Below are 72089 nucleotides of genomic sequence, written 5' to 3' on the forward strand. Positions count from 1 at the left end.
GCTCTTCTCCTGCACAGTCTTTGAGGAAGAGGTGGCCCTTCGCTAGCCAACTGTCTGCAGAGTCAATAGCTAAAGACCTCCAAACTTCATGTGGCCTTCAGATTAGCACAACAACAGTGTGTAGAGAGCTTCATGGAATGGGTTTTCACGGCTGAGCAGCTGCATCCAAGTCTTTAATTACCAAGCGCATTGCAAAGCATCGGATGCAGTGGTGTAAAGCACGCTGCCACTGGTCTCTAGAACAGTAGAGATGTGTTCTTTGGAGTGACGGATCACACTTGTCTGGCAATCCGATGGATGTGTCTGAGTTTGGCTGTTGCCAGGAGAACAGTACTTGCCTGACTGCATTGTGCCAAGTGTAAAGTTTGGTGGAGGGGGGATTATGGTGTGGAGTCGTTTTTCAGGGGTTGGACTTGGCCCCCTAGTTCCAGTAAAGTGAACTCTTAAGGCGTCAGCATACCAACACATTTAGGACAATTTTATGCTCCCAGCTTTGTGGGAAGAGTTTGGGGATGGCCCCTGTAGCAATTGTGCATACAGAGATGGACGCGGTCACCCATTTTGCTAAGGATCCTCCATCTTGTATCATTTCTACTCCCAAATCAGTCTCCCTCCTTCAATTTCCCCCCCTCCCTCAGGATTGTGGTCTGTGTGTGTATGCTGCGTTCAGAAGCCCACAGGCCCCACTGGAGAGCTCCATGGCTATAAATCCCAACCTAGCTGGTGCCCAGATGTCTGTTAGCTTCTCAATCTGGGATATCGTAAAGCCATAAAACCAGTCCTTCACTGAGCTTCAAAGACATTCCAGGTAGTCGTAAAACGGACTCACATTTAAAAATCCCCTTTTCCCCTATGATTTCATATCTCGGAATATGAAAGACTTACATAAAAACCAGGCATATATCCAGATGGGTCACTTTAATACAAGTCGCCTGATATCTTACATCCCCGAGCTGGAATCTACAGGAGAGCAGAAAACGATATCTCCTTAACCGTCCCAGCAGGTATGTCATATTTCACATCTAGACGTTCAGCAGGTAATTCTGCATAATAATCTACTCGTGGATAGAATACTACAGGTATCCAGGGAAAGTTATTGCCCTGGTATCAACTTGTGAGGGATTTTGGTTCTAGCTTGGGGCTCCACCTACAACACCCTCCCCAAATGAGGCGATTGGTTCTCTGAATCAAGGAGACACCCTACTGAGTTCCTAGAAAAGGCTGTTATGCTTGGAGCAGAAAGCTAAGCTGAGCTGAGTTGAAGATTCTCCCTTGTAACCAGGGGCATATTTACCGCGAGGCAAACAAGGCGTTTGCTTAGGGCGGCACTTTTCAGGGGTCGGCATGGCTCATTTTGTGTGCAATGGGGAGGCGGATCGACGTAGGGGCACCGGAGCTGACACCGCACCAGTTAAACTGATCCGCAGCTCTGCCCCCGGCTGGCTCCCAGCAGAGCACACCGAAGCCGCCTCCCTCTCCTCCACTGTCTATATGTACACGGGAGGAGGAGGGGGGAGAGGAGAGACACCGCTGTGCATGTCTGCTGATCTGAGGTCTGTACCGATTTTCTTTTATTGTTCCTGGGCAGAGGAGGGGGACAGGGTGACCGGGAAGGGGGGGGCAAGTTAAAAAAAAATTAGTGATGGGGGGTTATATGCTGGGGGGCACTTTGGGAGGGGAGAGGATCTATAATAGAAGTTGGTTTTGGAATTTAAATCTGACCCCACACGAGAACATGCCTTCTCCCCTTCCAAAGTGCCCCCCTCAGCACATATCCGACCCCCCCCTCACCTCCCTATTAGCACAAGTGGAGGGGGGTCTGTACTGAGAGAGGGGGGTCTATAATGATGGAGAAGGGCCTGTACTCAGTGGAAGGGGGGTCTATACTGAGGGGGAATCTGAGGGGAATGAGGTCTGTGCTCAGAGAGGGGGTCTGTACCGAGGGGGGACTATTCCTGGTGGGGAGGGGGGTCTATACTTGGTGGAGAGGGGGTCTGTACTGAGGTGAGGGGGGGATCTATACTTGGTGGAGAGGGGGTCTGTACTGAGGTGAGGGGGAGATCTATACTTGATGGAGAGCAGGAGCGTATTTACCGCAAGGCAGCATCTTTGAAGGGGGGATGGTAGTACTGGGGCAGGGACGTGGGGGGGGGGGGCGGCAGCGGACAATTTTTGTGTTGCCTTGCTTTTGTGTTGTCATTTTAATGATATATTGCTCACACATGGCATGAGTATATGTGGAATAACACCCCAAAACACATTCTGCTTCTTCTCCTAAGTATGCGGATACCACGTGTGAGAGACTTTTTGGCAGCCTAGCTACACACAGGCCCCCAAAATCCAATTACCATCTCCAGGCTTTCAAAGGGCATATTTCCCCATATAACTTCCTCACTACCTATCACAGTTTTGGAGGCCCTAAAATGCCAGGATATTACAAATCCAAATGACCCCTTTTGGAAATCAGACACCCCAAGGAATTTGATAAGAGGCATGGTGAGTATTTTACAGATATCATTTTTGTCACAGGGTTTTGAAAAAGAAACAAAGAAAAGTAAAGATACATTTTTGTTTTTCTTTCTTCGTTTTCCAAAAACGTGGCAACAAATGAGATCTGCAAAATACTCACCATGCCTCTTAGCAAATACCTTGGAGTGTCTACTTTCCAAAAAGGGGTCATTTGGAGGGGGGGGGGGGCTTCTACTATCCTGGCATTTCAGGGCCAACATTACTGTAGAAGCTTATGCCACACATCACCCACTCTTGAAGCCCAAACCTTTTCAGACACTTTTTGTTCACATGAAAAAACTGTTTTTTTGCTAGAAAATTACTATGAACCCCCAAACATTATATAATTTTTAAAGCAGTGGCCCTAGAGAATAAAACTGTGGGTGTTGAAATTTTTTATGTCACAGTCAATTTGACTGCACAAAAACACAATATATTGCCAAATTGTTAGATAAAATATAAAAGATGATGTTATGCCAAGTAAATGTATACCAAACATGACATGGTTTAAAACTGCACATGCACATGCAATGGCGACGAAGTACATACATTCTTAATATTGATAGGTGACGCTTTAAAAGCCTTTACAGGTCACCAAGTTATATTTACACAGGAGATCTAGTGCTAGAATTACTGCCCTTGAGCTGCCGTTCATGGTGATACCTCACATACATGGTGCAGTCTCTGTTTACATACTGACACGGGACCAATGCTTGCGTTCACCTTTACACATGAGCATGGGAAGGGGGGAGGGGCAGGGGTGATTTTTTTTTTTTTTTTACACTTTGTCTTTCTTTTTTTTTTTGATCACTTTTATTATTATCACAGGGAATGTAAATATCCCCATATAGCAATAGGCAATGATAGGTACTCTTTTCTGAGAAATCGGGGGTCTATTAGACTCTAGATATCTCCTCTGCCCTTAAAGCATCTGATCACACCAAGACCAGTGTGATCAGATGCTTTTCTAATTTTAAAATGGCGCTGTCCGGCTAAACGGAAACGATGAAGGGCTCGTAGCTTCCAGTCTCTTAGACCATAGAGATGATTGGAGCCATTCTGGTCTCTGAGCAGCTCTATGGTCAGCCAGTGGAACTGCCGGCTGCATTCTCAGATTCTCCTGTGGGACAGGAGAGCCCAAGAAAACTGTGGAAGGCGATGAGGGGAATGTTTCTTCACGCTGCTTGTAAAAACGATCCAGCAGCTTATTCACCACTAGGATTTTACATGAAAGCCGATCGTCAGCTGAAAAAAAACCTTACCAGGATTATGCCTGTAGCTGCAGACATCATTCCGGTTTATCCATTGATGTACCAGTACATTGATGGTCCATGTTGGACATATATGTAATAGCAGAGAACATGGGCATATGATGAATCAAGTCTATGGACCAATATGACTGCAATTCAATCTTTTTTGTAATGCCCATGCTGAGGGTTATAGGCCCAAAAAAGTTTTAAATTCAGAAACCGTGATAGGTTTCCATGTGAATTGTCTGGCAAGAGCTGAATTTGGGTGGGCAGCCAGGTATTGTTGTGCTCATGAAATCTGTTTCTGATTGTTTGGTCAGAGACATTCACACCAGTGGCCTGTTGGAGATCATTTTTTAGGGCTCTGGCAGTGCTCATCCTGTTTCTCCTTGTCCAAAGGAGCAGATACCGGTCCTGTTGATGGGATAAGGACCTTCTACAGCCCTGTGCATCTCTCCTAGAGTAACTGCCTGTCTCCTGGAATCTCCTCCATGCTCTTGCGACTGTGCTGGGAGACACAGCAAACCTTCTGGCAATGGTATGTATTGATGTGCCATCCTGGAGGAGTTGGACTGCTTGTGCAACCTCTGTAGGGTCCAGGTATCGCCTCATGCTACCAGTAGTGACATTGAGCATAGCCAAAGGCAAAACTAGCCAATATTAGAAAATTAGTAGGGAAAAAAATGTCAGTGGCCTCCACCTGTAAAACCATTCCTGTTTTGGGGGTCGTCTCATTGTTGCCCATCTAGTGCACCTGTTGTTAATTTCATTATCACCAAAGCAGCTGAAACTGATTAACAACCCCCTCTGCTACTTAACTGACCAGATCAATATCCAGGAGTTTCATTGACTTGATGCTATACTCTGATTAAAAAGTGTTCCTTTAATTTTTTTGAACAGTGTATAGGCAAAGCCTTTACCTCTATAGTGTGTATACTTGTCTCAATTCAGACCACTAAGGGGGTTATTTACTAAGACTGGAGTGCAAAATCTGGTGCAGCTCTACATAGAAGCCAATCAACCTCCAGGTTTTATTGAACAAGCTGAAGTTATAAGCTGACTGGCTACTATGCGCAGCTACACCAGATTCTAGGTGCTCCAATTTTAGTAAATCTTCCCCTAAGTGTCATTTCTGTTTGCTGCCTCGTTCCTCTGCTATCTACATGAGTCGCTTCTGACAAGTTTTCTTGATATCAATAGAAAAAAAGGTGACGGGATGGATCTCCACACACACAGCCTGTGATTGACAGCCTCAGTTCTGTTTCTGTGTGGAGGAGGGTGTGTCCCTTCCCTAAAATCAGCTGTCAGCGCTCTCCTCACTGAGCTCTGCAGAGTGTAATTTCAGCTTTCAGCCCTTTTTTCTGATAGCGCAGACAAGCTTTATAAATTCTGGATTTTGAATGGCTGTAGAGAAAGGAAGGCTGCTTGCATTGCATAGAGAAGCACAGAGACCCAGTGAAGAAATCACAGGGTCTAAAATGTATGTAATTAAAACTTTTAAGAGGATTCTTATGAGGGGAGGAGAGGGGGAAAAACCAGAGAAGGCAAAATATATGCAGATTACCCACTTAAAGATCTGACCTATTCTGACAGTTTTTGTTTACATGCAATGATCAGTATTTTTTTCTAGAATGAAAACATTGCAGGCAGCACAGCGGCTAAGTGGTTAGCACTACCACATAGCAGCACTAGGGGTGTTGGTTTGAATCCCAACCACAGAACTACCTGGAGTTTGCATGTTCTCCCTGTGCCTGTGTGGGTTTCCTCTCACACTCCAAAGACATGTTGGTAGGTTAATTGACTCATTAGTACAGTATATGTATGAATGTGAGTTAGGGACTGATATGAGTCCCCAGAGAATAAAATCATGGTTGTTGCAATGCTTTATATCACACAGTATTTGCACAGCAAGATTTCAAAAGCAATTTTTTGGGGAAAAAATACACTTTAATGAACTGTAATGCAAAAAACCCCACAATATATAACCCATTTTTTGTAAAATATAAAAGAGGATGTTAAGCTGAGTAGATACCTAACATGTCATGCTTTAAAATTGCGCACACTCACGGACTGGCGACAATCTACAGTACATAAAAATCTCTTAAGGGTGATGCTTTTAAAACATTTTTTTAGGATACCAGTTTAGTTATAAAAGGAGGTCTAGAGCTACAATTATTGCTCTCGCTATAACATTCGAGGTGGTGAGTGATGCGAACACCGCTTACATATGCATGCATGACCTACATATCCGTTTGCCTCAGTGCTCAGGCAAGGGGGGGACAGGGCTCTTTAAAAAAATGTTCTTATTATTTCATTACTTTTTTCATTCTTACACTGTCCCTTGACATTTTTTGATAACTTTTATTGCTATCACAAGAAATATAAACATCACTTGTGATAGCAATAAAGCATGACAGGTCCTCTTTATGGAGACACCGGAGGTCTATAAGATTCCAGATCTCTTCTCCACCCTTGAAAGCATGAGATAAAAAAAAACATTGATCTCATGCTTCCCCCCCCCCCCCAAAAAAAAAACTGGAACTGTTTATATTTGCCCTAACCGGAAGTGACAAAAATACTCGTTGCTTTCGGTTTCCTAGGCCAAACTTTTTAAACAATGGGCCATTAAGACTTCAGGGGGGCCGGACTGTGGCCATTGGGAGTAGATATTGTCTGTAAGAATAAACAGTGCATATTTGGTATTAGGGGGATGAATAGTGCAAAATCATTGGTGTCAGTGGGAGGAATAGTGCACCATCATTGGTGTCAGTGGGAGGAATAGTGCACCATCATTGGTGTCAGTGGGAGGAATAGTGCACCATCATTGGTGTCAGTGGGAGGAATAGTGCACCATCATTGGTGTCAGTGGGAGGAATAGTGCACCATCATTGGTGTCAGTGGGAGGAATAGTGCACCATCATTGGTGTCAGTGGGAGGAATAGTGCACCATTGTTAGTGTCAGTGGGAGGAATAGTGCACCATCATTGGTGTCAGTGGGAGGAATAGTGCACCATCATTGGTGTCAGTGGGAGGAATAGTGCACCATTGTTAGTGTCAGTGGGAGGAATAGTGCACCATCATTGGTGTCAGTGGGAGGAATAGTGCACCATCATTGGTGTCAGTGGGAGGAATAGTGCACCACCATTGCTGTCAGTGGGAGAAATAATGCCCCATCGTTGGTGTCAGTGGGAGGAATAGTGCGCCATCGTTGGTGTCAGTGGGAGAAATAGTGCACCATCGTTGGTGTCAGTGGGAGAAATAGTGCACCATCGTTGGTGTCAGTGGGAGGAATAGTGCACCATCGTTGGTGTCAGTGGGAGGAATAGTGCACCATCGTTGGTATCAGTGGGAGGAATAGTGCACCATCGTTGGTGTCAGTGGGAGGAATAGTGCCCCATCGTTGGTATCAGCAGGAGGAATAGTGCTCCATCGTTGGTGTCAGTGGGAGGAATAGTGCACCATCGTTGGTGTCAGTGGGAGGAATAGTTCCCGCAAGTCTGAGAAAGGTGGAGGTGTTGGTCATGAAGTGGAGTTATTAGAGAGATGTTTACGTCTTGTCCACTATCCACAATGACACCTCGGTGGAAATTCAAGGAAGACGCGGCCCCATCCAAAAACATGAATGTATCCACGATTATAAATCGGTTCATGGGGGGGGGGTGGATTTAAATGACCAGATGCTACAGCCCTATTTGTCAACAAGAAAGTCCCTCTTCTGGTACAAGAAAGTTGCAATTTATGTTTTCCATTTGGCCAGTTACAATGCATTTGTCATCTATCAAAAGTCAACAGAAAGACCCACCACTGTCCTTAAATATATAGAAGAAATGATCACTTGTCACTCCAGAGTCAGCACAAGAAGGGAAGGGGAGCGGACTTGTCCACTCTTCTACCTCCTCTCTAGTTGATGGCAAGCCGGGCCCGCAGATGGCCAAGTGGAGCCCAGGAAACCTCAAGGGGAAGGGGGTGGGCAGGGGATGCAAGGAGAGGCTGGCACTGTATGGAAGCCGAATGCTTCCCCCTGACTATTGAGCCCGATGCTTGCCCGCAGCAAGGCTAAAAGGTAGAAAAAAAAAACTACCTGCCCAGTGCCCGGAACTACGTGTCCCAGGCGTCAGGCGATATCCAACATCCCTGCACATGAAAGGGCAGCTCTATTTAACCCTGTAAGGGAAAGGAGCCACCCTAAAACAGAAAATTGGGGCCAGCACAAATGGAGGCTAAATATTTTTAAACAATGCACTGGAGCCCCCTTTTTTAAAAACACACAAAATGTAGTAGAGGATCCTTTGTAGCTGAAGTCAATCTGTTCCCCTCACAGAAAGAGATGGTAATGACAAAAGTCACCAGCACTCTCAAAATGATAAGTTCAATATTGTCTCTGTATAACCGAAGATCAGCCCTCATATATCCATCAACTTCTTCCTGTGAATCCAATCTTCCTATACAGTGATCTCCAAAAAAAAAGCAATATAATATAATAAGCTCAATACACCATGCCTCAAATCCTGTCCAATGTGCTCACATTTCTAATAAATAACCATATGTGTATTTGTTCACTAGTGTCTTTTTTATCTACCCTTACCCTTCATATTCTTGGTGTATATCCAATCAATTATTCTCAGATTCACTTCAGCTCTGTGTTTCCTTGTGTCTGGTACTTCAGTGATTGTCTTACATAAGGATCCACATAGTTTTACCCAAAATACAAATATAGTGCAATACTGCTTTCTAAAAATCTATCTCCAATAGAAAGTCACTCACATTATAATATATTAACTGTGCATTCCCATTAATACCCATAGAAGGATCCACCAAGTGTATCACCTCGCCAAAGACACTCCAAGCTCCTTACTGAACTTCCAATAAACCATTCCACCTTTTTTTGTGACGTGTGAATGGCCCCAAAAAACAAAAAAAAGACTAATTTAGTGTGATATTTCTTTACACAGCGCTTGAAAATAAAACTTAAAACCACTCACATTTCCATACCACCAAAACAGTGCTCATCTCTTTAACCACCTTCCGCCCGCGCTATAATACGACGGGCGCAAGGTGGTTCTCTCGTTCTGATAGGACGTCATACCATTCTCACTGCGCAAGCGCGGCTCAGGGAGCGCGCAGCGCGGCGATCGTCAGTCCGCTGTGTCCCTCAGACACAGCGGATCACAGAAAGAGCCGAAGATGTTGGCTCGGTCATGTGATCAGCTGTGTCCAATCACAGCTGTTCACATGTAAACACGGAAATGCCGGTTATCGGCATTTCTCTCCTCTCGAGCTGTCACGCTGACAGCTCGAGAGGAGAGGAGAGCCGGTAATCGGCTTTCCGCGGAGGGGACACGTACACTGATCATCAGGGCACTGATGATCAGTGTGCCCTGATAATCAGTGTGGCCCCAAAAGTGCCACCTGTCAGTGCCCATCAGTGCCATGTGTCCATCAGTGCCACATCAATGCCACATATCAGTGCATATCAGTGCCCATCTGAGCTGCCTTTCAATGTCACCCATCAGTGCCAATCAGTGCTGCCTAACAGTGCCTGTCAGTGCTGCCTAACAGTGCCAGTCAGTGCCACCTATCAGTGTCATGTATCAGTGATGACTGTCAATGCCCATCAGTGCAACCTACCAGTGCCACCTATCAGTGTCCCATCAGTGCAGCCTATCGGTGCCCATCACTGCAGCCTCATTAGCACACATCAGTGAAGGAGAAAAATCATTTATTTACAAAATAGTATAACAAAAACTAAGAAAAAACTTTTTTTTTCAAAATTTTCAGTGGTTTTTGGTTTAAGAAAAAATAAAAATCCCAGAGGTGATTAAATACCACAAAAAGAAAGCTCTATCTGTCTCAAAAAAATGATAAAAGTTTCATATGGGTACAGTGTTGCATGACCGCGCAATTGTCATTCAAAGTGTGACAGCGCTGAAAGCTGGAAATTGGCCTGGGCAGGAAGGGGGTATAAGTGCCCTGTAGGCTAGTGGTTAAATGATACAGATCCACCGCATGCAAGTGTTTAATAGTGTCACTCCATGCACCTAACCAGATCAGTGCCTTTCAAATCCCTTATCACCAAACTCCTTCACTTTTAACAGTCCCCTTCTTAAGTCACTGGTCGCACCGCTGCGATTTAAAATCGCGCAATTTGTGTGCAATTTCTGAAGACTTTATTGCTACGTGTGAAGATTTTCAACGATTTCTTGCAATTTGCAGTCCAATTTCTATTATATTCTATGTATGTGAAATCGCAACAAAGCTGCAGAAAAAGTAATGCAAGAACTACTGTAGAAATCGTGCTGCAGCAAATCGCACGTTAAGACACAGATGTTCACATTCATCAGATGCAATCTCAATTCGCAAATCACATCTGAAATCGCACCGGTATGACCGGGCTGTAACTCCAGCTTCTTTCTAGGGTTCCCATGCAAGAGATATCATACAGAGGCCATAGTGCAGTAAATCTTTATAAAACCATATATTTACTAAAGTCTATGCACTTACAAACATTCCTTGTAAAAAAAAACACTTCCAAAATGGCCGCTACAGCACTTCCAATGTATGCGATTGCTTCAATTCTGGTGTCAGATGTTTCGTCATCAAGGGAGCTGTTGGAAGTGGTGGAGTTTGGTGGAAAGTACTGATCTGGTTAGGTGCATGGAGTGACACTATTAAAAACTTGCATGCGGTGGATCTGTCTCATTTAAAGGGATATGCACTGTTTGGGTGGTATTCACATAGTTTAGTGGAAGTTCAGTAAGGAGCTTGGAGTGTCTTTGGTGAGGTGATACACTTGGTGGATCCTTCCATGGGTATTAATGGGAATGCACAGTTAATATATCATAATGTGAGTGGCTTTCTTTCGCAGAGATTTTTAGAAAACAGTATTGCACTAAATCGGTATTTTGGATAACACCACGTGGATCCTCATGTGAGACGATCATTGAAGTACCAAACACAAGGAGACACAGGTCTAAAGTGAATCTGAGAATATTTGATTGGATATACACCAAGTATATAAAGGGTAAGGCCGGCCATACATGGGTCAATTTCTGAACGATTTTTTGTTCGAAAATCGGACCTAAGAATAATCGGCCCGTTTTTTGCTCTGTTAGTGGGGCAATGGCACCGCCCGATTTTCGTGGTTCCTCCCCATTTCGTTTATCGTGCATGCTGGAAAATTTGTGAACAACAACCGATTTTCGAAATCATTGGTGGCACCATAGGATTACGGAATGAACAATGTTTTTGATTGAAAAATCATTCGGATTTCGACCCATGTATGGCCTGCTTAAGGGTATATAAAGACGAACAAATGCACATATGGTTATTATAAATGTGAGCAAATTGGACAGGATTTGAGGCATGGTGTACTGAGCATACTAATTAAGTGTTCTTGCATAGCAAGGAACACTTATTGTTATCTCACAAGTATATTCTTATTCTTATTATTATAGCAAATTTGCCACGCTAACTCCTCCCACAGTTTTTACACTACAAAGACAAGTAATATATCAAAACGTGCGGATTGTTCTCGATCGGATTGCTATTACTTTGTGGAACATTTCGCCGAATCATTCACGAAATATCGCGGTTTTTGTGGCGAAATTTTCCCATAGGAATGCATTGAGCAGCAGAGCACAGCTAGAGTGTGCAAAGGAAAAATCAGAAAAATCAGAACATGATTTGTAAACTGCCATCACTCTTTCATTTTCAAGCCCACCTACACATATCTTATATCAAAACGTTCAGCTAACCCTGCTGTCACTACAAATGTTCACGGCTAGGACATACTCCTGATAGTTTTCAGAATATGACCATTTGTTTGCACATCACCCCTCCCATTGACTTTCATTGAAACTCCACTGTAGACACCAGACATTTTAAGGGACGTTTTTAAACTGCGACTGTGCCTTCATTTTTTATCTTTCAGAGACATACTATACATCAAATTGTAGGTATTTTTCTTGTGATTGTCACAATATAAACCTTTTCACGGTAGCTTTTATACTTTTAAAACTACAAGCGTTTGAAGATGGCAATCGCCAGTGAACTTGCCAAGTTTAAAAAGCCTGTTTAGAGCACAGCTAATGACATTCCTGACAGAGTGAGTTGCTATAGCAACCAAACATGACTCACACGCAGCTGAGTCACACAGGCTGGACTGTGAGATGGTAAATACAAGCTGAAATGCATTTCTCCCTCTGTCAGGCTTGCAATGTGCACTGCTTACATGTCATCATTACTTGGTAAAGGTTGCGGCAAGAACACTTTACACAATTTCCCCAGAAATTGTAGATTTTCTAGTAATGAGTTGTTACAGCAGAATCCCCCCTCCCTCCCTCCCCCCCCCCCCGATCTTTCTAGGTAAGAAAACTGTCATTTTATGGGCAGTTGCCGTGGTCCTGCTCCCATGTCCAGCTATGGCATGAAAAGTCAGTTGGGAGCTCTCATAGGCACCCTGGTGACAGTTAGGATTTGAATGTTACTGGCTGAACCTGCTCATTTGCATATCGTTGCAAAGGATTCTGGGAAATGGGTTTTGCCACCTCAGGGTTGATTAAATCTGAATGATTTGTGTTTTTAGTTGGTTTATAGAGCCAGAAAGATTTGGAAGTGAACATAAAAGCCAAAAGAAAGATTTTAAAGTTAAATTCAAATTTGACTCTCCATAGGTTGATATTTTGGTAGTTCGGGCGGTTATAAAGACTTGGAGCGTACTGAGTAGATGGAGAGGTTGGGAAAGCTCAATGGACACCAGGTTAGGATCTCTCTAGGGCCGTTTCAGTGCCACCGAGGTGAGGATTCCTCTGGGGGAGTTCATTGATACTGATGTGAGGATCTCTCTGAGGGAAATTCAGTGATTACTGACAGGAGTGATGCCAATAGGAGGATCTCCTTGGGGAGTTCAGTGATACTGACAATGAGGATCTCTCTGGGGAAGTTCAATGATACTGATGTGAGGATCTCACTAAGTGACACTGAAGGGCAATACAAACTTCTCTGAGCCTAGGCCCCATTCCAGAACACTTGGAAGTTGAGCGTTGTTCCCTGCCTCTCTTTTTTAGGTGTTCCTGCATGGCAGACCCCTCCCTGTTATCTCACATATACATTCCTATTATTATAGCCAAATTTACCCCCATAACTCCTCCCACAGTGTTTACACTACATAGACAGTAATATACGTAAACGTGCAGATTGTTCCGATTGGTGGGCTATCACTTTGTGGAACGTTTCCCCGAATGGTTCACGAAATATTGCCGTTTTTGTGGTGAAATTGGTCCCATAGGAATGAATGGCGGAATGTTCAATACTAGAGTGGGAGCCGACAAAAGCTAGAGTGTGAGCTGAAAAATCAGAACATGATTTGTAAACTGCCATCTCTCCCTCATTTTCAAGCCCACCTACACATATCTTATATCAAAACGTTCAGCAATCCCGGCTGCCACTAAAAATGTCCACGGCTAAGCCATAGTCCTGATAGTTTTCACAATATGACCATTTGTTTGCAACTCACGCCGCCCATTGACATTCATTGAAACTCCACTCTAGCCACCTCAAATTTTAAGGGGCATTTTTAAACTGCGACTTTGCCTTCATTTTTAATATTTCAGAGACATACTATACATCAAAATGTCTTGCGAGTCTCATTTATACTTTTAACCACTTCCCGACCGGCCGTTACATATAAACGGCCGGACGGTGGCACTGCAGGGTCGGGTGGCCGTTTATAAACGGCCTCCCCGCACCCTGCTTGTGCGCGCTGCCTGGGAGCGCGCAGCACCGCGATCCGGTGCCCGCTGTGTCCTCCGGACACAGTGAAACACCGATTGTCGGACGGGACCTCTGTACGAGGTCCCGATCATGTGATCACTGATTGGCCAGTCAGTGATCACATGCAAAGTAGTAAGCAAGATGTCACTTGTGACATCATTGCTTACTACGTGTGAAATCTGTGAATGATCACAGAGGTCACATGGTACAAGGCTATTCACAAAAGCCTTGTACCATGTGACAAGCTGTGACCAATCACAGCTCACTCAGTACTTCTCAATGAGTGCAGGAATGCACACAGAGAGAAAGAGAAATGATTGCTTTTACATCCTATATGGGTGTAAAAGCAATCAGTGTAAAAAAAAAAATCTTCATCACCCCCCACAAGTAGTACAGTGTCACCATGGTAACACTGTGCTGCTAGGGTGACAGTATGTAAAAAAAAATAAAAAATAATATAAATAAAATAAAAATGTAAAAAAAAAAATGTTTAAAAATTATAATTTTTGGTTATAAACTAATTTGGATTTTTTTTTTTTTACTAAAAAGATAAAAACTGAATAAATTTTGGCCAAGATTTATGATGAAATATTATTTGCAAAATTTTATTAAAAAAAACACTTTTTTTTTAAATTTTTGGACATTTCATTTACATAGCAATAAAAATACAAATCCGAGGGGTGAATAAATACCACCAAAATAAAGCTTTACCTGTCTCAAAAAAATGGTAAAAAATTCATTTGGGTACAGTGTTGCATGACCGCGCAATTGTCATTCAAAATGTGATAGCGCTGAAAGCTGAAAATTGCCCTGGACAGGAAGGGGGGGGGGGGGGGGGGAGGAAAGCTTCCGGACTGGAAGGGGGGGGGGGGGGAGGAAAGCTTCCGGACTGGAAGGGGGGGGGGGAGGAAAGCGTCCGGACTGGAAGGGGGGGGGGGGGAAGCGTCCGGACTGGAAGGGGGGGGGGAAAGCGTCCGGACTGGAAGGGGGGGGGAAAGCGTCCGGACTGGAAGGGGGGGGGAAAAGCGTCCGGACTGGAAGGGGGGGGGGGGGGAAAGCGTCCGGACTGGAAGGGGGGGGGGGGGGGAAAGCGTCCGGACTGGAAGGGGGGGGGGGGGGAAAAGCGTCCGGACTGGAAGGGGGGGGGAAAGCGTCCGGACTGGAAGGGGGGGGGGGAAGCGTCCGGACTGGAAGGGGGGGGGGGGGAAGCGTCCGGACTGGAAGGGGGGGGGGGGGAAAGCGTCCGGACTGGAAGGGGGGGGGGGAAGCGTCCGGACTGGAAGGGGGGGGGGGGAAAGCGTCCGGACTGGAAGGGGGGGGGGGGAAGCGTCCGGACTGGAAGGGGGGGGGAAAGCGTCCGAAGATGTTGAAGATGGCAACCACCAGGGAAGTTGGCAAGTTGGAGCAGTTTGTTTATAAAAGCCCCTCTAAGCTTGCTGTGACTGAGTGAGTTGCTATAGCAACCAACGATGACTCACCAGGCAGCTGAGTCACCAGGCTGGACTGTGAGTGGCTAAATACAAGTTGAAATGCATTTCTCTATCAGGCTGGCCATGTGCACTGCTTACATTTCATCAATCACTTGGTTACGGTTGGATGCAAGAACACTTCACACAATTTCCCCAGAAATTGTACCTTTTCTAGTTTATATTATATTTCTTTTTTTGGAGATCACTATATAGAAAGATTGGATTCACCGGAAGAAGTTGATGGATATGTGACATCTGATTTTCAGTAATACAGAGACAATATTGAACTTGATCATTTTGAGAGCGCTGGTCACATCTATCATTACAAATGGAGACTAGGAGAATGGTGAGGAAAGGAGAAGGTTAAGTCAATGACAAAAAGGATAAATGTGCTTAACCTTAAAGTGTTACTAAACCCAGGACCCTGCATTCACTATATCTGGTCTCCCACAGTACACACAACATGGAAATGCAATTATTTTAGTAAATATAAACTGCTAAATACCTTTTCTCATCGGCAGTCAGAGCAGTCTTGTGACTTCTATCAGTGTTCAGCAGAACACTGGTTAAAGCTTGTAGGAGGAGTTCTTTTTTCAGCTCTAGGAGGATGCAAAACCCTGGACTTCAGTCTGGACAGTGCCGATTGGCCCTGTGCTGATCACATGCACTCTCTCAAAAAAAAAAAAACACCTCTCTAGCAATACACACCAAACTGAGCATGTGCAGAGTGTCTCCAGACAATATTTCTTATCATGAGATAAGAGGGGGGCACTGGAAGAAGGGGAGGAACAGAAAGTCAGGATTAAACAGCGTTTTTACACAACGCAGAGCATTAACCCCTTAGGTTCCACAGTGACTATATCAAGCATGCTCTACATATACAAACTGATGTTACTGTTGTGGGTTTAATAATACTATGAAAAAAGAACCAAACATCAAGACAGCCAATAACCTAACATTTGCATAAATGAAAGTTGAGCAATGAGAATTCTGAAAACCATTTCAAAGGCAGATTTTGATGGCGCCTTACTTGGAAGTTAACGGCTACTGGATAGAAGACATCTGCATCAGTCAGTATAGGAATCATGTGCATTCATAAATTTAATATAATTTTCTATTAACATTTGTCATTTCATCGCTAGAATATCATGAGTTCTATTTACAAACAGAAGTCCGAATCTTACAGCTTCACCTTGATCTGGCTGCTTTGTAGCCTGCCCCTCGATTTCAAGTATTTCATTAGTCCCTGCCGTCTCCTCCATGTTACACGGACCCCGTACTCATGCTCTGGAGTATCCTCTGCCAGCACCTGCGCATTCCCCTGGGGTGTGTTGGCTGCACCCTGTGTGGTCTCTCTCCTGGAGACCGGAGTTGGCAGGTCAGCTGTAGCAGGCACCAGGGATGTTGTTCGTGTCGGACTTTTATCTGGAGTCTGTATATCTGGCAGTCTTGTAGTGTCATTACATGAGCGCTGAGGAGGAGATTCCGGCACAGGGGTTTGCAGAACCAGCTTTTGCTTGGGCCGCTTCCTGGCACAGAATGACTGAGTTTGTATTACATTAGTTGTGCTCTGACTGGTGAAGGATAGTGAAGGGAATTTACAGACACTCGGTTTCCTTGTTGGCACTCTGAGCGTGTTCCGACTCGTGTCACCAGGGCGGCTCTGTAAAGTGCTGTTGGAGGATGTGTGGCGGAGATGACGTCGTGCTGGGAAATGCAGTTCTACAGTTGGATCAAATTGTGGAGACACCTGTGTGTGAGAGAGGGATATAGTCAGTCATTGGACAGCCAGCAAAGAGACCTGAAAGTACAGGTTCGTATACAGAGGCATTCCATCCCAGCTTTACTACCCCATAAACTGTATGCTTAACCACTTCATGTGCGGACACTTTCACCCCCTTCCAGTCCAGGCCAATTTTCAGCGCTATCACACATTGAATGACAATTGCGTGGTCATGCAACACTGTACCCATATGAATTTTTTAGCATTTCTTTTGAGACAGATAAAACTTTATTTTGGTGGTATTAAGTCACCACTGGGATTTTTATTTTTTGGCTATATAAATGAAAAAGTCCAAACATTTTGAAAAAAAAAAAAAGAAAAAAAAGTGTTTTACTCATAAAATTTTTCAAATAAATAATCTCTCTTCATAAATCTTGCCAAAATGTATTCGAATATCTTTTTAGTAAAAAAATAACCCAAACTAGTTTATAACCAAAAATGATAACATTTTTAAATTTTTGTTTTACATTTTTATATTATTAAATATGTTTTTTTTTTAACATACTGTCACCCTAGCAGTACAATACTGACACTGTATTACTTGTGGGGGGTGAGGAAGATTTTTTTTTTATTTTTTTACACCGATTGCTTTTACACCCATAAAGGCTGTAAAAGCAATAATGTCTCCTTCTCTCTGGCTGCATTCCTGCAGCCATTGAGAAATACTGTGCGAGCTGTGACTGGTCACAGCTTGTCACATGGTACAAGGCTGTTGTGAATAGCCTTGTACCATGTGACCTCTGTGATCATTCACAGATTTCACTAGTAGTAAGCAATAATGTCAGGAAGTGACATCTTGTTTACTATTATTCATGTGATCACTGATTGGCCATACAGTGATCACATGAATTGGGACCTCATACAGAGATCCCGTACAGCGATCTGTGTTCTGCTGTGTCTTCCGGACACAGTGGCACTGATTGCAGTGCCGCACGCTCCCAGGGAGCGCGCACAGGCAATGGATGCGAGGGGACATTGAGAAACGTCCACTCGCATCGGCAGCACTCCCATCCGGCAGTTTATCGACATGGGCCGGACGGGAAGAGGTTAAGGCCTCATTACAAGGGCATACTAAAATGTACACCTATGAGAGGGCCCTGTTTGCCCTCACGGGATGCACAGGTGTTCTGTGCATCTGCATGCAAGCAGTCCCGGTCATGTCAATTGGGATGCAGCAGCTGCATGGACAGAGTCGCTGCTCCCAATCTGCTATTGTTGGGCTCTGGGTCCCCAAATGCCAACAGATGTAAAATTGACATGAGTGGGACTACCAGCATGCAAAGAAGCGGAGCTTCCACTTTTGAGTGGAACTCCGCTTTAAGCTGGGCGTCATGGAAGCACCCTTGCACATGCACTTCAGATCTGGGTTGTGTGCGTCCATAAACACACAGCACCAGTATACCGTACACCCGCTCCCTCCACACTGCAGTTTGGCTGACAGCAGTGGAAGCCTATGGATCCCGCTGCTCTTTGGGTCTCCTGTGAGACCAGAAATTGAGAGGAGCAGTGCTGCAGCCAGGACAACACTCAATCGGTGAGAGGAGTCTGCAAACTATACAGGCATGGGGTGGGAAGAAAAGATAGCAGGGCATTTTTTACCATAATGTGTAACTAAAGGCAACATTTGTTTTGGATAGGGATTAGAACACCTGTCAGGTTTGTATTGCTGTCTATGTCCCCGTTATAGATTCACCCTGTGTTCTGTTTACAGCCATCATCAAAAGTGAAAGTAAAAGAAAGTCCTAAGCTTTGGGTTGTCATCCAGAAGAGAAGTAGAGGTGAAATCTTCCAATGGAGACACTAGTTCAGGCGACACCCCAAGTTTCCCTCTTACTTCATGGTTTGAGTATGGAACAGGAATTGAAGGAAAATCTTCCCAACAGGACACAGATGGCAAAAAAAAAAAAATGTATATTATATAATATATATATATATATATATATATATATATATATATAATACTAATAATAATATGACAGGAGTTATAACCCTTTCTTACTCTATCCAACATGAAAAAAAAAAAAAAAATTTGCCTTTATTTACATTTGAATGCAGGCAATGCTTTCAGCTAGAAAATTTTTGATTTTAGAACCACGTTAACCACTTGCCTACCGGGTACTTATACCCCCTTCTTTACCAGGCCAATTCTCAGCTTTCAGCGCTGTCGCACTTTGAATGACAATTGCGCGGTTATGCAAGATTGTACCCATATGACATTTTTATCATTTTTTTCTCACAAATAGAGCTTTCTTTTGGTGGTAGTTAATTGCCGCTGGGCACTTTACTTTTTGCGCTATAAACAAAAAAATGCAAAAAGTTTGAAAAAAAAAAGTTTCTTTGTTTCTATTATAAAATATTTCAAACAGGTAATTTTTCTCCTTCACTGATGTGCGTTGATGAGGCAGCACTGATGGGCACTAATAGGTGGCACTGATAGGCAGCACAGATGGGAACTGATAGGCAGCACTAATGAGGTGGCACAGATAGGCGGCACTGATAGGCAGCACTAATGAGGTGTCACGGATAGGCAGCATTGATAGGTGGCACTGACTGGCATCACCGCTGGGCACTGACTGGCGGCACTGCTAGGCATTGACTGGCACAACCGCTGGGCACTGACTGGCACAACCGCTGGGCACTGACTGGCACAACCACTGGGCTGCACTAATGGGCACAGGTGGGTGGCACTGGTGGGCACAGGTAGGCAGAACTGGTGGGTGGCACTGCTGGGCATTGATCATCAGTGCCCTGATGATCGGTGCCGATCCCTGCTCTGACAACTGCCGGTTCTCGGCAGCACTTTCCTCACGCTCTGACAGCATGAGGAAAGTGCAGCCGAGAACCGGCAATTGCATTTCCCGGTGATCAGCGTCATTGGACACGGCTGATCACGTGGTAAAAGGCCGCTGTAATTGGCCTTTTACCACATCACGTGATCAGCTGTGTCCGTAGGACACAGCGATCATGGAGAACGCCGGAGGCGCATAGGAAAGTGCATTCTGGGAGGACGTCATATGACGCTTTCCCAGAACTGGCCAGCTGCAGTGTAGCCATCATTCGGCTATCTGCGGTCGGCAGGTGGTTAAAAGGTAACTTCACTTTTGTTGAAGAACCATTCCCATCTGGGTGATCTATGTACATTGCAAGGATTTTTAAACAAACTTTGTCACTCTGAAGAAATCCGTTTATTTATTTTTGTCCATGTGTAGAGTGAATGTAAATGGGAGTGACGTTTTCATTACTGAGCAGCTGCTGCACTTGCAGGGCTCTAATGAGGAAAGTGGCAGGGTCTGAATCCCTTTAGATAAGATTAACCTTTTGGGAGCATCTCACCAAAACTAACATTTTTGTTGCAGAGGATGCCCAGAATATGACTTTTTTCTTAACCTGTTTCTGCCTGCCCACAGTACACTTACTGCAGGTGGACGGCACAGGCAAACTGGATCACGTACACATACATCACCTAGCCTGTTTCGGGTAAGAGGTGCACACCTGTGTTGTCAATGGCTACAGCAGGATTTTGTCAGCAGGTCCTGAGCCAGACGTTTTTTTTTTGTAGGTAAAAGAAAATGTGCATTTATTATTTTTGTCTGCAGAACCCTGGAAACCATTGCATTCCCCAAGATTGTGAGGTATTTTTGACTGGATATGGTGATGTATGGGGTTTGTCCATTAGAGGCTTGTATTGAGGCCCATGGACGAGTGTACCCGTATTACATATCTGTAGCAAGATAGATCATATTACCTATTGAGTTCTTTCCTGGGGGAACTTCATTTCTTCAGTGGAGAGTGTATATATCTTACCTGATAGGCATATGATCAAACAACAATTGTTTTAGTCACAACTTCATCCAAAAACGGTATGTAATTTAACTTGGCTTGATGCTGACAACCATTTGGATGCAGCGGATGAGTCTACTGGCTAATAATTGAGATTATGAGATTGTAGCGCAGTGCATTCCAGTCTATAAGGTTTTGAATTGAATACAGTTCAGTATATACATTTTTTTATAAAAATCCTAATAAAGATTACATCTTATATTTATTAATTGGCTAATTGGTGCTCAGGGACATGCACCCTCATCCAGTATAGGGATGTTACATGTTCCACCCTAAAACCAGGTGGAACATGTAACATGTTCCCAAAGGCGAACTTCTCCTTTAAAAAAAGGGTTAAAACAGGTTAGCTTTTTATTTGCTGTCTGCGTTCCTTTGGGAAGATTTCCCTTCACTTCTATTCTTGAAGCCACAAGAGGAAGAGAGAGGAAATCTCTCCACAGCTGCACTTATGCCCTTCAGGGCCCCTTAAAAACAACCTGGAAACTAGTAGTCCTCTCTGTGTAGTCATTAGTCCCCTACTCTATACAAAACAAACATTCTATTTTCCTCCGTATGCCCAGTGTAGATTTACCCAAGACGTGGACGCGTGGTCATCCAAGGGCTTGGTGGGCGCACACATGGGGTTTTCTGCCTTGGGTGGAGCCGTGCCATACTCATGAATGGGCCCCTGCTGTGGGCTCTCCAGAAAGATCAGGCGTCCTTTCCGCGGGTTACAAGCCGTCCGCTTCTTGGCAGGCATGAACACTCAGATCCTGGCCAGGTGGGAACCACATGGTGAGATGGTGCGGAGGATGGGTTATACACAGATCCAATACCCAGTGGCTGCAGGAAGGTGACGGCTAACTGTTCAAAGCAAGTCCCAAATCTGAAAAACATGAAACATTAAAGCCTACCTAATGCCAATGGTTTTTTTTTTTTCTTTAGATAGATGGAGTGTGAAAGGGTTACAAGCTTTGCCAGGGTTTTATTGCTGTGTGTGACCCCATTGGGGAGAATCACTTTTCTGGGGACTGCTAACATCCAACATTGTACAGTTGTCACCAGAAAAGGAAGTAAGGGGAAAGCTAACAATGGGGACACCAACTGAGAGGGGATCTCCGCCCACTGCTATGGGTAGTACAAAGCCTATGGGTGATACCTGCTGCCTGTTCTGGTTGCTATGGGTGATATCACCCCGCCTCAGTTCCTTAGAGAGTCCATGTGTGTACAATGGATCGGTAGTTCCCGCAGCATACAAAGAGATCCCGCCCCTCTGGAAACACCGGATTGATTGATTTCTATGACAAACAACCCGCCTCATCACACAAATCTCCCGGCTGTCTCCTCTGCCTCCGCCCCACTTCGCTGCTAGCTCTCCCTCTCATTGGCTGCAGTCCCATGGGACACCCAGACTCCGTCCCGCCATTGGCCCCAGCTGCTGCTTCCCCAAATGGCCGTGCGCCGATTGGCTGCTGATGGGGAGACGCGGTGAACCGTTCAACCATTGGTAGGGCTAGCAATGACATAGAACGCAGGCGGGCCGCCATTGGTTTGCTTGGTCACTTGACAGGACGTGCCGCAAAGCGCGAAAATTCAAACGGCGGCAGCTGGAGAAGATCGGGGGAAAGGACGGAGACGAGCGGGAGAGATAATTCGGTAAAGGAGGGACAGGAGTCTGTGTGAGACGGGCCAGGGGGAGGAGCTAATGCACAGCTATCGGGCTAGAGGAGGAAATGTGGTTGCTATTGGTTACTACTCCTCCTCACACACAGGGAGGTGGGGAATGCTGAGACGACTTCTGCTACTACAGGGCCTACCTAGGGGAGAGGTGTGTGTCACTAGGACCCCCCCCCCCCCACACACACACTGTATGTAGAGAGTTTGAGATTTTTTTTTCCCTCTGAACTGACTTGTATTGTTACTGAACTTTATTTTTGTTTTTATGTGGCATTGTGGGAAATATATTCATATTTGTTGTTCTATAATCCTGCATAATATATTGCACATATATTTAAATGTACTGTCTGACACGCTGGGATGTGCCTGGTCATTCCAGGACACATCATGATTCTACGCCTACAGATCATGGTCTGCCTGGATGCAGCTATAACCCCTAATACACAGAGTACACCATACACTCACAGAGCTAACACCAAGATAAAGGGCATCATGGCAGAAATGACAGATGGCTGACATCTCGGCCCTGAATAACCGAAGGCTTCAATAAAGTGATGTAGACACACTTAAAGCGGAGCTCCACCCAAAAGGGAAAGTTCTGCTTTAATGACTGCTCCCCATTAAGGATTGGCACCTGTGGGGGGCGGGAGGGAGCGGGTACCTAAATGTGACAGGTACCCGCTCCCACTTCTTGTCCCTTCGCCTAGGCGACCGGAAGCAGGTGTCCTCCCTCCCTGTAGTGTTTTGGGACATGTGACAGGTCCCAGAAGACTACAGGACCATTCATGAAGCGCAGCGCTAGCTGCAAGCTGTCACAGCCGGGTGCCCACACTGAAGATGCCAGCACCTGGAATACAGGACGACCGGTGAAACGGGCTGTGGCGGGGGCAACACGGGATCATGGGAAAGGTGAGTGGCTGTTTTTTAAAAGTCAGCACCTACAGTTTTTGTAGCTGCTAACTTTTATTTTTTGACAGGGTGAGTGGAACGCCGCTTTAAGCTGCCCTTACAGCAGAATTCAGCAGGGACTGGCCACATTTAGATCCATGTGTGGCCACTGGTTGCATTGACCTCTGTTGAATAGGATTGGTTTTTTTTCTTTTATCGGTTACTGATCAGTATATTCTGACAGTGGAGAGTCCCTGCTGTCAAAATACAATATTCAAGCGCGGAGGATTCCTCCATCCATATCAACTGTGTGGATGGAGAAATCTGTTCTTTTCCCCTTCAGCCCGCTGGCCTATAATGGGGGGGAGCTACCTGTCTATTGCCAGCCTTAGAAGACCCTGGCGCTGCCAGCACATGAGGGAGGGGAAAAACCTCTATACAGTAAAGTGATTCTAATGGCTTGGGGTTTTTTTTTTCTTTGAAATAATAAACATACTTACCTGTTCTGTGTAATGTTTTAGCATAGAGCAGCCCCTACCCTGTGCTTCTGGCCGCTTCCGCTTGCCACGTAAGCGTCTTGCTCTGGGAGCACTTGTGCATGCTCGCTCTCGAGCCACTTCTGTGTCAATGGGACACATAGAGCGTGTCTGAGTTGCCCCGCCGCACAATGGCTGTGGTTGTTACTGTATATCTATGCAATACATTCCTGCCTGATGTCTTGTGAGCTGATAACTTTCTGTACTGCACTAAAATCACAATGGCTCCGGCAGCTCTGTCTCAGCCAATGAGGAGAGTGAGTCCCAGTAGAGCCCTTGCTCTCATGCACATTGCTGGATCAGGTTTGGGCTCAGGTAAGTATAAGAGGGGGTGGGAGCTACACACTAAAAGTTATTTACCTTCATGCATAGAATGGAAGAAGGTAAAAAAGCCTTCGGCCTACAGAACCACTGAAAAGTGTGCAGACACTTGCTGGATTTGGCACAAGGAGAATACATGAGTATGCTTTCTTTCTCTTTCTTTCTCTTTCTTTCTCTTTCTTTCTCTTTCTTTCTCTTTCCTTCTCTTTCCTTCTCTTTCCTTCTCTTTCCTTCTCTTTCCTTCTCTTTCCTTCTCTTTCCTTCTCTTTCCTTCTCTTTCCTTCTCTTTCCTTCTCTTTCCTTCTCTTTCCTTCTCTTTCCTTCCTTCTTTCTCTTTCCTTCCTTCTTTCTCTTTCCTTCCTTCTTTCTCTTTCCTTCCTTCTTTCTCTTTCCTTCCTTCTTTCTTTCTCTTTCCTTCTTTCTTTCTCTTTCCTTCTTTCTTTCTCTTTCCTTCCTTCTTTCTCTTTCCTTCCTTCTTTCTCTTTCCTTCCTTCTTTCTCTTTCCTTCCTTCTTTCTCTTTCCTTCCTTCTTTCTCTTTCCTTCCTTCTTTCTCTTTCCTTCCTTCTTTCTCTTTCCTTCTTTCTTTCTCTTTCCTTCCTTCTTTCTCTTTCCTTCCTTCTTTCTCTTTCCTTCTTTCTCTTTCCTTCTTTCTCTTTCCTTCTTTCTCTTTTTCTTTCCTTCTTTCTCTTTTTCTTTCCTTCTTTCTCTTTTTCTTTCCTTCTTTCTCTTTTTCTTTCCTTCTTTCTCTTTTTCTTTCCTTCTTTCTCTCTCTCTCTTTCCTTCTTTCTCTTTCCTTCCTTCTTTCTCTTTCCTTCCTTCTTTCTCTTTCTTTCCTTCTTTCTCTCTTTTTCTTTCCTTCTTTCTCTTTTTCTTTCCTTCTTTCTCTTTTTCTTTCCTTCTTTCTCTTTTTCTTTCCTTCTTTCTCTTTTTCTTTCCTTCTTTCTCTTTTTCTTTCCTTCTTTCTCTTTTTCTTTCCTTCTTTCTCTTTTTCTTTCCTTCTTTCTCTTTTTCTTTCCTTCTTTCTCTTTTTCTTTCCTTCTTTCTCTTTTTCTTTCCTTCTTTCTCTTTTTCTTTCCTTCTTTCTCTTTTTCTTTCCTTCTTTCTCTCTCTCTTTTTCTTTCCTTCTTTCTCTTTCTTTCCTTCTTTCTCTTTCCTTCCTTCTTTCTCTTTCCTTCCTTCTTTCTCTTTCCTTCTTTCTCTTTTTCTTTCCTTCTTTCTCTTTTTCTTTCCTTCTTTCTCTTTTTCTTTCCTTCTTTCTCTTTTTCTTTCCTTCTTTCTCTTTTTCTTTCCTTCTTTCTCTTTTTCTTTCCTTCTTTCCCTCTCTCTTTTTCTTTCCTTCTTTCCCTCTCTCTTTTTCTTTCCTTCTTTCCCTCTCTCTTTTTCTTTCCTTCTTTCCCTCTCTCTTTTTCTTTCCTTCTTTCCCTCTCTCTTTTTCTTTCCTTCTTTCCCTCTCTCTTTTTCTTTCCTTCTTTCCCTCTCTCTTTTTCTTTCCTTCTTTCCCTCTCTCTTTTTCTTTCCTTCTTTCCCTCTCTCTTTTTCTTTCCTTCTTTCCCTCTCTCTTTTTCTTTCCTTCTTTCCCTCTCTCTTTTTCTTTCCTTCTTTCCCTCTCTCTTTTTCTTTCCTTCTTTCCCTCTCTCTTTTTCTTTCCTTCTTTCCCTCTCTCTTTTTCTTTCCTTCTTTCCCTCTCTCTTTTTCTTTCCTTCTTTCCCTCTCTCTTTTTCTTTCCTTCTTTTCCTCTCTCTTTTTCTTTCCTTCTTTTCCTCTTTTTCTTTCCTTCTTTTCCTCTCTCTTTTTCTTTCCTTCTTTTCCTCTCTCTTTTTCTTTTTTTTTTTTTTTTTGAACTTGTTCACATGGTAAGCCCATGCAAGGACTGTGTTTGCCTGCAAAAGGATGCACAGGTGTTCATTCATACCCATGCTGGCAGTGACATTTGTGCCAGTCAAGATGCAACACACAGCTGCTACGCCCCTGCAGATGCGCAGGCGTACATTTTGGCTCCATGCACACTAGTGCTTTTTTTTTTTTTTTTAGCTGGCAAAAAAACCTCTACAAAAACCATTTTATTTCTACTCCTAGATGCTGAAGCTCAAAAATGCTAATAGCCTAAAGTAGTGTGCATGGACACATAGGATAACACTATTTAGCTTCTAGGAGCAGAAAAAATTGCTGATAGCAGCTACTAGACGCTTAAAATATGCTATAGTTCATGGAGCCTAAACGTGGTTCTAAACTCAAAATGTTTTTACCTTAAACTGGTAGTAAACCTACTTTGTATTAGCTATAGGTAAGCTTACAATAAAGCTTACCTGGAGGTAAAATGAATATCTCCTAAACGTGCACCGTGTAGGAGATAATCAAGTTTTTTGTTTTGTTTTTGCAGCCGGCACATGCACTGTGAACGGCATACCCATGTCATTCTTTCAGTGCACGAGCTCGTGTCACGAGACTTCTGTGCACATGCATGGGAGTGACGTCATCATGGCACAGCCAGGCAGATGGCTGGGGCACGCGAAACCGGAAGGAAGACTGGGTGAAGATGGAAGTCTCTACAGTGTTATGTCTTTAACTTGCAGGGGATTTTATTTTTATATATATATATATATATATATATATATATATATATATATATATATATATATATATATATATATATATATATATGAGACGCGGTTTACTACTACTTTAATGCATTCTTTGCGTTAAGGTCAAAACCGGCTACAATCCCCCAAACCATTTAACACCTATCACTTCTCCAGCGTCATCCTGGCACCAATTTCCTCTTTTCCTGGATTCACAGGAGACACTGCGAACAGTGTCGGTCAATGACTTGCCAGTGTTGTGTGCCTCTATGGATCCACACTGCCCAGTTAGGCAGCATGCATGAGTTCCCCATAGCACACAGCTTGCTGGAGGCACCAGGAGGAAGGAGTGGGCAGGGCACTTTCAGAAGAGGAGGTAAGGGACTGCTCTGTGCATATTGTTGCACAGAACAGGTAAGCATAACATTTTTATAAAGAAAATGACCTTTATCATCGCTGTAAATTCAGATTTTCATTTGGCTTCTGTTAAGGCTGGTAGTGCCCACAGGGTAACCCACTGCTGTAATTTTGGCCGATAGCTGCCATCAATTTCCCTCTACATTACAAATGTAGAGGGAACTGTGACCGCTAACACCCAATCAGATTGTAGGTTACTCTTGTTTGGTCAGTTATAGGTGAGTTAAGGCTCCTATTGGTCATACTTCCCCATCTTATAATAATCCCACTACTAATATATTCTTTTGTGCATGTTATCAGTGGCACCGATGGTACCTAGTTTTTACTAGTTTCATGCTTTTTATTTATCTGCTCCATTAGTCACACAGCTGTCATCATGCTTTGTCAGTCATCCTCATCCTCCTTCCTGTTATGGTGGCTAATTTGCTGTTTGGTGAGGTTTGTATAAAGATGACAATTTTCCCACAAGTGTTAGTATGTTACACATCTCTCTTGTATACAGTGGGTTGTTGTCATGATATACATTCTACTCGGTAGCCTTAATGGTTGTATGCACCCAAAGTGGATCCAATATCAGGTAAATTATATCATTTGATGTACAAACATGCTGTCTAATGTGTCAGTGTAACAGAAAAGGCATTTCTTACCTCTTGCAAAGATCACAGTGCTGCTTCTGATAATGTCTTCATCTGCTTTATTCTCAATAAGGACAGAGCCATCTTTGTTTAGGCATCAGCCAGGGTCATCATCTACTTCCTGGACTGAGATGCTGCTCAGAGATGACACAGTCATGTAATTCTGGTTCTTGGCTGTTTTTACAAATGTCTGACGCATATCAACCCCTGCAGCATCTTCTTACCCTGGGACTTGCTACAAAATTACAATATTGTAGTCTGATTAGAAGAGAAAAGGAGGAGATGCTCCTACCTACCTGCAGCAGGCTGATGGCTTTGTCACTGGATTGGAGAATCAGTGGGACTTTCTAATGATAAAAGGTGGAACTTTTCTGATAAGACACTGGGTTGCTGTATATTGTGACATGTCAGGACATTATTCATGCAGAGTTGTAAATGTGTAGATAGATCCTCTTCGCGTGTGATGTCTGTTTTACAAAGGTGGCAAAGACATTGGCTCCATCTGGCCTCATCCATACAGCACAGGAGAACCAAATTAATTCCTTCCCAGGGTCTACATGGAGTTTGTTCATCAGGATTTTTCCTCACATAATCCAAGAATGCACTAGTAGATTTAAAAAATTATAAATATATTGTCTTAAGTGTATGTCTTATGATGGTGGTGAGATTTGATTTTAAGGTCTTCTGTTCTGTGTTCTGAAAAGAGCTGAGTACTATGCCATCATTTGGGAAGCCAATATAATAATGCTTTTGTCTTATTTCAGAGCCTGTTTTTCCAATGGCCACCAGTTTTGTCATCACATCATGAGATCAAGCCCCCGTAGGCCACTTATTCTGAAAAGGCGCAAGTTAACCCTAACGCAAAAAGATGGCGCCTGCAGCACGGGGACACCAGAACAAAGACTGGCCGCCGTGAGCAATTTTGGAGAACAACATGGACAGAACTCTGTTCCTAGTACAGATGTAAACCCCGCACAGAACCTTGTTCATAAGACAGGGGTGACTGCAAGACCTGACACAAGTCCAGACAAGCAGATGGTGGTATCCTCTACCACAGAACAGAACCACTCCTCTGAATCCATCTTGAGTCCTAACCAAGATCAGAACTCCACTGTGGAAATCCCAGCATCCTGTGTTCCTCAGTCACCTTGTAGTAGCATAAAAGCTACATCCTCTGAGATAAAAATAATGGGTCATCCCACCATTCCAGACACTCAGCTTGTGGTCCTTCCTGCAAATTCTGATATGGAGAGTATTATTCAGGCTTTAACTGCCCGAGGCCGAGAGAGGGGTGGACCTAACAAATTTATCCTCATCAGCGGGAGTCCTTCGTTTCATGCTCAGGCTGAGAAGCTGGGCTTCCAAAGTAAGGAGGAAGAGGTGGCCACTCTGCAGATCGAGGCTCTAGCATCCAGCCAGCCAGTTGTAGAGGAAGACAAGAAAGGTATGCAAGCTATATTCAGATTTTTAGGCCATGTTACATCTTGTCAGTGCTGTACCACAATACAAGTGTGGTGCAATTCATTTCAGTCACTCCTTTTCAAGAACGTGCCTTGCAGTACAAAACCTACATTGCGGTGTGCTATCAAAAATGGTGCACGCATCTTTCTTTGGCAGCACAACACAGATGTTGGCAAGGTGCACTGAGTTGCCATTCAAATGAATGGTGACACACCACACTAACATGCCTAACGTGCATTGTGGCAAAGTGTTACTGCAACCACCTCGTGTGAATGAGCCCTTAACATAGTAATCTTTTTTTTTTTTTTTTTTTTTAAACAAAGGTGTAACTTTTATTTTTTACAATAAAATTTTTTTTTTTTTTTTGTTTTATAAGATTTTTTTCATCACATAGGGGGCAAAGTTCACAAAGGGTGGTGGATTCTCTTTATTGACACATCCAAGGTCTAAAAAACCCTGCATGTCTCCCCTGTACTACACTGAACGTAAAGCAGTGCACACCGCATTACATTTAGTGAATATCTCAACGGGGACCCAGAAGTGACATCATAACGTCATTTCTGGGTCAGGGCAAGAAGGGAAGGGGAGAGGACGTGGCCACTCTCCTCACACCACTCTAGCTGACAGCGGTGAGCCAGGCCCGCAGATGGGCAAGCGGAACCCAGGAGATGGTGGGCGGGGGGAGGTTCACACGAGGGGCTGGCACTGTGTGGAAGCAATCTGCGTCAGCGCTGCTGCCGATTGCTTCCACCTGACAAATGAGCCTGCTGCTTGGCTCAAGGTAGGAAGACAAAAATAGAAAAAAAAAAACTACCTACATGTCCCGGGCGATAATTAAAAAAAAAAAATAAAAATAAATATATATATATATATATATATATATATATATATATATATATATATATATTATTTTTTTTTTTTTTTTTTTTTTTTTTTTTTTCACCTTGTTTCTTTTCATTTCACTCAACTTGTTTTTCTTCATTTCTCTTTAGTTATTCATTTTTGATTTTTTTTTTTTTTGTTTCTGTTGTGTTCCCCACATCACCTGTGGTGCGTACACGTGTGTTCATGGCCAATGATGCTACATATAGCTCTTGGACGGTTTGTTCTCTAAGCTCTGTGAGCAAGCCCCCTATGGGCTGGGCGAAATGTGTCAGTGGGCTTGGCCGGCCAGAGTGACTGCTGAGTCCACTCACTACGCACTGTTTCTCTCTGACTTCTGGGAATTTGTTTGAATGTCGTACATCTTCATACTGAAAGGAAATCCCATCTTGTTTGTCAGAATGGATGTCCCCATTGAAAAGATTTCCCCTCATATCTTGTCTTGATGACAATGGTGACTTTGAGGCTTAGTTCACATGACATGCAAGTAGGCTCCATTGGGCTTCTGGAGAACCCTTTAACTGCACCACATTTTAGCCTTGTTTCCGGTCCTCACTTGAGGACGGCACTGACCAATCAGAAGCCATGTAGACAGTACTGTCATCCCTGCAAGGAGAGGAGAGAAAGCTGCAGGGATTTCAAATACCCAGGCCTGTGAAGCGGATTTGTCCCCTCTCCTTGCAGAGATGACAGTTCAGGCTAGAGAGCTTTTGATTGGTGAGCACTGTTTGTGACGGTACTCACCAATCAAAAGCCCTCTAGCCTGAACTGTCATCCCTGCAAATCCCCGCCACTTTCTCTCCTCTCCTACAGCTGAGAATATGGAGCGTCTGCCAACAGGTATACATTCCCACTCTCTGCTGCGGGAAACCTCCCTGCACTGCTCCTGTGTGAAGTTGGGCTATGACGAGCCTGGGTTCACACAGAAGCAGTGGGGAAACTGCATGAATTTGGACATCGCATTCCTGTTCAAATCACATGCTATTCTTTGTGGTGCAATTTGCGTCCATACTGTTTTGTATTGACGCAAAGTATCGGTACTCGGTATTGGCAAGCACTTGACCGAAAGTATTGGTACTTGTATTCGGCGGTCAAAAAAGGGTATCTGTGCATCCCCAATGTAAGATATGATACTGAAAGTATTTTGTTTATATCTATGCAAAAAATGTAAAAAAACATTCTGTTGATCCTGCCAGGTATCTTGTAAGCTGATAGCTTTCTGTGATGCACTGAAATCACAAGCAATGTTTTCAGCCTTGCAGAGATCCTCTGTGTACTACAGAACCTATGTTATGGAGAAGGGAGAGGTGTTCTGTAGTCCTGTCCCAGAATCACAATACTGCTCCACCTTTCATAAAGTACAGTGAGTATTGATGACCCCAGGACAGTAAATGTGTAACTGGCAAATTCACCAGGTAAAAATAAAGAACAAATGGGGGAAAAAAAAAAGAAAACTAATGCAGCTACATAATCTAAGGACTGGTAAGCTGCAATACATTACATTTTTGTTTTATTCCTGAATGTTACAGAAGTTGCAGTTTTTTAAGTAAGGTCCTTTTGTGAGAAAATGTTAACCCTTCCTTTCTTCCCCCCCCCCCCCCCCCCCCTCAGTGGTGCAGGTTGACTCCGAGGAACTGAACATCAGCCTGACAAACATACAGTGGCTGGGTAAGATGACCTCGGACGGACTGGGATCACGCAGTATGACACCAGAACCTGAGGAGAAGGAAAATCTCACTCCTGCAGTAGATGGTATCAAGGTGAATATTTGAGGCGGATGCTTTTTGAGTGTAACAGCAATACCAATGTGACCCCAAGCATATCCTATAATCCTATAAAGCCAGTCTCCAGGATATTTTTTTCCCCCTTCATCTTTCAGGACAGCACCTTGAGAGACCTCGGCTCCTCCCCACTTGAGGAAACACCTCCACCCTAAACAAAAAGCCTATCACTCCCCTCCGACCTCAGTTCTGGTGTTTCATCCAGTGGGGAGACATCTCTAGGAAGCCTCTCAGGTGCTGTCAGGGGACAGCAGGACCTGAGTTTTGGAGTGGGTCCTGGAGGACTCAGTGCAGCGGGGAGTGAAGGCTGGAGAGCCGGCTGCAATCCTCCCCTGAAGTGCTGCAGGGGCAGAAGGAGTGAACCCTGGGTGACAGGGTAGAACACTGACCTGCCGGCTGCCCCCGGCCCCCTCCGGTGAGTTGTGGGTGTCGTGGCGGCCTCGGTGGGATCGGGGAGGAGTCCCGCTCCTTCCCATGCTGGCTGTCAGAGGAGCACGCTGGACCGGATGTCGAGGGACAGCAATTCCTGCGGAAGGGGCGGGGCTTCTTCCGGGGTCGCGGCTTCCGGCTGCTGCCCTATACACTGGGGCCGGCGGAAATGGCGGTGCGTCACGGGATAGAGCCTGGGGAACAGGCTACCACGTGAACTGGCGACCACCCTCCTGCCAATGTCGGGCGCAGAGGGTCCGGGACCAGGCAAGGCCTGAACCAGCCAGACCCAGGTAAGGTGACTCAGAGGAGTCCTCCCCTACCTGTGGGCCCCTAGCTCCTGGGGTGTTCCCAGGCCCTCTTGTGGTCAGAGGGTCTAGGGCAGGGGGGGGGCCTGTCCGGGGAGAGTTAGGCCCTGCCAGGGAATGGGGGGGGGGGGGGTAAAAACAGGTGGGTAATAGGCTCTCTTTCTTATTAGGGGCAATCTACGATACACTGGACATTAAGGAAGAGGTTAAACCTCTATCCTTGCACGATTAAATGTACCAGGGTATGGAGGAGCAGAAGCGTAGGGTATTCCCCATGCACAAGGTTTTGGTTGACACCATAAGGAAGGAATGGCAGGATCCAGAGAGGAAGCCCTTCTTTTCCAAATCACTTAAATGGAGATTTCCGTTCAGTAAGGACCCTTTAGCCTTATGGAACAAGAATCCTAAACTGGACGCAGCCTTTTCCCAGACGGCCAGGAAAATGGATCTGGCCTTTAAGGATATGGGGGTTTTGCCAGACCTATTGGACAGGAGAGCTGAATCCCTCCTTAAAAAGCCGTGGGATTCAACCCTGTTGAATTTAAAACCAGCCATGGCCACGACTGTAGTAGCCAGAAACATGGAATACTGGCTGACACAGTTACAAGCTCACATTGTGGCCGATTCCCCTAAAGACAAAATTCTTGCATCGTTTGAGACACTGCTGCAGGGAGTGGAGTACATCGCGGATGCATCCGCAGAGTCGGTGAGATTGGGGGCTAGGTCAGCGGCTCTAACCAACTCAGCCCGTAGGGCCCTGTGGCTTAAAACGTGGCAGGGGGACATCACGTCTAAAATTTATGTGGCATCCCCTGTTTGGGCCGGGATTAGAGTCGGTGTTGGGCTGTACGGCGGACAGAAAAAAGGCCTTCCCCCTGAAGCGAAAGTTACAGGATCTAGGGGCTAGGAGATTTTGTCCCCCAAAGAGACAGAGCCCTAGGCCTACAGATTCATTTTGAATCTGAGACCCCTAAATGAGTCCATACGTTACAAAAGATTCCAGATGGACTCGATCTTTACGATCAGAGCCCTCCTTCCACCAGGGGCATTCCTGGCCTCCATCGACTCAAAGATGCATATCTGCACGTGCCTATCGCAGAGGCATTCCAGCGTTTCCTCAGGTTGGCAGTTCAGAGCACAGCAGGGACGCACCATCTACAGTTCCGGGCCTTGCAGTTCGGACTCTCCTCCTCACCAAGAATTTTCACCAAGGTCCTGTCCGAAGCGTTAGTTCCTATTCGGCTGAAGGGAATTGCAGTAGTGGCCTATCTGGATGACATGCTTCTATTTGCGGGCTCGGAAGTCCAACTTGTGCTGGACGTGGCAGTGGTGAGGAGACACTTGGAGAGACTGGGTTGGCTGCTGAACTTGGACAAATCCTGCCTAGTTCCTTCCCAAAGATTTACCTATTTAGGGTACATTCTGGATTCTACAGGGCAGAAGACCATGCTAACCTCAGAAAAGCTTGCCAAGCTAGACTGGGGGATCAGGCTGTTGCTGGGAAGCCATGGCATAACCGTGAGGCAGGCTATGTCGGTGTTGGGACTGTTACCTTCATCCATCCCGGCAGTTCAGTGGGCAGGGCTGCATCTTCGTCCCCTTCAACTTTTCATTCTGAGAGTCTGGGACAGGCAGGTACGGTCCCTAGATACCCGAATTCTTATTCCCTCCAGAGTAAAATGATCCCTGTGGTGGTGGAGAAAGACAGCCAATGTGACTCAGGGTCTGTTATGGAGTTTCCCAGTGGTCAAGGAGATCACGACGGATGCCAGTGCCCAAGGTTGGGGGGCCTACCTAGGGGACTCGGTGGTTCAGGGAGCGTGGTCTCCAGTAGAAAAGGGGGAATCCTCAAACTGGAGGGAGTTAAGAGCGATATTGGAAGCGCTCCGCTCCTTCCAGAACATGATCAGGGGCCAGCATGTCTGCGTCCTGTCAGACAATGCAACAGCAGTAGCCTACATAAACAGACAGGGAGGAACAAGGAGCAGGTCTCTCTGGACCCTGGCGGCAGTGGTTCTGTCTTGGGCGTAAAGAAATCTTGCCTCCTTATCAGCCGTTCACCTAAAAGGGGAATTGAATCAGGTAGCCGACTTTCTGAGCAGAAGACAACTCAGAGAGTCGGAATGAGTCCTAAATGGAGAGGTGTACCAGGCCATTGTAAAGAAGTGGGGATCCCCAGACATAGACCTCTTCGCGTCAGGGAGGAACAACAAGGTCCCGAGATTCTTTTCCTTAAACTGGTGGGACGGGACGCGGGCAGTAGATGCGTTGGGACAGAGGTGGTACTGAGGAAGTTCAGGTCGGAGAGAACTTCTCTCATCCTGATTGCTCTGTATTGGCCCCGGAGGGTGTGGTTCGCAACATTGAGGGCCTTAGCCACGCGGCCGTCCTGGGTATTGCCTCCGCGGAAGGATTTACTGTCGCAGGGCCCGGTCCTATGTCACAGGGTAGAGAGGCTGAAACTGACGGCTTGGTTTCTGAGCAGCAACTCCTGTTAGCAAAGGGGCTCTCAGCCAGGCTGGTGGCTACGCTGCTGGCTAGCAGAAAAACATAAACCCAAGCCATTTACAGGAAGGTTTGGAGTCCCTTTAGAGAATGGTGCTACAGGGCCTCAGTGGACACCCATAGCCTAGTGTCAGTCCTTCAATTCTTGCAGGCGGGGGTCGATAAGGGGCTTGTGATCAGCACACTCAAAAGCCAGATTTCGGCCCTTAGTGTGTTTCTGTAAAGCCCTTTTAGCTAAGGGGACTGGTAATCAGGTTCTTTAGAGCTCTGACAAGACAGAGACCTCCTGGGAATAGGCAATTCCCGATGTGGGATTTGACAAAAGTGCTCAGGGTATTGATGGAGCCCCCGTTTGAGCCCCTGGGGTCCTGCTCGCTAAGGGATCTCACACTTAAAACCGTTTTTTTTGGTGGCAGTCACCACAGCAAGGAGGGTGTGTGAACTGGAAGCCCTGTCGGTCAGGACACCTTACTTGCAAATTTTTCCGAATAGGGTGGTGTTCAGAACGGACCCATCCTTCGTTCCGAAGGTGGCCCAAAAGTTTGAGGGAACAGGATATAGTTTTGCCCTCATTTTTTTCCTAACCCGGTAGGGGAAAGTCAGGAGAAATGTCATTTGTTAGATGTAAGAAGGTGTGTGCTACTTTACCTAGAGAGGACTAAAGAATTTCGAAGCACATAGTCATTTTTTATTTCCTTTGCGGGGGCGAGAAAAGGGAAAAGAGCCTCCAGGCGAACAGTAGCTAGATGGTTAAAACTAGCAATTGAACAAGCATACCGAGCCGAAGGTCTAGAAGGAATCGGGGCGCATTCCACACGAGCCATAGCGGCAACTCAAGCTGAACTGGCAGGAGCCTCCCCGGAACAGATTTGTAGGGCAGCAACCTGGTCCAGTCACGGGACGTTTGTAAAACATTACAGACTTGACCTGGTCTCGGTGCAGAAGCAGGTCTTTGGACGTGAGGTACTGCAAGCGGTCAGCCTGTCCGAGGGGTAAGTACTCGCTTATCCTCTCAAGGTGCTGTCCTGAAAGACGAAGGGGGAAAATCAAGTTGCACTTACGGTAATGCCTTTTCCAGTAGTCTCAGGACAGCACCAATTACCCACCCTTTATTGCAGAATATTGTATGAGATGTCTTATAGTTGTCTTGTTGTCACATATTATGTCTCCCCAGGTGACCGGAAGTACGTTGTCAAGAACTGAGGTCGGAGGGGAGTGATAGGCTTTTTGTTTAGGGTGGAGGTGTTTCCTCAAGTGGCAATTGACCTGGAGGATTTGGATGAATACAACTTTCTTCACCAGATAAGCACAGAAAAAAACACCTTGCAGGATGGATTAGAAGGGGGTTAGAAGTAGGGACAAAATTATCCTCTAATATGGCTTTAATTTTTTTAATTTTTAAACTTTCTGATTTGGACATAGTTTTACCTGTTTTTTCGTTTCCGAAACCCTTGCTATGGCTGGTTACAGGGATGAAGGGCATATGTGTTGTGCTGGATATTACAATAAACCTCTGTGTGCCCAAACTGTGTGGTGACAGGGGAGTTCTGGACTGTCTGAGTTGTATAAACTGCCCATCAAATTAGATGTGCACTCATAGGGGAAAAACAGTAAGGGATCTGCCTGCACTGCACTGGTCTATTGAAGACTTCACAAGGCTGTTACTTGAGTGTTTGTCCTGTGTAACGGAGACAGCAGCTTCAGCTGGTTATATGAAATGGAAATAAGGGGCCAGGGGTGTGTTTTCAGTGACCTATCAGATTGATATCGGTTACAGGAGGCGCTGTTGAATACAGACCATGGTAAGCCACAAGATGTCTATTGTGAAGAAACCTTTACTATTTTGCCTGGAGTTCAGCTTAAAAGAAAAATGATGAGAACTATCTGTGTTATCCCCATCAGAAACTACCTGCCATTTTCTAACCTTTTCTAAAGCTTTCCTTTTGTTCTGCGACTGTTGCACCCCAAGAATGTTTTGGATTTTTTAGCATTTACTTCTCTCCATCAGATGGAAGAGGAAATCGCAGAGCCAACTTCCACTCAGCCATGGCACGTCTCCATCTCCGAGCGTCCTCCGTACTCCTACATGGCACTCATCCAGTTTGCCATTAACAGCACACCGAACAAACGCATGACATTGAAAGACATCTACACCTGGATTGAGGATCACTTCCCTTACTTCAAATTTGTGGCCAAGCCTGGTTGGAAGGTGAAAAAAATGTTCAGAAGCTACTGGTAGAACAATACAAACACCAGCTTCATTTAGCTGCAAACTGCTTTTGTATTTCAGTGTATTTGCTAAAAATTAGTGTTTTTGCCACTCCTTTTTCTATAGACAGTTGAACGTACTTGGTTAGTCTGGTCTATGGTGTCCATTTTGGGGCAACCCTCTGCCCTATATAAGTCTTAAAGCGCTATTAAACCCAAAGCCAGAAATTAATATATTGCAGCTTAACAATCATTAGACTGTGATGGCTGTTGCATTAGTTTTCTTTTTTTAGGCTTTTATTTCCTAGGGATCTGGGCAATAACTCGCCTCCTGTACTCAAGTGCTTGCACGTTTGGACAGCAACATTGTCAGTCTGAGAGAGGGAGAGTGTTTGGATGTACCAGCAGATTTAGATACACTAACAAAATGAAGCCAAACTCCAGCTCACACTGCAATTTGAGATAAAGATTTTACATAAAGTTGATCATTGTAAGCATCCTTGTCAGTGGTAAATGGTTTGCCTCAGATAACCAGATGACAATAAAGAAAACAAATGCAGCCATCACATATAAGATGGTTAGCTGCTATGTTTGCTTGTGGGTTCAATACAACTTTATATCTATCCTACATTTATCCATTCTGGTAACGGCATGTCTTCTACTCTACAACTAAACACTGCTCTTCCATTTTACTCCTAAATTAAAACCATTTATTAGAAAAATATGTGGTCCTTTTGCTGACCTCCTAAAGATGCTTCATTGCTCATCTAGGACCAGTGTGCAGCGAGTAAAGGTGATGGAGGACAGAAGATGGCAAGGAGGCAAGACTTTGGCCTACACAATTTTACTTGCTGGTTTTAAAGACCAGTCACCCCATGAATAGCCATTTTTGGCAAATTAAGTAGGTGTCAGTTGCCTTTTCTAACATTACACTCCACACAAAGCTACTAGTTTAGATTTTAGTAGCTGTGAACAATGGTTTCTTCTTCTTCTCTAGGACTAAAGTGAGCACCTTCAGTATCTTACCATTTGCAAGCCGACAGGTGCCCTTCATTCACAGTTATTTAAAATGAATATCCCTGAATCATTCTTTCCACAGAATTCCATCCGCCACAACCTCTCCTTACATGACATGTTTGTGCGTGAAAGCCCTTCCAACAATAAAATCTCTTACTGGACCATCCACCCCCAGGCCAATCGCTGCTTAACCCTCGACCAGGTCTTCAAGGTGAGTTCACAAAAACCCTTCTGACATTAGGATGAAGTACAGCTCTATCATAAAATAGACTGAAAAAAAAAAACTTGTAAAAGACAGTTTATACTCTACACACTATACTATGCTTTCTTGCCATCTGTGCCTCCAATCTTCCCTCTAGCAGAGTCACACAGTCAACAAATCTCCATGTGTCGGGTGCATACATTTCCTCAGCCAGCATACCTCTGCAAGACAGCAAAGCTCAGAGGCACAGGCAATAGGTTAGATTAAGGACAAGTACCTCTTCTTTTAGGCCCTGATCACACTACACGTAGCTGGAACTTGTGGTCCTGCTTGTGATTGCACAATTGTGGAAACGTATCGCGCATAGGGCAGCCTATTCACTTGAATGGACTGCCCTACGTACGATTGTTCCAAAGAAGCTAAGGGACCAAATTTTGGTCCTGAGCCAGGAGCAATCGTTGCACTCGTATTTTGTTGTGTGACAGTCGTGGCAAAATTGCACTGCATTTGGGGTGCCAGTCAACATGAATGACACACAAACATGCATTCTGCCACAATTTAGAACCATGGGCAGAATCGCATCAATTCTGCCCGCAATTCCAAATCGCCTATATGTGATTGAGGCCTTTATAGGATCTTTTTGGTTTTTGCAACAGTCACTTTAACAAAATGTTGTAAACATCAACCACGGGATGCTATAAAAATGTAAAGGTCAAAACTTACACTCGCTCACTAGTAATTCTGCCTCTCTAATACCTATGTGTCCCCTCCTCAGCCCTACCCATGCTAATTTAAATCATGAGAGGGAGATTGCAAGATACATCATCATGCCTGATGCCTATGGCAACTCCGATGAGTTTGTAATTTGGCTTTAACCATCAACCAAAGCCAGACTTCCCTTCACTCTTGCACAATTGTACCGGTTCCTCTCCTGGAATGAAATTGCTTACTCTGATTCCACTGCAAACTGCGAGCTTCTCACAATGTGTATTAGAAGCTGCTGCATGTCGAGCTTGCCTCCATTCCTTCTGGAGGATATCCTGCAATGTTTAGCCCTTTCCTCCCTAGCTTGACTGTCCCTTGCCCACCCCTTTTTTTATTCTTTTGGATTGCAGTTCTTTCAATCTTGAAAGCTGCGAGTTACATGTGGATCTTATTCATTGTGATTATCTAGTCCCACATGCAAAAACATCTGTCTAAAAATGCCCACTCCTGACTGACATCCTCTTATGAAGGCATTTTGCATGACCCCTACCAAGAGGCAGCACACTATTTGTATTAGGGCCAAGGGCTCTTTAGAGTATTGAGGCAGGGTGCCTTAATGAGTTCAAGAGCACCCCGCTGTCCCTCCCAACAGCTATATCTGTCTTAATTGCATAGAGAAGGACAGAGACCCAGTGATTTCACTGCATCTAAAATAAGGTATGTAATGAACATGGAAAGGTTTTATTTAAATTCTAAATTGGCATGCTAAAGTATGGGGGGGGCAGGCAAACCTTTTTAAACTTCATCTTTAAGCTCGAATTCCATTAAGTGGTCTAATCTGTTTTCTCTATGATGTTAGTGTGTGACAGACTGACTTTATTTGCTGCTTGTAGTATTTTACACATAATGCTGCATACCTGAAATTAGATCAGGCGTTTATCATCTATTAAGTGCTTTTCAATGCAGAAACGTTTCTGGAAGAGTCAAAGTGCCTGCCAGATTTTTAATGCTAGCTGGGACTCTGTTACAGAGATTTTCCCTCACTTCCTGTCCTGCTGACTAGGGTTTTACCAGGCAAGAAGTAAGGGAAAATCTGCAACAGGGACAAACTGCAAGGAAAATCTGACAAAGGTTCTAGCTTGCTCACTACTCTGCTAAGCATTTTAAAACCTCAGCAGGACAGGAAGTGAGGGGAAATCTCTCTAACGAAGCCCTGGATAGCAGTGAAAACCTGACAGGCGTTCCATCCCATCCCTACTGCACCCAAAGCTAAGAAATAACTTGGGCTAAAGTCCAACCAATCTGTAAAATTGGTCGCATCTAGAATGACAGAATACGGTTTCATTGTCCATGAATTGAGACTTTGGCTTGCTGCTGAATAAGAGCTTTTGCAAATGGTTTTGTTAACCTTTCTGAATATTGTTTTTCGAATGGTTCAATGTGCGCACTGAACTCCCGCAGGCCTCCAGTACCACCTCATCTGTGTGCAGCGAACCTGTGAGTACCTGTGTAAGCGTTTGCTTTATTGTATTTGTTGTGTGTGGTGTTTTTTTTTTTTTGTTTAATTTCCGCCCCCTTTTCAGACTAGAGACTAGCTGTAGAAATGCATAAAAATTTAATCAGCATTTTCTGCCATCTTAGCCAGCAAATTTGATCCTTGATGAACCTTTTTCCTCACATTTTTTATTTAAAAAAGATCATTGCTGTGCTGGGCAAGAGCAGTGGGTGAGACGCTGGAAAAATGTATATAATTGAGAGGGGGGTAATTGCAAGAATATTGTCACTACTTCCTCGTAGCTGGAAGATTGATTCCAATCTTCTGCCTAAAAATATCAAGTTTCAGATGAGGTTATAATTAAATGTCGCAGCTCAAATCCAAAACTCCCATTTCAGTTTTTGGCAAATAGTGGAGAATTAAACCACCTAATTGAAGAAAAAAGGAGTCCACATTTGATTATTAAGGTTGAGTTCTAGTCTTCTGCATCAGGAGGGTTAGAACACCCCAAACGGATGGAGACCCTCCCAAACATCAGGGAGTTGTGCTGCTGGAATTACTAGGCACTAACAGAAGCCAGCTGATGGATCAGCCTAGCATAATCTATAACTAAAATCATGTTTGGACTAATTTTTAAAAGCAAATATAATTATTTTTTTCTCACATTGACAATATCCTCAAAACTTAAAATTTAAATACATAAAATTAGGAAAACTTGAAATATTGGATATTATGTAGTCTTCTCTCCACCCAGCAGGTGGAGCTATAGTCTCCTTTTAATATCTTTCACATTGTATACCTTTTCAGAAGTCAATGGGTCATCACAGCCCTGATTCCTCGCTTTTCAGATGGTTTAGTTTGAGGTTTCAATAAGAGAGCAGGAAACTCCATAGCAGGCTGTTGTGCTCACAGTGCTATGGGAATCCCTTCATAAACAAGACAAACAGGATAGCTAGTGTGAAGGATAGAATATTACACCCTGATATAAGACTGAAAAGGGGAGATAGACTAAAACTAGAGCATGTAAAATCTGGTGTAGCTGTGCATAGAAGCTGTCTGGCTATCAACTTCAGCTTTTTCAATTAAGCTTTGGCAATAAAACCTGGAAGCGGATTAGTTTCTGTGCAGATTTGCACTAGATCGTGCACTGTCCAGCGTTAGTAAATAACCCCCAAAGTGTATCTAAATCAAACTGGTTTTAGTTTAGATAAAGATCTGTGATCCGTACCTGTCTTCAAAAAAGCACAGGGCTCTAAACATGAGTATCATTCAATAAAGTGTTCAGCCCTGTTAAGCCGCAACCTGTCTAAAACGCCAGAATGGACGCACTGTTCCTAGATGGCCCCGAGTGCTGAGGGCCTTGTATGTAGAAGAAAGGGAATAGTGGTATTTTTCTATACTTGCTGAAAATTTTTGTTCTAGATATGCTTTGTTTAAACACTAAAATTACATATTTCCTTCCATTCCCCCCCCCCCCACCTTTTATCGTACATGTACGATCTTTATCTCCATTATGATAGTTTGTACTGCCACCTTTTTAGGTGCTTGAACACTGGAAATGAAAGTGAAAATCCCCTCATAGGCATAACTTGTTGGGCAGTGTTTCAGTTTTGTTGGTGTCTTAGGTGATGGTCATGCCTGTACAGCCTCTGCACAAAAACATAGCTAGCTTCTCACCGGTTCCATCTAATTTTGGGAGACTAGCTCTTTCTAGGTCCATTTTCCTACAGCTCTTCTAGGCTCAGAGGAATGGTACCCGGACCCTGCACTGGGCATGCTGGGACAGAATGGGACCCTGCACAATGCTATATTGTTGTGTGGACCAGTAAGGTGCTACACAGGTCCCGGGCACTGATCCGCAGCTGGAAAGTTGAGTCAATCTTATGGTTGAAGTGTTGGTCAGTGGAATTGCTCTGTAAAAAGTATGTGGAGCATTTACCTTTTGAAGGGGAATGTTTTTGTTTTTTCCCAGCTTTGGATAAGTGCTGAAGATTGCTACCTTTTGATTAGTGTGTTTTCCAGTCTGTTTGGGGTTCTATCCTATTCTAGTTTAGTTTGAGTTCTGCTGGTTTGTTTCCCTCCCCTCATATTCAGTGATTTGGGACATCCCTGTTGAAAAAGAGGAAGATGCCCTGTGTCCTGGGATGTACGATAAAGAAAAGGATTTTTTTGATTTAACTGTAAAATCCTTTTCTTAGAGTAAATCACAGAAGTTTGGGTTCTCATTCCCTCTGCATTGTGATTTGTGGCTTGCTACAAAAAGCTGAAGCATTGCCTATGGGAGGGGGAGGGGCTATGCATAGTTGGGGGTTTCCTGCCTCCCCAACCCCCTTCCTCTGAAAGACTGACACCCCAACTGGGTATCTCTGCCAAAGTACAGCATCTTCCACTTTGGTGCCAGATTATAGCAAATGTACCCCAAGCATCTGACAGAACCAAACAGCACAACAGTTATACACAAAAGCCTTCCCGCTGGACAGGTATGGCCCATATTAGAAGTCCCAGGAGAAGTTTACATTAAACACGAGTATACAATGGATTCATACCCAGCATCTAGCAGTATGGACTTTGGAGGTGATTAAACAAAGTGAGAGCTGATCACCGAAAGTAATTCCAGCTAGCAGTAGTTGATGCCAGGTAACAGAAAATAAAGTTTCTCAACCCCACATATGCTGGAATCCCCCCCCCCCCCCCATATAACACCACTTCAGGATAATAGTTCCATTAGGCACAATATGCCAAGGGATCCCAGAAACAGTCCCTCCAGCCCTAATTGCATGGAAAGTGTAGCCAGTATAATTCACGGCCAGCCAGGTACCCAGGGAAGTAAGCCCAAGTCACTGTGGTTTCCATGACATACTTCAAGAAAAGGATTTTACAGGTGAACCACAAATCTCCGTGTGTGTTGTTGTGTTTTTTTTTTGTTTGTTTTTTTTTGGGGGGGGGGGGGGTTCTATGCATGTTGGTGGTGTGGGGACAGTTATGTATTTACCTCTGGAATCCCTTAATAAATTGAGATCCGTTCCCATTTCAGAAAAGATCAATCCCGGATCTTAGCAGGAGCTCACAGACTGCAGTCATAGCCACTAAAGGTAAGTTCTTATTACTATTAACTGGACTCCTATAAGGGGAGCTGTATCCAATATTATTTATTTTTTCTCTTTGTAATTATGTGAATTAAAGATCACTCTGTCTTTGTGATTTAATGTACGTGAAGTGGGCATATTTTATTTTATATTTCCTCATTCTATAGAGAGACTGCTTATTAGTACTATGATTTTGATCTAGATGCTACTTCAGGTACGATTTGTAAATTGCATCACATATCTGAAGTGACCTGGGACTAAAACCCATTTTTTTTTTTTTGTTTTTTATTTTTTTAATGTTATGCAGTCAGGTGACATAACAAGGGATGTTTTGTGTGTGTTTTTTTTTTTTTTTTTTTTTGTTTTTTTTTTTGTGTTTTACAAATTATATCAAGCCCTGTGCGCTGGCAGGCTGCTACAGATCTGGACTGCTGCTCTCCTGTATAGATCTCTGGCAGTCTAGCACACCCTGTGCTCAGTACTCCATTCAAGATCCGTTGCAATCACTGAGCAGCATTAAGTGGGACACACTGCAGGAGTGTGTTGGACTAAATCTCTGGCGTTTTTCTAGCACAGGGTACTCCTCTATGTATTGCCCTCCAATATACTGTACTTCTTTAGTATTCTTTGTTATATCCCTAACCTTGGTAATCTTAGAGACATTATGATGACAGAAAAAGACCAAGTGGGCTGTCAAGGCTTTCCTACCTCTCTTGCTTACACAGAAAATTCTTGTATTATGGAACTTGTAGATATTTTTTTTTTTTCTCCTGCTTTAAAGCTCCAGAGAGAAAGATGAAGCCTCTGCTGCCTCGGATTGATTCCTATCTCATCCCAGTACAGTTTCCCATTACCCAGTCTGTCCTGTTCTCTCCCATGGAGGCTTTCAGTGCTGATCCCGGACCATCCGATGGAGCGCACTTCAGCAAACGTGTCAAGATTGCCCCCAAGGTTAGGCAGTATGAATGAGCTCACTTTTTTTTAGAAGAACCTTATTTAGCAGAACTGTTTTTGTGACCCAAAGCTGTCAATGTTTGTTTCAGATTCCACAAGAAACTGGGGAACTTCCTCCTCTGACCAAACCAATGGAGGTTAAGACTGAGTCAGAGCTGGTAGATCTTAAGACTCCACCTCCGTGCAGAAGACCGAGTGGATCCCGAAGGAAACAGCAGCTAGTCACGCCGCATTCCCAGGAACCAGAGCTAGTCCTTCCTGACTGCAGTGCCTCAGATTCTGGCCTAGACACAGATTTCTCCTTTCTGCAGGACACACAGGCACAAGAGGACCCCTCACAGGTCACACAGGATGAGGACTATGCCTTTAAAACTCCTATCAAGGAGAGACTGAAGCCTCCTGCTTCCTCCACTCCCAGTAAACCTCTAGGAGCATGTATCCTTCCACCATGGGATTCTGAATCTTCCTTTACTAGAGACCTGCCTGACTTCAGCCCTGTCCGAATCCCCTGCAGTACTGCCCTCACCCCCTTTAAGGACAACTATGGTGCCTTGAGTTTTGGGGAGACTCCATTTAAAGATCTTCCATTTTTTGGCTCGCCCTCTGACCTAATGAACACACTTTCTCCTTCTTCTCCCCAATCAGACACACTAGACACTCCTAAGGGTGTGCGCAAACATAAACGTTGTTCCAAGGAGTTGCTTATAGGGAGCTCTGCCAATCGCTCCCTACTGGAGGGACTTGTGCTGGACACAAAGGATGAGAGCCTAAGTAAGATCCTTCTGGATATCAGCTTCAGTGGCTTGGATGACGAAAATGGCATTGGGGGAGACAACTCATACTTGGGGCAACTTTTATCTGAGCTGAGGTAGAAGGGAGACACCTATACCTCAAAATTCATTTTTTACTTCTATACTAGCCTTTTTAAAGGACAAGTCAATCCAAAACTGATTTCCGTTTTTTTGGACCAGTTCCTCCAAGTTTCTATCAGTTTTGGATAAATGCTGGCTAGTTTTATCACCCCACTTGTTTGTACCTCTCCATAGGTCCACTGCTGTATCCACCTCAGGTGCATGCTACCTCCAGGATTCATCATTCCCCAAACAAACTTGCATAATACAAATATGAAGCTGCACACTGGCAGTGATGTATAAACGCTGAGTTATAACCGCTATTGTTACCTCGTGGAAATGTACCTATTTTACATGTGCAGCAAAGTAACAGATCAAAACCAGATAGAAATCTCTTGTACTCTGACTCTGTTAGAACAGAACATTTGACAATGGAAAATCTGCTTTGGCGGTTTCCTTGTAAAGCTGAATTTCTAGTATAAAGCTAAAGAGTCTGAGCTCAGTACTAGATCCTATACACCAATCGGCCATAACATTATGACCACCCACCATAACCTGTCAAGGCATGGACTTCAGTAGACCTCTGAAGGTGTGCTGTCAGTATATTATTAAAAAAAAATATAATTTAATATTATACTCTGCTCTCTGCTGCGGCAGTGGTCTGATGCTTTTATGACCAAAAACTGAGCGTTCACATGGAGTGGACAGCAGAGACTTGCTAGTCACTGCTTTCTGCTCTGCCTCTCCAGTGCTCACTGGAGTGCCTGGCTGGAAAGGGAACTTGTGCAGCTGGCTTTGATTCTAAAACGTGCATTGAGAGCCAGAGGAAGCTTTCAATAGGGAAACCTGGTAGATCCCAAAAATATAGTTGGGATCTTTCCAGAGCCTGCAGTGGCTCTACGTCGTCAACTGATAGTGGGTAATGGCCCACTGTCAGCTGACTGAGACACAGCAGTGAAAAAGTATATGACTCAGAAGAGAAGTATGGCCCAAAAACCTTTTTGATAATACTTCTCAAACTGGAACTTCACCCAAAATGGATGTTCTTCTTGTTTGCATTCACCCCCACCTTCCACATTTGGCACTTTTTTTGGAACGGGGGTGGGGGTTGTGCCTGGTATTGACAGGTACCCGCTCCCACTTCTGGGTCAGATTATGCAGTGGGCTGAGCTGTGGAGGTTCAGTATTTTTAGCTGCTGACTTAATTTTTTTTTGGGGGGAGCCTGGAGCTCTACGTTAAGTCCTGTAAGTTGTGAAGTGGGGTCTCCATGGATCAGACTTTTTTTTTTTTTTTTTTTTCCTCCCAGCACATCCCACATGCTAGATTGCAGCGAAATCTGGAAAATTTGGAACTCATGTTCCTTAACTCCTTGGTGCTGATGGTACACAAATATGCAGCTTCTCGGCATGATTAGCCGTCACATGATTGGAAACTGTCGACTTGCAAGTAGCGAGCGCGAGCTCTGCCCCCAGAAAAGTTACTGGTGCCTCACAGAGAGCACCCAATCGCTACGTGTGACTGGTAGCTTTCTGATCATGTGACATCCAATTGTGGTCACATGACTAGAAATCCTATCTCCCAGTGTCAGAAACCCCTTAAAGGGCCGGGAAGCGCTGGTACCAAAGGGTTAAACAATTAAATTCGTCAGACCAGGTCACCACCTTCCATTGCTCTGTGGTCCAGTTCTGATGGTCACATGTCCATTGTAGACACTTTTGGCAGTTTCTGTGGGTCAGCAGGGGGACCCTGACAAGTCTTCGGTGATGCAGGCCCAAACGCAACAAACTGCAAGGCATTGTGTATTCTGACACCCTTCTATCAAACCCAGCATTAACGTTTTCAGCAATTTTGTGCTACAATAGCTCTTCTAATAGATTTGACTACAAGGGCCAGCCTTGCCTCCTCTCCCCATGAGCATCATTGAGAGCTGACTACCCATAACCCTTACCCTTGTCTGAGTGGTCATAAAGTTAGGGCTGATCGGTGTAGATCTGCAACCAGAGTCAGCTCAACATTACACTGCAGCATTCTTATGTACTCTGACAGACAAAAGTAATCATTTTATTTGTGAACTGCTGCATGCCCAAGCACATGCCTGTTGGTGGCTCATTCTTTCTAAATTATGTAAACTAAACTGCTTTTTCTTGCACCCCCTTGTATTTTAATGTTTAAGACTAAAATTATTTAACGTTTACTTGTGTACATACTGTATATTTCTCATGTGTAGCCTCTGTCACTTTACTGTTTTTTGTAAATAATTTTTGATTTATTAAAAAGGTAAATGCACATTGACAAATGTGGTGTTGGTTGGGGGCTCTGAGCAGTGTGGCGTATGTACCATGCCATTATGGGAATGTGGTGTGGCATATACCCCTCTTATGAGAAGGTGCAGAGAGGCATATACTATGGAATTGTGCCCACATGTACGAGAAAGAGGTGATGTATATGTACCCCCCCCCCCACTCTGGAAGGACACTTTACAGTGAGGTATAGTCTTATTTATAGTGTCCTACCCTGGGGACTGCGCTGCACCTGAAAGTGGGTAATGGGGTCCTCTGCTATGGCAAATAACTGCTGTCCCAGGTTAATGGAACCTCAAGTGAGGATGTCTTTGCTGATCAGAAAATGTTCCTTTTACTGTCATTCATACCAGCCTTCAGGTGTCGGTACATCCTGACCAGGAATAATGGTATAAATGAAAAGTTCTGAATTAATTTGCTTGTTTAATTCGGTGAGTCAGTCTGGATGCCAGGGAATTGGCATTCTGAGGAGAAGCTCTGTAAAGCCAGATGTTCTATTTCTTTGTCCAGGTTTCCTTCTGGTCTCTGTGCCAATTCAACAGAATATTTTTAATGTAAAAATGTACAGCGTGGACAAGTCCGTCACTTTGTAATATTATCGGACTGTAAAGCATAAATCTACCTTTTTAATGTATTTATTATTCATGAGTTGTTAGAAAATATCTGCTTCTGGTGTTGGATTTTATGTTTTTCTGTGTCTGAACGTGTGTGGAACATTAATAAAAAGAAAAATATAAAAGAGAAAAATCATCAAATCATTACACTTTATAGTTGGCATAAAGAAGAATGAACTGTATTGAAGGATAACACAGGAACTGAGAAGGTTGGGTTATATTGCCACCTATAGGAGGATTTGAACACTTGCAAACAAACCTGTGGCCAGCTTGGTATAACCCCTCCTATTCTCAACATGTCTCATTTATTTTTTTTTTTTTGGGTAGTGAGCATGGATGTACTTTGAAGAAATAAAATTGCTAGCAAAAACTTGACTTTTCCTAGAACAATCGTCCTTCCTCCTGAGCTGGTCTATATACCAGGTCACGGATACCTCAGCTCTAGTTCAGACCCTGCTGGACTGGATGATCATGGCGTTAGCCTGCATTGTGCCTCTCAGGCACTGGACTCTGCTGTGTGGTGCTTTCCAGATCTTGGTGAACTGTTAGTTTTAGTCATGAACCACTTTCTGGGTCAGAACGTGGCACAACCACAGGGGTGACCCTGTATCTGGAGACTCGCCTTGGAGTAGGCTGGGTGCTACATCCAAAGCACCATTAACATCTCTGCTTTTTTTGTTTGTTTTGCTGCGGTAGTGGTACTAAACATTGATGTCTTGGAGTGTAGCACATCTGCACTTTGCTTTCTATTATGCTCCCATCTAACTGATGTTCACTTCAAGTGACACATGGATCTATCATAGGTTGGTCTCACCTCCCCTCCCAGCTACCAGCAGCTGGTTCTTGAAGGTTTAGCCTTACCCTGAACTTCATTGCACTTGGTTTGTGCTGCTACAAGTCAGATGCTTTAACACATGGGGAGCAGTGCTGTTGGGCTGGGTACCTCTACCTAATGATCCACCAAGGGCTAAAGTGCCACCTGAAAGGCTTGACACTGACAGCCTGGAATTTTGCCCTAAGAGTCTACAACCTCTGTGGAGTCCTTTTTGTTCTTTTGGGTGTGGCCCCTTCTAGGCTCTATAAGATTTCACTGCAGCCATGCAGGATTTCACAAGCCAAACTGCAAGTCTGTTTGCTGACTGACTGCAGAGGTCATAGGCCTACTTCCATGCCTTACCCTGCGGATTCCTTATCGGACTTGCCCATGGCATTAAGTGGCCTCTGAGCCTTCAGCCACTGAGACTTTGCTGAGCCTCTTAAGTGCAGAAAGCTGAATTCCAGGTTTCATTTAACGTTATGAGGTCCCCCCACCCTGGACTGTTTAAATTTAGTATATGGCTTTGCTGTAACCAGTTGAGCTGCTATTTTACTTTGTTGGGTTTGTTCACGTATTCCCTAAGCCTGGTGGCCAATTGCTTCTGTCTGCTGCTGGAAGAATGTTCCAGCTATAGAGTGAGAGAATCGATCACTGAAGTTATGAATAATTATTTGATCCTAGCCAAGCCCTGGGAGGCTGACCCAGAAGGTGTGGCTGGGGAGAAGATAAATATTTTGGGAGGATCTGATCAGTCTCTTCTTCCCCTCTGGCCCTCTGGTGTTCAAGAGAAACTACTGTTGCTAGGCCCCAGCAGGTGCCGTGTGCTGGGGGAGTAAACGATGCCACCTGTCAAAGATTTATGTGCCTAGGGTATCCTGCACCCTAAACCCTCGTTCCTGCATTTGGTTCAACCTGTAATAAAATCCTAAAAAGACCCCTAGACTGAAACCCGAATTCGTTCGTGTGCTACTAGGACTGGAAACAGGGCAGGCAGCATCTTAACAGGTAAGGGAGACCCAGCTTATTTCCAGTAGACCCTCCAGGGGTTAGCACTATATTTTAAATAGTTTGTTTGCTCTTTCCACTCATATTCCTTTTTCTGTTACTTCCCCTTTTGTATCCTAGCTATTCTTTTTTTTTTTCCACACCATACAGGTGTTTTTTGGGGGTTTTTTTACCATTACCTCCGGAGAAAAGATTGACTGACTGACTGACTGAGCTGGTGGCCTTACTAAAAAGTACCCTTTTTTGGGGTCTTACTCAAGGTCAAAGTGATGTTTTGGTGCAGAACATTCTTCCTCCTCAAGGTAGTTTTAGCTCCCCCCTTTTAGTAGGACAGTAGGTGGTTTTTGCATCCCATTGCCCAGTTCATTAGAAAGGAATCTCCCTCCATTACCTGGATGTAGTGTGTTGTGCATGTCTATTTCACAGCCTCTGTTTCCACTAGAAAGTCTGACACTTATTCCGGAAGGTCCTGGTAAAGGGGAACTTGCTTGTGTAGCCAACCCTTTACAAAACATGAACAGAAGACCAAGACCAAGTCTTAATTAGAAGAAACTGAGCACCTATTTTAAAAAGGTAGATTTTTAGCATCAGGCTACTAAGACTCAGAGCATATATGTTGAGTGGAAAGGGCAGAACCAATCCTTTAGACCATAAGCTTGGATGAGGGTCTGTCTAAAAATCTAAGACTGGTAGTAGCAGGGATTATACTGGACTGGCCACAATTTCTAGGGTTTTTTGGGTTTCGCTTAGCAGTGTCCAAATCCTTTTTTTTTTTTTTTTTTTTTTTTTTTATTTTGAAGGGTTTGAATCATAACAAATATATTGTACGGGGGCTCACTGCCAGGGCAAGTCAAGGGCCAACATGACCAATATTGCCCATATTACAAATATTATACCAAGAAAAGGTAACCGTAAAACAGACACGTGGGCATTTACTGGATAGATATATCAAGCAAATCACAATGTCGTGAAATATTAAGAAGTCTGATGAAACACATTTCCAATTTTCTGGTACAGAAATTATGTAAACCTAGAGCATCCAAGGAGGAAACCTAGGACCAAAAAGGGATAGGAACCAAAATAAGGAGAAGAAAGAAGTAGTAATGAGGCTTGCTCCGCAAGGTAGGCAGTCAGTAAGAGGGAAGGAGAAAAGGGGGTCGAGGAGATGAGGCTAGAAATAAAATTTAGTATGGAGCAGATAACTAGTTTGCCAGATCAGTCTTACCCCAGTCAATTGCAGGACAGGGAGCAAGGCCAGCGAGCTTGCATCCAGGTGTAGCACTACTCCATTAGGGATTGCTGCTGATTTTGAATCCCCCTATAGTCCTGCATAGCCAGTAAGTTAGTATTTTCCACACCAGCTTTCATCTGTAGACAGAAATCCATCCTTGAGTGTTTTTATTTTATTGAGGGGATTAAACTTGGATAGGGTAAGGGGTGTGTAGAATGGCCAAGGGAACCAAAATCTGAGGACAACTTCCTGAACTATTCACAACTTCTCTTCTCTGACACAGTGTTGGAGTGCTATCCAGCAGCTCTCGTATCACCCCAAAAGCTAGATGATGAACTCTTCACCCAGCAATCTGGAGACCATTCCTGAGCAGGGGATCTGACTCCTGTTCCTGTAAGTTAGGGGTACAGTCACTAGTAGAGGGCTAATCTGGTTTCCCACCAGAGTTCTTCCCCTATCCATGGGGTGCAGGTGTACTCACTCAGATCCTCTCCTGTACTGCTTGTGGAATGGCTGCTCTTTCCCTGCTATAGAGGTGGTCCTCTCTCAGTGGGATAGTGAGTCCTGAGTTTTTCTCCTTTTCCAGGCTCGCAAACAGACCCCATCCTCTTGGGCCTCCTGGCACCTGTTCTCCTAAACCTCACATCTTCCTCTCCTTCCACCTGACTCTACTGCTACTGAGCAGGCTCCAACATTTTTTTTAAGGGAGTCAAGCCCCTTGCCAAGCCTCCTCAGATGCAACCACTCCTCAGATGCACCCACTGCCTCCAAGGCCCTCCTCTGAAAGCCTCAGAGCAGGGGTAAATTCCAGAGGGACTGGCCTGCAGAGTCTGTCCTGACAAAAATTTGACCCCTCTGACTATCTCACCTGAGCTGCTCCTCACTAGCAATCAAGGTCTAGCGCCCCCTAGCTTGAATATCGTTCAATCACTGTCTAAGTATCTGGGGGGGAGGGGGGGTACACACTTTCGACGTGTTGAGCAGCTGAATCTACATGGACTACTTGTATCTTTTGCAAGTCATTTGGGTTAAATGGAGTGTTACTGCTGCCGGGTTATCAGCTAGGGCAGTGGTCTCCAAACTGCAGCCCTTTGCTTACCTTTATCCGGCCCATGGGGGCACTATTCTCCCTACTTACACCGTTGATGGGGTACTATTCCTCCCACTGACACCAATGATTGGGCATTATTGCTTCCACTGACACCAATGGGCACTTCTTCTCTTGCTGATTTTTTTTGTACTGGTTTGATGCTTCATATATACATATAGTCATGTGTATAAACTGAGGGTATTTTTGTATAAAGTGTTGAGCACATACAATAATTAGCACTTTACATATAATTTTTTTTCCCTAGCTTTGTTGAATTATTTTGTAGTTTGGATGAGTGCTGTATTTATATAAAAATAAATATTATGGTGCCTAGTGATATATGTAAAATAATAGTGTTGTGCCCACACTGCGACAACAGTGGGGATTCTCAGCTGCCCCTAAAGTGACAGAACATTTAACAATTGTGAATAGGTAGGTGCTAAACTTAGAAAATGTGAACCAAAACAAAATATCATAATTGTATATAATCATCAACAATATTGCTAATGTTTTGCCTCCCAATGGTGTCAGAATCAATGTGAGCCAGTATGGGTATTAAACATAACAAACAATGTGACAATCTTATTCAGACGCAGGGCCATGTACCAAGAGTCCATGTGTCTTCACCACGTACCAATAAAATTAAGTGAATTGCTCACTCACCAAACATATTTGATCCCCGTTCAGGCGGTCAAAAGCACATTTTGTTAGTATATGCAGAAAGGTCAGCCTCTTGCTATCCTAAGATATTCCTCTCAATTCATCGACATACCACAGGACATAGCCCCAAAGGAAGTAATAGAGTGATGTCCAGTAAGCCCAAACAGTAGATGGATACTCTGTAGCAGGCTCTTCTAGCCTTTAAAGGAGTATGGCCAAGAGGCTCAAATAAACCAGAGATTAAACCGTTCTAAGTGCAGCATTTATTATTGAGTGTATGATACAATCTGAAATAAATGCACTCACATGTAAATGTGCCTTGTTGGCCAGCACCAGCATGTACAATCTATAATGGTCCTAAAATGGCCGACGTGCTTTCCAAGTCTCCCTCTCGCTGGGCTGGATGTGATGTCACCGGAGCCTGGAAATGACAGAATCACGGTTCATCATACTTTTCGCCTGGCAGCGTCTTCAGGAAGTGACAACCGCCATATCCAGGCTGAATAAATAAGAGCTAGCTCACGCTGATTGGACAGTATGTAAAAAAAAAAAAAAAACATAAATAATATAAAAAAATAAAATATGTGAAAAAAATGTTTAAAAATTATAATTGTTGGTTATAAACTAATTTGGCTTTTTTTTTTTTACTAAAAAGGTAACAGAATAAATTTTGGCCAAGATTGATGATGAAATATTAATTTGCAAAATTTTATAAGAAAAACCCTTTTTTCCAAAATTTTTGGACATTTTCATTTACATAGCAAAAAAAAATAATAATCCCAGTGGTGAATAAATACCACCAAAATAAAGCTTTATCTGTCTCAAAAAAATGGTAAAAAAGTTATATGGGTACAGTGTTGCATGACCGCGCAATTGTCATTCAAAGTATGATAGCGCTGAAAGCTGAAAATTGCCCTGGACAGGAAGGGGGTAAAAGTGTCCGGACTGGAAGTGGTTAAAGGAATATCCTAGGATAGCAAGAGGCTGACCTTTCTGCATATACTAACAAAATGCACTTTTGACCGCCTGAACCCGGGATCAAATATGTTTGGTGAGTGAGCAATTCACTTCATTTTATTGGTACGTGGTGAAGACACATGGACTCTTGGTACACGGCACTGCGTCTGAATAAGATTGTCACATTTGTTTATGTTTAATCCCCATATGGGCTCACATTGATTCTGACACCATTGGGAGGCAAAACATTAGCAATATTATTGATGGCTGTATTTATATAACTTGTATAGATTTCTTCCTACTGCCGCCAATGATAAGGTACTATTACTACCACTGACATCCACAGTTTGGCATTATTCCTCCCACTGACACCAATGATGAAGTACTATTCTTTCCACTGACACCAATAATGGGGTACTATTCCACCCACTAACAGAAACAATGGGTCACTATTCTTCTTACTGACACCAATGATGGGTACTATTCCTCCGACTGCCAATAATTGGGTATATTCCTTCCACTGATGCCAACAATGGGACTTTCAGCTTTAAGTGTTTATTTAATCCACTCCTACAATGTCAGCAGACCCTCAACATCATTGTGTACAATGCAGGACCAGTGCATTAAAAACTCAGCAAGAGGGAGACCAGTGCATTAAAAAATTTCAAAAAGGGGGGCGGCTGCAGCGATAACCGAGAGAACATTTTTTTCAGCTGGTGATTTCCTACAAGGTAAAGGTAATTCTAGCAGCTTTGGAGCCACTGGATTATTTTTTTGTGCAATGGAAAGGGGTTATACGCCCCCCTGCCGCCTTATCCGGGCTCCCCGATTGCTCAGAGCCCGGTAAGGATGCAGCCCGTGGTATCTGGTTCCTGGGACACACAGAGAGGAACTGATGTTCCTTCCAAGGTGTGACGTCAGAAATCAGAAGCGACAAGGATTTAGTCATCTGCAGTTTCGGGTCCTTGCTTACCTGGCTATTACCGGCCAGTACTGATCTGTGTTGGATCAGCTGCTTTGGAGGCCAGAGGAGAGATCTGGGGTATAATAGTCCCCAGATCTCTTCATAAAGAAGACCTGTCATGGCCCAAGCTATCGCAAGGGATGTCGTTCACCCCTTGTGATAACAATAAAGTTGATATAAAAAAAAAATTAGACCATGTAAAAAGTGTTTTTTCAGAACTACAAGCTATCTGCTGGAGTGGCTGATGGTAGTTATAGTTCATTCATTCACAGAAAACTGTGGCAGAGCCCTGTGTACAGTAATGGCTGCTCTGTTTTTAAATTGTGGGTGCTGGGAAAGGATCCCCCACCCACAGTCAGGCCGGGGGGGGGGGGGGGGGGGGTTGAGGCGGTAGGTACGGGAACATGTTACATATATATATATATATATATATATATATAAATTTATTATTTTATTTTTTTATTTACAATGCAGCACCAGAGACATAACTATGTCAGATGATGTCCCATTGGCTTTTGCTTGTCAATAACAGCCTGTGAGGAGAGTGGGGGGTGGGGTCAAGCAGCACTATTTTTGTCAATGGACATACACAGCCCAACCCATGATTGACCCCGCAAAACTGCAAGCAGCACTCAATAATATAGTTTATGTAGCAATTGTATATTGGTGAACTAAGTTATGCTAAAGCAGAAATACAGGTGCTCTGGACCAAACACAGACCTTACATGGAGCTGTATGCAACAACATGTAAGCCGCTACATGAAAGGACAGTGCAGTTGAGATCGTTTCCTGAATTCTTGTAGTAAGATTTTTGTTGCTGTTCAGAATGAAATTCTGTGAATGCTTCTTTCTCCACCTCTATATTCTTAGCAGAAAACAATGACCATTTATGAGCTCATTGTCACTCCCCTTGTTAAGCATTCTCCCTGTATGTACACAGACGATATCATGCTGTCTGCATTCAGCACAGAAAAGGGGCCTATTTTATAAAAAGTTCAGTTAAAAAAGAAAAAAGCTCTGGGCAAAATAATAATAATTAAAAAAAACTGAAAACATACGCACATGTTTTAGGTCTAGGGAAGAGCATAAGAGGGCACCCTGGCAGCATTGTTTCCCAGGGGAAATATTTAAATTTTTTATGAAGTTGTATCATATTTGGAATAACCATAGCTTTTTTTTTTTTTATATATATTGTCTCTAGTTTCTCACTGAGAACATTTCCATTCATTTCCCCTCCTGAAGACACAACAGGAAATGAAGGGAATTCCCCTTAGTTGTCAGGAATAGTGTCTCCTTTGGAAGATGTTACCTCTAATCCATTTCTGGTGGTAAATCTTAAGGCAGGCCATACATTATACATATTTTCATTCAAATAGCATGTTGAAAAAAAAAAAAAAATGTGCCGATTCCCCATCCACACTATTGAGGTAGACAAGGGGAATCGCTCCCGGTGGGCTATTGTACTTTCATGGTGGTAGCCTTCCCTGCCATCAGAACACAATGATTGGTGTTGCTGGCTATAGCTGGCAGCACTTGGGGGGGAAAAAAATCGACAGGATGGTTGTGAAGTAGTTGATCAATAGATCAACAACCAGTGTGCTCATACATGGACCAAAATTCGGCCAGTCCCTGCTGAACCGGCCGAATGTATGGCTGACTCAAGATTTTTGATTCCTATAATTTTCTGTCCCAGTGACAATGGTCACCAGGAAAAGGACAGGGTGAATCAACCCAGCAAGGATACAGACAATAAAAAACGGAAACTTTTGGAGTTTACACACTATTTTTACATATAAAGCCGTGAATGTGACATTAACCAAACATTCACAGTTGGCGGATCTTTCCCTGTAAGAAGATTCACCTACACTGAATATTTGGTGAATATCATTCACATATATTGCTTTATAAATATCCCTTGAACTAATTTACAACATTTTGGCAAACATTGTGATTTAGTTCATACTATAGATAACGTTTAATAAATATTTTTTAAGGAAAATGATCCCGATGGTTTTTGAAAATCCCAGATCTGGAACAATGAAGACACAAAGAAGTGGTGTGGTCAGAAGAAGTGAGTCCATTCATGTGTTCAGTGTTACCCTGAGCACACATTGAACACAGATTTGTGAGCACACATACACCTCCCCTTCCCGGGCTGTCACCATGGATAGCAGACACACACGCCTCTAAACAATGTGGAGTCACCTCTACTAGTCTGGTGAGTTTATCTGTATCTTCTATCTTTTCCTAATCCTAAAACTTCATTCATTGTGACAGCCACCTACCCCCACCCCCACCCTCCTTAATGGTTGCTATGGGCTATAGCACAGGATTTTCATTTGCCTTCCTTCTGTATGTGGAGCACATGCAGACCTCAGTTTAAAGTGCATCTGAAATTATAACTGTTTTTTTGCTTTATTTTGGATACAGTAGGGAAGGGTTGGAACCTCATTAGTTTTCTTTTCTTTGAAGCTGCTGAAATCATCTAGTACTTCTTTCTTGCAATATACTGTAGATTATTAATAAAAAATATTTTCATAAGAAGCACAGTGGCTAAATGGTTAGCACTTCCACCTGGCAGTACTAAGGTCGTTGGTTCGAATCCCAACCATGGCACATCCTGCCTGGAGTTTGCATGTTCTTCCTGTGCCTGCGTGGGTTTCCTCCGGGTACCCTGGTTTCCTCGCACACTACCAACCCAAGGGACAGCACAGTGGCTAAATGGTTAGCACTTCTGCCTGGCAGTACTAAGGTCGTTGGTTCCAATCCCACCCACAGCACCACCTGCCTAGAGTTTGCATGTCCTCCCTGTGCCTGCGTGGGTTTCCTTCGGGTACCCTGGTTTCCTCCCACACTACCAACTCAAGGGAAAGCACAGTGGCTAAATGGTAGCACTTCTGCCTGGCAGTACTAGGGTCGTTGGTTCCAATCCCAGCCACGGCACCACCTGCCTGGAGTTTGCATGTTCTCCTTGTGCCTGCATGGGTTTCCTCTGGGTGTTCTGGTTTCCTCCCACACTACCAACCCAAGGGGCAGCACTGTGACTAAATGGTTAGCACTTCCGCCTGGCAGTACTAAGGTCGTTGGTTCAAATCCCAACCACGGCTCCACCTGCCTGGAGTTTGCATGTTCTCCCTGTGCCTGCGTGGGTGACATGCTGGTAAGTTAATTGGATCCTGTCTAAATTGTCCCTAGTATGTGTATGTATGAATGTAAGTTACGGACCTTACATTATACACCCCTTGAGGGTTAGGGACTGATGTGAATGTACAATATATATGTAAAGCGCTGTGTAAATTGATGGCGCTATATAAGTACCTGTAATAAATAAATAAAATGTGGTAGGTTAACTGGATCCTGTCTAAATTGTCCCTAGTATATGTATGTATGAATGTGAGTTAGGGACCTTAGATTGTACACCCCTTGAGGGTTAGGGACTGATGTAAATGCATTGTACTTAAAGTGTTACTAAACCCACAACCATAAAATCAGTCTGTAGATGCAGTAAAGCATTCTTGCTATATTCACTGTGGAACCCAAGGGGTTAATCCTCTGCATTGTATAAATTTGCTGTTTGATTCTGACTTCTCTGATTCTCTCCTTATTCCAGTGTCTCATGATAAGACATATCATGTTGAGACACTCTGCACATGCTCAGTTTGGTGTGTATTGCTATAGAGGTTTTTTTTTTATCTCTCTTGGAAGAGTGCATGTGATGCCATTCACAATTAATTTCATTGCACAGGTACATTTGTAGCGCATTTCCACAATGCACGCGTGTGAATGGGGTCGAAGCGGTTTTCCTACCATGCTTTCAGGCTGCAGTACTCTCCTTCAGACAGATGGTGGTGCTGTAGTCTTATTATGTTGAACCACAGGCTTCTATACTTATTGAGTCACTGACCTGAATGTACACTTACGCAGGCCATAGATGGGTCGAAAATCGGCCGATTTTTCGGCTGAAAATAAAATCGGCCGATTTTCGGATCGTTAGTGGGCTATTTGTTCGGCCTTTTTTCGGTATTTTGGCAGATTTTTTTTATCGGTAAAGTTGGAAAAAAATTGGCCAATTTTCGCAGCAATGATGGGCAAATCGGCCGATTTTTTACCGATAAAAAATCTGCGCATGAGCAGTGACCTGCAAGAGGAAGACAAAAAGAAGATAAAGAAGAAGAGGAAGAAGAAGAGGATGAAGAAGAAGAAGAAGAGGATGATGAAGAAGAAGAAGAGGATGATGATGATGAAGAAGAAGAGGATGATGAAGAAGAGGATGATGATGAAGAAGAGGATGATGATGATGAAGAGGATGATGATGAAGAAGAAGAGGATGATGATGATGAAGAAGAGGATGATGAAGAAGAAGAGGATGATGATGATGAAGAAGAAGAGGATGATGATGATGAAGAGGATGACGAGGAAGAAGAAGAGGATGATGATGAAGAAGAAGAGGATGATGAAGAAGAGGATGATGAAGAAGAGGATGATGAAGAAGAAGAGGATGATGATGAAGAAGCAGAAGAAGAAGAGGATGATGATGATGAAGAAGAGGATGATGATGAAGAAGAAGAGGATGATGATGATGAAGAAGAAGAGGATGATGATGATGAAGAAGAAGAGGATGATGAAGAAGAAGAATGAAAAATAAGGAATTCCAGTCCGGCAAAAAGTGTCCCTGCAGAGAGCTCCGCTATTTCTTTGACAGTTCCTTGACATTTACAGCGGTTGCAACAATGTATCTATTTGTTTCCGAATAAAAACATCTGTATCCTAAATGAATACAAATAGATACATTGTTGCAACCGCTATAAATGTCAAAGAACTGTCAAAGAAATAGCAGAGCTCTCTGCAGGGACACTTTTTGCTGGCTGTAGACGGGTTGAAAATCGGCCGATTTTTTTTACCATTGCTGGTAACGTCGGCTGCTTGAACGACCGATTTTTCGTTTTTTAAAAGAAAAATCGGACGTTTTTCTCCCCGTCTATGGCCTGCATAACTGGCCACTTTATTATGTACAGCTTGCTAGTGCCAAAAAAAATATCCCCCACACCAATACACCAGCAGCAGCCTGAACCATTGATAGAAGGCAGGATGGATCCATCCTTTCATGTTGTTTATGCCAAATTCTGACCCTACCATCTGAATGTCGCAGCTGAAATAGAGACTCATCAGACCAGGCAACATTTTTCCAATCTTTTATTATCAAATTTTGGCGAGCCTGTGCAAATTGTAGCCTCCGTTTCCTCCTCTTAGCTGACAGGAATGTCACCCGGAGTGGTCTTCTGCTGCTGTAGCCCATCTGCTGCAAGGTTCGATGTGTTGTGTGTTCAGCGATGGTATTCTGCATACATTGTTTGTAATGAGTGGTTATTTGAGTTACTGTTGCCTTTCTATTATCTCAAACCTGCCCATTCTCCTCTGACATCAACAAGGCATTTTCATCCACACAACTGCCACTCACTGGATATTTTCTCTTTTTCGGACCATTCTCTGTAAACCCTAGAGATGGCTGTGCATAAAAATATCAATAGATCAGCAGTTTTTGAAATACTCAGGCCAACCTGTCTGGCACCAACAACCATGCCACGTTCAAAGTCACTTAAGTCCCCTTTCTTCCCCATTCGGATGCTTGGTTTGATCTTCAGTAAGTTGTCTTCACCACATCTAGATACCTAAATACATTGAGTTGCTGCCATGTGATTGGCTGATTAGCAATTTGTGTTACCAAGCAATTGAACAGATGTACCTAATAAAGTGGCCATTGAGTGTAAATAGTTGTTATAACTTTGCTCTGATTTCACGAGATGCATACTATGTCAGAACATCGAGGCCAGAAAACTAGGAGGAGGAGGTCAGCAATGGCAGCCTCCATATTTCTCCTCTGTATAGGGCTGTTGTGTGGGTGCTTAAATAATCTTAGGGTGCAGAAATGTTTTTTTAAAATTGTCTTTTTGGTGTGTGTGGTTTATAAATATATTTGGACATGGGGGCAGCCATTTTTGCTTATTACAGATGCAGGCCATGCTTCTTGTTTCGTAGTGCTGCACAGTGATTGAGCTTCATTGTTCCCCTATTTCTCTCTCAGTAGTAATCAATAGGTCAGTTTTGACCTGATTTTAAAGCTTGATTTTTGTTTCAGGTCTTTCTGGATTTACAGACATGTCAACAGTGATTCCCTCCCCCCACCCTGTACCCCTGCTACCAGACCCCCCAGTTCGCTCCCCTGGCTTTGCGCCTCGTGGAATCCATCGAATATTACTGCAGAGCCCTCCTTATAGCGATGCAAAGTTAGAGCTGCTGAGAAGACTGAGGAACCCCCTAAAGGAGCAGCACACTTGTGACACCCTGGGCTACCTGACTTGGTTAGAGGTCAGCCGGCTGCCTCCTCTCCTCCCACTGCGCTCGGACCAGCCATATGATAGCGCTGTGTGGAGACAGGTAACTGCGGCCCCAGCCAGCCCCAGACTTCAAGAGCCCATTCCTGCGCCCTCCCGAATGGAGGAGAACACATGGAGTAAGTTTGCTCGCTGCAGCGGGGTTCGGAGAGACGAGAGGGAAGCACGTGCTTTACATATACGGAGCCAAGGAAGAGCGCCTCCTATGGACTCACAAGGGAACATCCTTCCACCTCCTGGGTACAAACGGTGAGTGGACCAAACTGGTTAGTATAAACCATTTGAAGTTGTCCTAGCACCTACTGCCTACTTGTAATATGCTGTGCCCTGTAAAGTGACCCGTTTCCTGAGGTTGCACATATTTCCCCAGAGTGCCTCTGCTCTGCCTGAAACTTCTTCTCTACTTACTTCCTCTGCATGAAATAGGACACGGTTTTAGCTGCTAATCGGAGTAACTGTAAACCTAAACTTGTATTACCAAACCCCACAATTTCATCAAGATTAGCAAAGTTTAATCACTCCAATTCCAGACACTTACACCCCCTTCCTGCTCAGGCCATTTCTCGGAATTACAGCACTGTCACACTTGACATAACAATTACTCAGTAATGCAACAATGTACCCAAATTTCTTTTATCATTTTTTTGGACAGATAGGGCTTCCTTTTGATGGTATTTAATCAGCCCTGTTTTTTGTTTTGCTATTTGCAAATAATTGCAAACATTTAGGCAAAAATTTATTCTGCTGCATTTCTTTGGTAAAAATAACGTAAATCAGTCTATATTATTTAGTCTGTGTGAACTTTATAGAGTCTACAATCTATGGTGTATATATACAGTATTTGTAAATTGATTAGACCTGATGTACTGACTGCTCATTTCATTTTGTGATGCCCCAAAATTTCAGAATAGTACAAACACACCCCAAATTACCCCTTTTTATAAAGTAGACAGTCCACAGTTATTAGTAAGAGGCATGGTGAGTTTTTTTGAAGTTGGGATTTTTTGTCACAATTTTTTCCTAAAGGAAGAAATCAAATAAATAAAAGCAGACATTCTGCTATGCCTCCCAAGCATAGGGATATTACATGTGTGAGACTAGCTGCATAGAGGGGTTTACAATCCAAGGAGGCTTTTTTTTGGAGGTCCTGAAGCACCAAGACAATGGAAACAGCCACAATATGACCAAACTTTGGAAAGCAAACACTCCAAGGTATTTTGTGAAAGGCGTAGTGGGTTTTATTTACTAAAGCTGGAGAGTGCAAAATCAGGCTCATTTCTGCATATAATCCAGCTTCTAACTTCAGCTTGTTCAATTAAGCTTTGGCAATAAAACCTGGAGGCTGATTGGTTTCTATGCAGAAGTGAGCCTGATTTTTCACTCTCCAGCTTTAGTAAATACGCCCCAGTGAGTTTTGAAAATGTAATTTTTTCCACAAGTTTTTGGAAAATGCAGGAAAGAAAATTAATAGGTATGAATATAACACAAAGTAATAATAAAAATAATAGGATATTTCTAACACACATCATAGGCATAGTAAGAAATACATCTAGACACACTTTCTGCTACCCCTTCCGAGTATGGCGATAACACATGCATGAGACTTTTTCATGGCTTAGCCACATAGTCGGACCCAAAATCCAAGGAGCACCTTCAGACATTCCAGGGGAAAAAAAAAGCATCTAATTCCTGGTTAGTTTTTACATTCTTGGAGGCCCTGGAGAGCCAGGACAATGGAAATACCCAAAAAATGACCACATTTTGAAAAGCAAACACCCCCAAGGTATTTTCTAAGAGGCATGCAGAGTCTTTTAAAGACTTAATTTTTATGCTACAAGTTTTTGGAAAATGCAGAATGAAAACTAAAATGTATTTATTACACAAAGTTGTCAATTAATAAGAACTTTTCGAACACACATCATAGGCATACTTAGAATTACAACCCAAAACACATTTTGCTACTCCTTCCGAGTGTGGCGATACCTCGTGTGAGACTTTTTCACAGCCTAACCACATAAGCCCAAAATCCAAGGAGCACCTTAAAGTGAAACAAAAGCTTTGTTTTTGTTTTTTTAATTAAAATAACAAACCTGCTATGTGCAGTTGTATTGCACAGAGCAGTCTTTGATCCTCCTCTTCTGTGGTCCCCCACCGGTGCTCCTGGCCCCTCTCCTCACGCGGGTGCTCCATGTGTGAGACTCACTGCCTGGACTGATTTGATTATGTAACAAAGTTGTTTCTTGTTTATCACACAAATCAGTCGTGTGAAAACCAATATACTGTAATTTTGTTTTACTTTATTAACTGTTTTTTTTATACTGTTGTGGATTTAGTAACACTTTAATGTAGCATTACCTATAGCAGTCACAGCTTCTCTAATCCAAGCAAGCCTAGACTACTGGTATGTTGCTGCTCCCAGGAATGCCATGTTCACTAGCCAGATAATACAGGAGGCTAAAGAAAGGAAGAGCAAAGGAGTTTCTGTGGTTCCAGGAGTGCAGTTGTCCACAGAAGATGGCTGGGACTCGTGTCCTGCAGGCACATAGTCAGTTGGATGTGCAGATGGGTCAGTTCAGGCAGCAGGCAGAGGCATGGTCAGCAAACAGGCAAAGGATTGTTCCAGGCAACAGGCAGTAACATGGTTAATACACAAACCAGGGTTAATACAAGAGACAGGCAGAGGCAACACTGCACTGGTGTGGTGGTGATCAGGAACACTATTACTGGCCACACTGGTCTGGTGACAGTGGTACTTGTGTAGCGGCAATCATGAATACTGTTGCTGGCTTACGCTGATCTAGTGACACTGGGGTCTAGTGTGGCAGAAATCAGGAACATTGCTGCTGACTTTTAATGGTCTGGTGGTACTGGGACTGGTGTGGTGACAATCAGGGCACTTTCAAACTGATGCAGTGCGGGTGCAGCGCAGTGTACCCACAGGTTTCATTACTGCAAGCAGAACTTTTGGTACACTTTCAGAAAGTGCACCAAAACTACCTGATGCAATAGAACTCTATGGCAAAGTGCAGTTAACCTGCACGAAACCTGCAGGTACACTGTGTTGCAGCAGCAGTGCAGGAAAACTGCACTGCATCAGTGTAAAGCTACCCTCAGGGACACTGTTGCTGACTTACACTGGTGTGGTGGCACTACGACTTATGTGGCGGTCATAAGGAGCACTGTTGCTGGCATGCATTGGTCTTCCAACACTGTGGTTGGTGTGGTGGTGATCAAGAAAACTGTTGCTGAACTGGTCGGCTGTGGTGACAATGAAGAACACTGATTCTAACTACACTGGTCTGGCGACACTGCTGTGGTGATTGGAGAATTAATACTGACTGTGCTATGAGGGTTCAATCACTCCTGAGGTTGAAGGGTGGTAAAACCTTGCAGTTGAGCCGCAGTTTTATTGCCTCTTAACCACTGCCCCCTTTAGCTGTAGAGGCAGTGGCCAGGGGTGTACACATGCCATGGCTGCGATGCTTTGCTTCAGAGCTGCGGCAGGAATTACACACACTGTACACCCACCAATTGTGACACACTTAAGTAATTGGTGGTGTTTGTGAGGGGTTCAAGGGATTAAAGCAGGTGGTGAGGCAATACAATGCCTTCTCACTGCCTGTCAAATGCTAATGCTGTCTGAACCAAACATGGATGGCTCCTCAGCGAGCATTGCACATGTGAACAAGTCCTTATGGTAACACTATGACTGGTGTGATGGTGATCAAGGACACTGAGACTTGTGTGGCGGTGATCAGGGCTACTGGGACTGGTGTGGCGGTGATCAAGGCTACTGGGACTGGTGTGGCCGTGATCAGTGCTACTGTGACTGGTGTGGCGGTGATCAGGGCTACTGGGACTGGTGTGGCCGTGATCAGTGCTACTGGGACTGGTGTGGCGGTGATCAGGGACACTGGAACTAATGTGGCGGTGATCAGGGACACTGTGACTGGTGTGGCGGTAATCAGGGACAATGGGATTGGTGTGTTAGTGATCAGGGCCACTGGGACTGGTGTAGCAGTGATCAGGGACTTTGGGACTAATGTGGAAGTCATCAGGGACACTGGGACTGGTGTGGTAGTGATCAGGGACACTGTGACTGGTGTGGAGGTGATCAGGGACACTGGCACTGTTGTTGCGGTGATCAGAGACACTGCGACTGGTGTGGAGGTAATCAGGGACACTGCGACTGGTTTGAAGGTGATCAGGGACACTGCAGCTGGTGTGGAGGTGATCAGGGACACTGTGACTGGTTTGAAGGTGATCAGGGACACTGTGATTGGTGTGGCGGTGATCAGGGACACTGTGACAGGTGTAGCAGTGATCAGGGACACTGTGACTGGTATGGTGGTAATCAGGGACAATGGGATTGGTGTGTTAGTGATCAGGACCACTGGGACAGGTGTAGCAGAAATCAGGGACATTGGGACTAATGTGGAAGTGATCAGGGACACTGGGACTGGTGTGGTAGTGATCAGGGACACGGTGACTGGTGTGGAGGTGATCAGGGACACTGGGACTGGTGCGGTAGTGATCAGGGACACTGTAACTGGTGTAGCAATGATCAGGACCACTGGGACTGGTGTAGCAATGATCAGGACCACTGGGAATGGTGTAGCGGTGATCAGGGACACTGTGACTGGTGTGCTGTGATCAGTGCCAATGTGACTTGTGTGGAGGTGATCAGGGACCCTGTGACTGGTGTGGAGGTGATCAGGGACACTGAGACTGGTGTGGAGGTGATCAGGGACACTGGGACTGGTGTGGCGGTGATCGGGGACACTGGGACTGGTGTGGCGGTGATCGGGGACACTGGAACTGGTGTGGCGGTGATCGGGGACACTGGAACTGGTGTGGCGGTGATCAGGGACACTGGGACTGGTGTGGAGGTGATCAGGGACACTGGGACTGGTGTGGCGGTGATCAGGGACACTGGAACTGGTGTGGCGGTGATCAGGGACACTGGGACTGGTGTGGCGGTGATCAGGGACACTGGGACTGGTGTGGCGGTGATCAGGGACACTGGGACTGGTGTGGAGCTGATTAGAAACACTGACTGGTGTGGCGTTGATTAGGGATACTGACAGGCAACACTGGTCTGGTGACATTGTGCACCTCTCTATTTCTTATGTGATTATGCATCACAGGGGCAGGAAATAAAGGGAAATCTCCTCAGGGGGGTGACAGACAGAAATAAAGAACCTCAGAAGAGAAAGGTAGCATCAAAACCACAAATGAGCCCAAGAAAATGTTCAACATATAATTGATAACACAGTCAATGCATTTCAGGAGTCTGAACGCTTCCCACCTACAATAAAACAATTTTATATTACTTTATTCTAAATTGCTTTATTGTAATAATTGGAACATACCATTTCTTACATATTATGTTAATGTATTCTAAACTGATGGCTCCTTGACACTCTATATTTTGGTTTTTTCATTTTCTGCTTGTAGCCCTGATGAAGGAGGGTGCTCAGACACCAGAAATGTGTGTGTTGTTTTGTTCAATTATTTGATGAATGATTCATATTTCCTTGGACTCATTTGTGATTTGGCACTCGTTTTGCTATCTTTCTGGATTCTGATTCTGGTTACCCCAGTTGGGGTGACCCTGTCTGACAAGAGCATCCTCACCAGGGCCATTGCACCTTAGAAATTGGTTTGACATCCTGCAATATCACTGATTATAATTATCAGTGTATGTACCTCTTAGAACATTCTGACAGTTAAGAACATGACATAAATGTTAACTCTCTATCCAAAAACAAAAAGTAAATAAAGGATTTTACTGGAGTTAAGTTGGCCATACACAGATCAAAATTCAGCTGTTTCAGGAACATTGTGGAAATTGTATTGCGATAAACAGCTGCAGCCACTCAATGCATTCTGACAGCAGGCGGTGCAGGGGGGAGGGGGGGGGCATTTGTCTGTTCGTTTGTTTTTGTTGTTTGAAGAAAAAAAAAATAACAGTGTATGGCTAGCTTTAGGATTTAATCAACCTGTGTAGAGCTGACAAATTCAGACAGTCCCATCTCTGCTAAGAGGGTTGTATCTGTTGTATCTGTCACTTCTCATTCTGCATCCCTGTAATCTGATCTTCCTGCAGCTGAGACTTTTTCACAGCTGTAAAAAAAAAAAGAAAAGCAGGGAAAGCTGCCAGTTCCCAGTGGTAAAGATTAATTATTCATGTATTATGTGTTAACTTTATCCAGGCAAGGAACTAAAAACACTAATAAACAATACATATAATATGTTAAAAAAATTAAGTATTTGTAAAATTGATCATTAAAATCTAATAACATGTTCCAATATCCAAAAGCCTCCAATACAAAATGACAATGCAGGCAGGGAAACAGAAGATAGAGACAGGGACAGATGAAAGACAAAGACAGCTAAACAGACTGATTTCATTTGGTCCAGGAGGTATAAAATGACAAAGGGACATTGCTCATGTTCATTGACAAGAGTGTCAGATGATTGTAATACACAGCTTAATGCCACCTCCCCAAGATGTCCCTCAAGTTTCAAAATTTCAGAGTTTTCAAGTGCACAGTCCTCTTTCTCACATGATCTCTGACCTGTGAAGTGATGAAGAGCAACCAGAGATAGAGAAATAAAGAAGCCTAAGAACCATGCGTATGCAAATAATGTGCACTCATTAACCACTTGCCCTCCTGAGGATTTACCCCCTTTTTGACGAGGCCATTTTTTGCAGTACGGCGCTGCTTTACCTTAACTGACAATTGCGCGGTCATGCAACTTTGCACCCAAATGAAATTTACGTCCTTTTTTCCCACGAATTGAGCTTTCTTTTGGTGCAGTTTGATCCCCTGTGCATTTTTTTTTGCGCTATATACAAAAAAAAGACTGACAATTTAGAGAAAAAAAACAATATTTTGAACTTTTTACTATTAAACATGCCCAGTTAAAAAAATTAAAAAAAATCAAATTTCGTCATAAATTTAGGCCAAAATGTATTCTGCGACATGTCTTTGCTAAAAAAAAAAAAAAATCCCAATATGTGTAAATTAACCTCCCTAGCGGTATGATTATTCCAGATTTTTGGTGCTGAAAGCAGTACCATTATTTTGCATGGAAATTTGACGTTTTATATTTTAGGCCTGTAAGTCTTAGGAATAACTCACTGAAATCTGTCCGAACAAGAGTCTAGTAAACATCCCGGGTATGATAAAATTTGAAACACGAAATCATAAATTATAATTTAATAAATAATCATAAAAAATAATATAATAATAATACATTTAATTCAATAATATAATCAAAACAAAAACACTGAAATTTTAAATATAGTGCCAAGTTCACACATCAGTAGCATAATCGTTTTCAGTGGCTGATGACGAATTTCCCCACGAATCATCACTCAATTCTGCAAGTGGTTCTGATTTACTATCGCTGTTTTCTAGCTGGTCTAAACCCGCTTTTGACCTAAAGGGACGCTTTTTGGACGTCATGGACGTTTCTCAGGCAGAAAGAACAGTCAAAATGCAGGCAGGGCACAGGACAAAGCACTAGGGACAAAATGTATGTGAAATGGTTTGATACAGTAATGTTTTACTATGTGATTTTAGTGAATGTCACTTTTTGATATTTTCAAATTTCCCGCCGTTCTGTCCCCCGTATGTCCCGACGCTCGCAGGGGACGAACCCAGATGACAGATGCCGGCATCCACCGGAGGACATTGCCGGGGACACTGCAGGAGGGACATCGCGGGAGCGCAGAACAAGGTAAGTGATCGAGGGAACGCGGAGCAGCGCCGCATGGTATTCCCGAGTGTAGCTCGGGGTTACCGCTTGTGGTACTGAAACTTTACCCTGAGCTACACTCGGGAATACCACCAGGGGGGTTAATTGGTTTACGGGAAAGTTATAGCGTTTACAAATGGCAGTATAGATAATGTTTTTTTTTTTTTCTACTAGACGGTGATCAGCGACTTTTAGCGGGACTGCAGTGGACATTCTGACATTTAAGGGGAACTAACTTGGTGTCACTAACACCCTAGTGACACAAATACAGTGATCAGTGCTAAAAAAAAGCACTGGCACTGGGCAGGAAGGGTTTAATGTGAGGGGCAATCAAAGGGTTAGCTGTGTGCTGGGACTGTTTTACTAGGGGGTGGGGGTGTTCTTCGCTGTAAGCACACAGATCGGGATTGGCTGTACTGTGCACAGCCATCCCGAGCAGTGTGCTTGAGCTGACCAGGAGGAAGATTGTTTGTAAACAAAACAATCTTCCTTCCCATCAGAGATGCTCGGTAATCACCGGGCACCAGCGGGTAATTACCGGCTGGGACCCGGGGATTGACATCTGCAGGCGCAAATGGTGGCGCGGGTAGGACATGCGTGGTTCACACGTGCCCCTTACCCGGAAATGCAAAATTAGGTATATATATGTGATTCTGCGCACAGGTGCCGCCCTGTAGCAGTATATCTACTATAGGGCGGTCTTTAAGCTGTTAAAGTAGATGTAAACTTACTAAGATCTTATATAATTTCTGACATTCAGATGTCAGTTCAAACGTTATTTTTAATATTTTAAAATCTGCAGCTGTCATTACAATGCTGCCTAGTGATCCTGCCATGAAGGCTGTCATTCAGGCATTTCCTATTATAGGGTGACAACATTCTGTCTCTATCTTAATTGTGCTCCTGTGTTGTCACCCTGTCACATGGGCTTCCGATGGAAACTACAAGTGGCCATTTCAACACACATTACACAGGCATGGTCCACTGTCGTCACCATAAGGGAACCCGCCATGAAAAAAATGCATTGCAGCCATCACTGCAGTGCACATAGACAGAAAGTGGCTGCCCAGTGGCTGAAAGAGATCAGCAAAACTGAGATGTAACAAACAAGGAAAAAGGTAAAAACAAGTATTTTTATTTTATTTATTTTTTTAGATGATAATTGTTTATGCTAACCACTTCAATACCAGACATTTCTGCCCAAGGCCAATTTTCAGGTTTCAGTGCTCTCACACTTTGAATGACAATTGCACGGTCATGCAACACTGTACCCAAACTAATTACCACTGGGGTTTTTATTTCTTGCTAAATTAACAAAAAAAAGACCAAAACTTTTGAAAAAAAAACACTTTTTCTTTATTTCTGTTATAAAAGTTTGCAAATAAATAATTGTTCTTCATAAATTTAGGCCAAGATGTATTCTGCTACATGTCTTTGAAAATAACCCAAATCAGTTTTTATAACTTTCCTACAGACTAAATAATAGAGTTCACAAACTATGGTATATATCTGAAAATTGATCAGTCCTGAAGTACTGACAGCCAATCTAATTTCTTGAGGCCCAAAAATGTCAGAACAGTACAGATATCCCCCAAATGACCCCTTTTTGCAAAGTAGACTGTCCGATGTATTTAATAAGAGGCAAGGTGAGTTTTTTGAAGTTGTAATTTTTTTGGAAAATGAAGAAATTTATAAATTATTTTCACTATTTTTTTTTTTTTACATACCAATGCAGTACAGCATCAGCATATGACTGGTGACAGTACGAAAAAAAAAGATTATTTTTAAAAAATGTTTTTATTTTATTTTTTATTAAATTTTTTCTCTTTTTTTTAAGATGTTTTTCATATTGCACTATGACCAAAGTAGTACAATGTTACCATAGTAACATTGTACTACTTTGGGGAAGTGATCAGTATTTTGTTTTCTTTTTTTTACATACTGTACATTTACATCAGTCCCTGCCCTCAAGAAACTTAAGCAGGCCATAGATGAGTCAAAAACCTGTTCATTTGTTTTCCACATCATTAGTATGCCTGCTGCGACATACGATTTTCGTGCCACAGCCGAAAGTGCCTGATCCAACAGCAGCAGGAAACATCAATAGTACATATGGTGTCTGGAATTCACAAATGTCTTTGCATTAAAATGTACAAATGTTGACCCCTGATGTACGGTACTTAGTAGAGTAGGCCTGAGTGTTTTGAATAAGTATACCAGGAAACATAATGTCTGCTTACAGTATAGATAAAGGAGAAAATATAGCAGGTAAATCTTAAAATAAAGACAACAAACACAAACATATCCAGAACAAGCACATGTTGATTTTGCAAAACAGGCGCGCAAAACAGGTGCAAAAACTGTTTAACAGTGCAAATTTTGTAACGGCGATGGTACAACCAGAAGACAAAACGAATGTCATTTACATTTTTTGCTCAACAGAACATTCAGTTTTCATCTCGTCTATGGCCAGCCTTACAATCCAAGGTCCCTATCTCATATGCATACTTACACATACTATAGTCCATTTAGGTCAGTGGTTCTCAACCTTTCTAATGCCGTGACCCTTTAATACAGTTCCTCATGTTGTGGTGACCCCCAATCATAAAATTATTTACCCAGTAATTATAATTCATGAGTGTCGTTTTACCTCCAATACTGCTGCTTTCAACACAGTAGCTGCTTTTAACAGAGTAGCTGCTTTCAACACAGTAGCTGCTCTTTACACATCGGAAATATGTGTTTTCTGATGG

The 72089-nt window shown here is 43.7% G+C and overlaps 3 protein-coding genes across 3 annotated transcripts in view; 2 read left to right on the forward strand and 1 right to left on the reverse strand.

The window, feature by feature from the left end:
• Positions 1-15884: 15884 nt before the first annotated feature.
• Positions 15885-21952, reverse strand: RHNO1 (RAD9-HUS1-RAD1 interacting nuclear orphan 1). Its single transcript, XM_089671744.1, has 3 exons — positions 21760-21952; positions 21193-21486; positions 15885-16748 (listed from the first exon to the last, which is right to left on the reverse strand). The coding sequence occupies exons 2-3, from the start codon at positions 21358-21360 to the stop codon at positions 16179-16181; spliced, it is 738 nt and encodes a 245-aa protein (XP_089527870.1). The 5' UTR covers positions 21361-21486; positions 21760-21952; the 3' UTR covers positions 15885-16178.
• A 223-nt stretch (positions 21953-22175) lies between these two features.
• On the forward strand, positions 22176-48586 carry FOXM1 (forkhead box M1). Its single transcript, XM_089671746.1, has 9 exons — positions 22176-22256; positions 28419-29098; positions 31609-31757; positions 37029-37229; positions 38328-38456; positions 40614-40649; positions 43682-43739; positions 44515-44684; positions 44777-48586. Exons 2-9 carry the CDS (start codon positions 28459-28461, stop codon positions 45557-45559), a joined length of 2166 nt encoding a protein of 721 aa, XP_089527872.1. The 5' UTR covers positions 22176-22256; positions 28419-28458; the 3' UTR covers positions 45560-48586.
• Positions 48587-61333: 12747 nt separating this feature from the next.
• The window catches only part of TEX52 (testis expressed 52), a 13896-nt gene continuing 3140 nt past the window's right edge, over positions 61334-72089 (forward strand). The window contains exons 1-2 of the mRNA XM_089671884.1: positions 61334-61818; positions 65155-65157. Of these exons, the coding sequence (XP_089528010.1) occupies positions 61334-61818; positions 65155-65157 (488 nt within the window). The remainder of the gene's footprint in view (positions 61819-65154; positions 65158-72089) is intronic.

The sequence above is a fragment of the Staurois parvus genome, unplaced genomic scaffold (assembly GCF_062004578.1).
Source record: "Staurois parvus isolate SC_StPar_1 unplaced genomic scaffold, SC_StPar_1.0 ptg000114l, whole genome shotgun sequence".
Taxonomy (NCBI): domain Eukaryota; kingdom Metazoa; phylum Chordata; class Amphibia; order Anura; family Ranidae; genus Staurois; species Staurois parvus.

Coding starts and splice junctions, on each gene's coding strand:
- RHNO1 (XM_089671744.1), bottom strand. CDS start 21,360: ATGCCTGCCAAGAAGCGGACGGCTTGTAACCCGCGGAAAGGACGCCTG. Junction 16,749..21,192: donor ACCACGCGTCCACGTCTTGG/GTAAATCTACAC, acceptor TCTCACACACAG/GTGTCTCCACAATTTGATCC.
- FOXM1 (XM_089671746.1), top strand. CDS start 28,459: ATGAGATCAAGCCCCCGTAGGCCACTTATTCTGAAAAGGCGCAAGTTA. Junction 31,758..37,028: donor CTGCAGTAGATGGTATCAAG/GTGAATATTTGA, acceptor TCTCTCCATCAG/ATGGAAGAGGAAATCGCAGA. Junction 37,230..38,327: donor TGGCCAAGCCTGGTTGGAAG/GTGAAAAAAATG, acceptor TTCTTTCCACAG/AATTCCATCCGCCACAACCT.